This window comes from Phaseolus vulgaris, chromosome 10 (genome assembly GCF_000499845.2).
Source record: "Phaseolus vulgaris cultivar G19833 chromosome 10, P. vulgaris v2.0, whole genome shotgun sequence".
NCBI classification, from domain to species: Eukaryota; Viridiplantae; Streptophyta; class Magnoliopsida; order Fabales; family Fabaceae; genus Phaseolus; species Phaseolus vulgaris.
Window position 1 is genome coordinate 17,804,049 of NC_023750.2, and position 71,723 is coordinate 17,875,771.

General features: G+C 43.8%; 3 protein-coding genes and 1 pseudogene across 3 annotated transcripts; 3 read left to right on the top strand and 1 right to left on the bottom strand.

Annotated features, from left to right (window-relative positions):
* The first annotated feature begins 609 nt into the window (after window positions 1–609).
* LOC137819500 (2-oxoglutarate-dependent dioxygenase 19-like) lies at window positions 610–4,097 on the top strand. Its single transcript, XM_068623374.1, has 4 exons — window positions 610–943; window positions 1,266–1,489; window positions 2,572–2,902; window positions 3,650–4,097. The coding sequence occupies exons 1-4, from the start codon at window positions 707–709 to the stop codon at window positions 3,896–3,898; spliced, it is 1,041 nt and encodes a 346-aa protein (XP_068479475.1). The 5' UTR covers window positions 610–706; the 3' UTR covers window positions 3,899–4,097.
* Window positions 4,098–6,083: 1,986 nt separating this feature from the next.
* LOC137815875 (uncharacterized) lies at window positions 6,084–9,733 on the top strand (annotated as a pseudogene).
* An 8,210-nt stretch (window positions 9,734–17,943) lies between these two features.
* Window positions 17,944–28,461, bottom strand: LOC137815881 (interactor of constitutive active ROPs 4-like). The gene is made up of 3 exons (XM_068618991.1): window positions 27,936–28,461; window positions 27,304–27,746; window positions 17,944–18,177 (listed from the first exon to the last, which is right to left on the bottom strand). Exons 1-3 carry the CDS (start codon window positions 28,459–28,461, stop codon window positions 17,944–17,946), a joined length of 1,203 nt encoding a protein of 400 aa, XP_068475092.1.
* Window positions 28,462–57,361: 28,900 nt separating this feature from the next.
* On the top strand, window positions 57,362–57,781 carry LOC137815889 (uncharacterized). Its single transcript, XM_068618996.1, has one exon. It carries the CDS (start codon window positions 57,362–57,364, stop codon window positions 57,779–57,781), a length of 420 nt encoding a protein of 139 aa, XP_068475097.1.
* Window positions 57,782–71,723: the final 13,942 nt, after the last annotated feature.

A 71,723-nucleotide genomic window follows, 5' to 3' on the forward strand; every position in this document is an offset into this window, starting at 1 on the left:
ACTTTTTTTATAAAAGTTTCTCATTTTATTTTATTTATTCTTATTGATAAAAAAGTACCGGACTAATAAATATTAATTATAATAATTAAACTTAATTAAGTATTAAATTTATTATAAATTTAGATATTTTTAAGTCAGATTTTATTAAAAAAAAATCATTAAGTTCCTAAATTAAATAATTTTTTTAATTAGAGCTTAATTAAAATTACACAAATTTGAAAAAGACTCTAAACATAATTATCTTTATTTCTTTTATGCGGAGACTAATGAACAATAATAATGCAAGGCAGTATACATCAGTTTAATTAATGTTAAAGTCAAACGTGGAAACTATAAAACTTTTTTGGACACTGACTAATATAACAAAAATGTAAAATATATTTTTAGTAAGTTACGTATTGGATTTTATCTGGATATTTGTGATATTTTTTTATTTATTTGAACATATTTATTTTGGAGAATTTATGTTGGAAAGTCACATACAATTTATGTTTTAGTCACATACAAATTGCTTTCTTATCATAAGAAATACTAAAAAAACACGTAACACATTTAATGGTATAGTTGAGAAGTTGATATTAAATGCTAATGTGACAATCACCGTAGGGGTAGAGGAAATATATAGCTGCAGTGCTTATGCATCTGAGACATGATATAAGTTACTACCAAAGTATAGCTTCTCTTTCACTCTCAATCTTTGATTATAATGGCTGAAATAAGTTCCTTTGCATCCCAAATTCAGTCTTCTGAACCTATTTTCTCCAATGCTAATTTCTCAGAGCTTGCAGTGATAGAACATCTTCATCATGCTGATCTTTACTCAGCCTGTGATGATGAAATACCCACTATTGATTACTCTCTTCTCTTCTCTGATAGCCCTAATCAGCAACTGCATGCCCTTCAATGCCTCCGTCATGCTTGCCTAGAATATGGCTTCTTCTATGTAAACTGTCTTTGCTCTTTTTTTTCTCTAATTTTTTTTTATAATAAATAATTTTAATATCTAATTAACTATATATCAAGTATTTATCAATTTTAGAATTTAAATAACTTGTAACTAACTTTAATAGTTAATTAATTTTAACAAAAAATCTTCCTCCCAAAAACCTTGTTATACTCTCACTCATTACAACAACTTGGTCCATCAAAAATCCGTGCAACTCCATACCAAGTAAAGCAAGCTGCATATTACAACATATATATATATATATATATATATATATATATATATATATATAGTTTCTCATTGTTTAATATGTATGCAGTTGGTAAACCATAGCATCCCAGATGGAGTATTTGACAATATATTAAATGGAGTTTCTGATTTCTTTGATCAAACAACATTGAATGAGAGAAGGATCTACAGCAAAAGAAGTCCATCGGATAGAATCAGATGGGAACTAAACTCCTCCACTGGGGAAAACAGGGAATATCTGAAGGTTGTTGCGCATCCTCAATCTCATTTTCCTTCCAACCCATCTGGTTTCAGGTACATAATAACTACACAAAACTTATTTCTCTATCTCCCTTTATGTTCTAAGGTGTTTCCACTTGTTCAATTGGTCACCCCTTTTACCCAAAATATCATTTCTCATCACAACTCTCAAAATATACTTTTTCATACATAAATATACATTAAGCTTTTATATCTGTCATTTTTAAAATTTTAGCTGTCATCTCATTTACTCTTTTATTACACTTTTATAACCTTTCTAAAATATAGTTATCTATAGTTATGTTAACATTTTCAAATTAATTGTTATTATTTTATTTAGAAAATTATATAGTTATCTATAATTTTATGTTTACTTCAAAATATAATTCATTGGTTCAATAAAGAAAAATATTACACCTTAATTCTGATAACTTTATCTTCATTCACTAAAATAGATTATATATTATTTTTAGTTGAAGTGAATTACAATTATTTAGATCAACATTAATCAAGTTTATTTTTACGATGATTAAAGTCACTAAAAAAATTAATTAAATATAAACTAATTTTAGAGATAAAGATATATTAACTAAATTATATATTATTTAATAGATTAAAAAAAATAATGATATCTAAATTAGTTTCTATTATTACTAAATAGTTTCTAAATTGGTATATAATATTATCTACCAAGATTTAAATAATTAATAGCTAGATCCTAGGTAACTAATTAGATACCAATTTAAAAACTATTTATTAATAACAGAAACTAATTTAGATATTATTAATTTTGTTTAATCTTTAAAATAGTATATAATTTAATTAATATAACAATTAATTATTATTTTTTTCTAAATTAATTTTTATTTAATAATTTTTTAATAATGTTTGTTTTGCGTATACTTAATGTCACGGCTATCTTTATCAAGGTTTCTTGTAAAAAACTTTAAGAAGATTTTAAACCTTAAGTGTTCTTAAAAAAAATGTTCTTAATTCCGCAAAATAAAATAATACAATTTGTAAATTACTCTCCAGCATATATAAATCTGATGAGAAAGGTATCTATCTAGGTTTAATTATTATGGCATCCCCTCTTCCATATATTTGAAGTTGTTTTGGGTTATTTGGTGCATCAGCAAAATTTTAGAAGAATATGGCAAAGAAATGAGAAGGATAGTAATTGAATTGGCGAGGGCAGTGTCTAAAAGCTTAGGGTTTGAAGAACACTTTGTAGAGAAGGCATTGGAATTGAAGTCAGGGTTTGATGTACTGGCCATGAACCTTTATCCACCCAATGCCAAATCCAAGGGAGCTGTTGGCTTGCCTCAACACACTGACCCTGGCTTTATAATTACACTTGTTCAAGATGTAAATGGTGGTCTCCAAATTCTTTCCCACAAAGGAAACTGGATTAATGCCTATATTCCTCATCATGCCATCCTCATCCAGCTTGGTGATCAACTTGAGGTTACTTTTATTCAAATTATTTTCTCCATAAAATAGTTTGTATGATTTATAGATACTTGATTATTTTTTGTTGTTGTAGGTGTCTTCTTATTGTGAGCACATATAGTAGGAATGTTTAACTGATTTTCTTTTTTGACCAGTTTTAAGGTTGTAACACATCTCTTTCTTTATTAGGATTTTCTTTCTGCACTCTAACAACTTTCTCCTTGCACCGCATATTTTTTTTTTGGAAAAGACTGTTTTACCCTTTTTAAAAATACTTATAGATTGTTCTTTTTGAAATGTTTTTGGAACATACTTTCCATAACACATTTTATGAATTCTGAATTTATCTTTTCGAAGTCCAGAAAATATGTTATGGAAAGAATGGATTTTTTTGTCTTTTGAATTTCTTATTTTGGAAACATCTTTTGCTTACACAACATCCTATTCCATAATCATCCAAAACTATCAAGGGTAATTAGGGTATTTCAAAGCATATAGGGGTGCAGGAAGAAACACACTTGTTATTATTGGACTACTGTTTTGTTATTTGTTGGACTACATGATTTGGTTGTAGATTATGTAACATGATTTTTTTTTTATAAAGGTTGAAGCACACCTCTTAAGTGTGTTACTTAATTTATTTCATTCTTTGTGAAACAAATTTTTTTCCTCCATCATCTTTCTTTTAATGCCTTATTATTAATAAACCTTTTTGCTCCTTCTCACCATTTGACTTATGTTTTTAACATCAATCAATTGTAGATCTTAACCAATGGGATGTATAAGAGTCACATCCATCGAGTTATTGTTGACAACAATAAGGTGCAAAGGATATCTGTGGTTGGCCTTCATGGACCTTCACTGGACAGATTGATCAACCCTAACGCAAAGTTTGTTGATGAAAAACATCTAAAGAAATATCGTGAGATGACGTTTAAAGAATTCTTGGAAGTGAACGGGGATGATGAGGTTGATGTGCAATCATCACTTGAGCAAGCAAGATTATTGTGAAATTTACATTTACATTCTCACACACCAAAGATTAGTGTAAAATACATTCAAATCTTTATATCATGTTTCACTTAATATGTTATAATAAGGTGTGGATAATTTAAGTCTTCTCCCTTGTACTCTATACTTATCATATTCATATTTCTATTGTACTATCATTTTATCCAAGTACAAAGTAGTGTATGATTTTCTAAATAAATTTAAGCTCTTCGTTATATGTAGTTAGAAAATAAATTCTCAAAGAAACTAGACTAGAGAGACAATATTATTTCTTTATCAACTAAAAAAGAATATAAACTAAAGGAGACACTAAAGGTGCTCAACCTATTTAAACACATCTATATTCTATTTACATAGTATATTAATTAGACTTTCAAAGTACTTCTACAAACGTTTCAATCACATAATGCCCTAGCTCGACTAACATTGTCTCGATAATTACAATGCCTATTAGTTCCAGATACAAATTTTGCAGCTCAGTTAACAATCTAATTCTAGCATGTAATATGTGTTTTCCTATCCATGATATTGTTGCCAAACATATACACCATTAGAGTCATGATGCAAGGTTTTCATTTTAGAGGAGAGTTCCTCTTCCGAAACTTATCTTAGCTTGGTCGTGTTTTCTTGTTTCTTTTAATCAGCAAAGAATCAATCAAATTATATAGGGACACTTTAGGGGTGCTCCAACCCTTAAAAAATTCCAAAATAAACCTATCATAATCCCTCCCTACTACATTCCATCATTACTAACACTTGAGGAACTTCAAAATCAATATTTAAAAGCTTCCTTAAAAACAAAGCAGTTCATTTAAAGCCTATAACCAGAACTGTCAAATAGTTTCCATCATGGTTGGCCATCCAGGGGATTCCAAAATCCCTACTTCATTCCACATCTCTTTTGCGCCTTGAGATGGTGGAAAACCGCAACAACAGTAGTAAAATCGCTGCTATCAACTTTTCCAATGGCTGCAACTGAAGAAATTGTGTTTCCTCTCCTTTAGAGTCCATTGGCACCCATCTCTGAAAAACTTCTCCCTCTCCATGCAATTTACAAAAATGAACCAACAGTCCCTTGTTTTTTCATACTAGTACAAAATTCTTCAATAACGACACCCTTCAAAGACGGTTTGAAGATAACCATCGTTAAAAATGACGTGGTGGCAATCCTGTAATTTTTTAGAATTATTTTTAGACTTTTAACGACGGTTCGTTCCAGAACCGTCGTTAAAAACTGGAAGGCAATAAACAACGACGGTTCGCGCCAAGAACCGTCGTTAAAAGTCAGGTTTCGAAGACGGTTCTTCGAGAACCGTCGTTAAAAGCTGAAGTTTTAAACACTCTTCTCTCGCTCCCATATTCATTCACAAACTTCTCCTTCTTTCTCACACGCCCTCTAGAACCCTTGCGATTGCGCCTCCGCAAGACACACCCTGCTGACCGAACGCCACCGTCGACCGAGCGCCACTGCCGACCGAGCGCCACTGCTGACCGAGTGCGACCCTGCCACCGACCGCGCGCGACTAGCCGTTACTGGGACCCCGCTGCCGCGAACCTGCCACCAACCACGACCGGCACCGCAAACCTACCAGCGACCACCACCGCATCCTGCCGACCCTGCCGCGCGCAACCCCCGCACCCTGTCGCGACCCTGCCGCGACCCGCGACTGCCGCCCACGTTGCCGAACCTGACCGCGCCGAGACAGCCGCCGTTCTGCACATATCGTCCACCGTTCCTTCAAAGTCGCGCCATTGTGACCACCGTGCGTTCCGAGCTGCGTCACTGTGCCCTCCGACCGCGATCACCGCCTCTACTAAGGTTAGTATATTTTTATTTTTTATTAACTATATTTTGAAAGTGTTTATTTTGAGTTAGATATTGATTCTATATATTAAATGAACTGATTCTGTCCGAAGGTGTCCAACCTTCGGCAGTTTTGATTTAATTTTGAATGATTATATATTGTTTTTGAGATATTGACCACACTGATTCTGAGTCCGGAGGTATCCGACCTTCGACAATTTTGATTTATTTTTTAAGAGTTATATATTGTTTTGACATATTGAACGCACTGGTTCTGAGTCCGGAGGTGTCCGACCTTCGGCAATTTTGATTTATTTGTTAATGATTACTTATTGAACGCATTGGTTCTAAGTTCACACTGGTTCTTAATTTACCAGTTCTATGGATCGAAGTTGGATTAATACACCATGAATAAGTGATACTTACGAAAAAGGGGTGGAAGAATTCATACAATTCGCAGAACATAATGTCGTTTGTTATAAGAATGGAGTAAGGATAAGGTGCCCTTGTGTTAATTGTTTAAATGGAAGGATATTGAGTGTTTCCGAAATTAGAGAACATCTTTTGTGTGATGGATTTTTGAAAAGTTATACAACATGGACGTGGCATGGTGAATTATTAGACTTGCCAAGTGTGCATGGAGGTTCGGAGGAAGTTCGTTTCTCAATGGATGATAGATTAGAAGACATGATTCGTGACGTGGGAGCAGAATCTTTTGCTAATGCAGTTTTCGAAAATATGTCTAATGATGTAGAGACTCCTTTGTATCCTGGTTCTAACTTCACACGATTATCAGCAGTGTTAAGGTTGATGAATTTCAAGGCAATGAATGGATGGACCGACAAAAGTTTTACAGAATTGCTTCAATTGCTTAAGGACATGCTTCCAGAAGGAAATACCTTGCCCAATCGAAATTATGAGGCAAAAAAAAATACTTTGTCCAATGGGTATGGAGTATAGAAAAATACATTCATGTCCTAACGATTGTATTTTATACAGAAATGAGTATGAAGATTTAAGAAGATGTCCCAGGTGTGGTTTGTCACGTTATAAAGTTAAAGTTGGTCAGAATGATGAAATTGATGAATTCACAAAGGAAGGTCCTCCTGCTAAGGTTGTTTGGTATCTTCCAATAATTCCTAGGCTTAAGCGTTTGTTTGCAAATACAAATGATGCTAAAAAACTTAGGTGGCATGCAGATAATAGAAAAAGTGATGGACTACTTCGTCATCCTGCTGATTCTTTGCAGTGGAAGAATATTGATAAAGAATTTCCTGAATTTGGAAAAGAATCATGAAGCTTAAGACTTGGATTGGCAACTGATGGAATGAATCCCTTTGGAAATTTAAGTAGTAATCATAGTTCATGGCCCGTTTTGTTAGTGATGTACAACTTACCTCCTGCTTTGTGTATGAAGCGCAAATACATGATGTTATCTATGATGATCTCTGGTCCAAAACAACCTGGAAATGACATAGATGTTTATCTTAATCCATTGATTGAAGATTTGAAATTATTGTGGAATGAAGGGGTTGATGTGTTTGACGCGTTTAAAAATGAATCTTTCTGATTGCATGCGATGTTGTTTTGTACTATCAATGACTTCCCTGCATATGGGAACTTGTCAGGTTATAGTGTGAAAGGCCATAGAGCATGTCCAATATGTCAAGACAAGACATCTTATGAGCAGTTGAAACATGGAAGAAAAACCGTGTATCTTGGGCATCGTAGATTCTAAAGAAATATCATCCGTATCGTCGATTGAAAAAAGCTTTTAACGGATACCAAGAACATGACATTTGTCCCACTCCCTTAAGTGGTGTTGAAATTTATGAAAAAATAAAAAATGTTAATGTGACTTTTGGAAAAATGAAGAAGAAGCAAACTGTGAGTGAAATATGGAAGAAGAGATCAATCTTTTTTTATCTTCCGTATTGGTGTAAGTTAGATGTTAGACACTGTCTAGATGTAATGCACGTAGAGAAGAATGTGTGTGACAGTCTAATTGGAACACTTCTGAACATTAAAGGCAAAACAAAGGATGGTGTGAATGCACGTCTGGATTTGATTGAAATGAATATACGAGAGGAATTGGCACCGAGAGAAGTTGGTAAACGTACATACTTGCCTGCAGCGTGTTACACTTTGTCAAAGAAAGAGAAAACAAGTTTTTGTGAATGTCTTAAAGGTGTTAAGGTACCACAAGGCTACTATTCAAATGTGAAGAGTCTTGTATCTATGAATGATTTGAAACTAATTGGCTTAAAGTCACATGATTGTCACGTTCTAATGCAACAATTACTACCGGTGGCTATTCGTGGAATCTTGCCCAAAAATGTTAGGCATGCAATCACTCGACTATGTTCATTTTTCAATTCCATATGTAGTAAAGAGATTGACTCTCAGAAGTAGGATGAACTTGAAGAAGAAGTAATTGTTATCTTGTGTCAACTCGAGATGTTTTTTCCTCCATCTTTTTTTGATATTATGGTACACTTGGTTGTTCATCTTGTAAGAGAAATTAGATTGTGTGGGCCAGTTTATATGCGATGGATGTATCCAGTTGAACGATACATGAAGATTTTGAAGGGATATGTGAAGAATCAATGTCGTCCAGAAGCTTCCATTATTGAAAGATACATTTCAGAAGAATCTATTGAGTTTTGTTCTGAGTACATGTCAAAAGCCAAATGTATAGGAGTTCCTGAAAAAGGTTGGCACTCTCGTAGATTCATAAGTAAATCTTCAAGAGGTGTACATGTCATAAGCAAATCTAGAGAAGACGTTCTGCAAGCACACTTGTATATCTTGAATAACACTGATGAGGTGTTACCATACTTAGATACACACAAAGACATTGTCAAATATAAAAATCCAAGACAATCAGAAAAATGGGTGTTAATTGAGCATAACAAAACTTTCTTGTCATGGTTTAAGCAACTAATAATGAATGATCCATCAGCATCTGAAACATTAACATGGCTTGCAAACGGTCTCAAATTTAATGTTTTATGTTGTTCTGGCTATGAAGTAAATGGTTGTTTGTTTTACACAAAGTCTCGAGATGATAGGAGTACAGTGCAAAATAGCAGAGTCACCTTGGAGGCAGAGTCTATGCAGTTTTCAACTGCAAAGGATCAAAATCCTGTTGTGGGATCAATGCCTTATTATGGTGTCATAGTAGAGATTTGGGAAGTTAATTATACCAAGTTTACTGTACCTGTTTTCAAATGCAAGTGGGTTGACAATAAGACTGGTGTCAAAGTTGATGAATCAGGAATGACTTTGGTTGACTTTCGAAAGATAAGTTATCATGACGAACCATTTATAATGGCACATCAAGCTTCCCAAGTTTTCTATATCCAAGATCCTACGTCTGACCACTGGTCTGTTGTGCTACATGGAAAAAAAAAACATAATGACCCAGAAGATACAAACAATGACATTTGTGAGATTGAATCACTTACAAGAACGACCATCAATAAAGAGTACGACGATGTTGCTGATGTTGTACATGCAACTCGAAATGATCATGATGAAGGAATATATATTTGTATGTACATGTGATTCATGTTTAGTTTTACAATATATTTCATTTTAATTATATTTCATATTCTTGATGCTTATCATATTTTTTTGATAACAGGAACATGGCAGATGATAAAGTTTCCCATTCAAAAATTGGTAGAGGACCTACAAGATTAAAGAATATGTTTAAGAAGATAAATAAAGATGACAAAATACCTTTGTCTATTAATATGAAATGTAAGTTTGACAATTTCTTTTCAATGTGTTATTTTAAATTCTATGTGTTATTTCTTTTCACAGCTTTCCAGCAACAGTCTTCTATTCTCCAAAGCACCCTCATTTCATTGCCACCTTATTGTAAGATAAATATACTCGAATCATATATAAGCCCTATCTTTTTCTTCATCGATGTCCTAATTCACTTTCTTGATCTTCCCTACAATGTGAATGACATCACTAACAATTTAAATCACATTCTAGTGATAGTTCTACAACCTCGTTGATTGAGTCATTGTTGAAAAATGAGATTTTCAATAACAATTCAAACCATCGTCAAATATATCACCTACAAAGATAATTCTTTGCAAAACCGTCCTCATATACATAATTCAAACTTTACAAATTATTTAATTACGACACCAATACTACAATTTTGAGGTGGTGGTAGTGGGGATAGGTTGTGACAACGACAACGGTGAGGAGTGTGAGTAGATGTAATGACAATAATGAGAGATTGAACCAGCGTAACTAACCAACAATAACAACCCCATTGAGGAGTGGAAAAAAAATGAAGGTGTGAAGATGAAGAAAAGTGAATGATCGACGACAAATGCGATAGGCGAAGGTAAGAATAGAATTATCTTTTACGACAACGAAGAATGAGGAGACAAGAATATGATGAAGAGTGGTGGTGACAAAGAAGGGAAAAACAAAGTGTTAGGATTCCAAGTGTGAGTTTCTCCCACATCGAGTAGGAATGTGAGCAATATATAAAAAAAAAAAGACCCACATACCCAATGACTTAAGGTTTTAGGTTGAAAGTTGTGTCTTGACTTTCTTATATGAAATGTTCATGGCTCATTGGTGTCAAATCATCCTCACATTTTCCAATAAAAAATTCAACAAAATAGTGTAGTGAGCATCAAGCATGTGAGTGGTTAAATCCTGTATTGTAAGGATTCCTTGTATCGAAAGTCTTCATGACAAGCAGTTTTAGGTAAGCGTCTCCCTTTGTGATAAAAATGGCGGTACAAGTGGTCATGTGAGTGGTTGTATTGTTAGGATTCCTTGTATCGAAAGTCTTCTTGATAAGGAGTTTCAGGTAAGTGTGTCCCACTCTAATAAAAAAGATGGTACAAGTGGGTAACCACTGCTGCTTGTGCGGAAGTACCAATGTGGAAGTACTTGCACTTGAAAGGGTGATTGTTAGGATTCCAAGTTTCAGTTTATCCCACATTGAGTAGGAATGTGCTTGAAGAGCAATACATAAGAAAGAAAACCCACATATCCCATGCCTTAAGGTTTTGAGTTGAAAGTTCTATCTTGACTTTCTTATATGAAATTATCATGCCCATTGATGTCGAATCACCCCGTTATTTTCCACAAAAACACTCAACAAAAAGGAACTATAATGACATGCACAAAGGAGAGGAGGTGAAAGTGGAGGAAGAAGAAACACACCCAAAGTATAAATAAAAAAATATTAGGTTGTATAATCATCATCGTAGTGCACATACAATGATTCAAATGCAACTATCATCATATTTTTGTTCTGATGACAGTTTTGACATTATTGTTGTTGCAAAGTTGAAGAAAATTTTACAAATGCCACCATTCAAGCATCAATGATTGTTTTTGGAGAACCATCATCATTTGACATTTTTTATGAAGCTCTTAGATGACTTCCAAGTCGTGTTTTTGCATTTCAGACGTATCACGGACACACACCGAATGCATGAATGACAGTAGATACATCATTTTGTGGCAAACGTGATGCAGTTCTTGGACACATTAGAGATGACGCAGTCTAGCCTCTTAAACACGTGTCTTAACTCAAAATGATAGGTGAATCCTTTCTAATTAAAAAGAATAAAATGAAAAAGAAAGAAGTTACAAATAATCTATATATTACTTATTAGTGATCTTAGATACTTTTCAAATATCCAAGATTTTAAGAGAACAGAGAGATAAACTGATATGATTCCAATAACATGATAGAGATATAATATGGACATGTTATGGATTCAACAAGAGTTGGAATATGATTAGGAACTTTCTAAGAATTGGATCAATGTTCTTAACATTCAAGAACTCACCAAATCACAAGTAACCAAGCCAAACTCATATAGAAACCCATAATATGGCATATGAACCGTTAAAACAAGCTAGAATGCAAATGAACCGATTAAAACACACGGAAACTCAAATGAACCGATTAAAACACAAGGAAACTCAAACACAATCACAAGAACAACAAGCTAGAAGAAACTACCAAACAAAAAAACACAAAATAAGCAAGTTCTACCGATTGAAATGACTAGAAACATCAAAGACATGTTTTAGAGTTTGTTTTAGAATGGAAATGGATGAAAAAGATGAACAGAACTAGGAAACTTATGTGGTTGTAGCTCTTGGAGATGTGCACGCCACTTGAAGGATGAAAGCCTTCAAGATGAGTGTAGTTGCCGCCACTTGAGAGTCCAAGAATGCACTCAAGATAAGACTAGAAGAGAAGAAGACACAAGTCTCTCTCAATTCACTCACCAATTTGGGAGAGGTTCTTTACTCAAAATATCAATTCTATTATTTCAAGGACTCAAGCCCTCCTTTTATAGGGATAAAGACTGGTCATCAATTACAAAGAAGCTTACAAGAGAAGCTTTTCAAGGTTGCCTATAACTCTTCCACTTCTAGCGCCTAAAATGGAGAGTGAAGGGGCACGTTCTAGACTTTTCCTAAAGCTAACGCCTATAGATGCTTTACACAAGAGGTGTCTTAGGTTTCCCTCTTTAGCACCTTCCTAAACACTACTCTATGTATTTTAAATTTTATACAAAAGAAACTACAAAAAAAGAAAACATTTGAAGTCTACTTCCTAACTCTTTAGTTTTGCTCCTTGTAATCCTTTGAGGTAAAAAGGATGATGAGCTAATATGTCTTTGAGCATATTCAACTTCAACCTCATTCTCTTTTTCTTCTTGATCTCCATCATACTCCCCGAGTTGGAGAGAATTCAACCACGAATTCTGAAGACCTGCAGAAAAAAGGAGTTAGATCATTGATATTAAAGGTATGACTGCCAAGAAACGTATCAGGCATATCTAACTCATAAGCATTATCATTAATTCTCTTTAGGACATGAAAAGGTCCATCTCCTCAAGGCATAAATTTGGACTTCCTTTGATTAGGAAAACAATCCTTTCTCAAGTGAAGCCAAACTCAATCACCAACATCAAATAATAATGCTTTTCTCCTTTTGTTGGCATGTTCAACATACTTGCCAACTTTCTTCTCAATTCGTATCTTGATGTCGTTATGCAAATCTTTTATAAAAGAAGCCTTTTCAAAACCATCCTTGCATAATACATCATCAAGTATAGGAATAGGAAGAAGATCAAGAGGTGTGAGGGGGTTGAACCCATACACAATCTCAAAAGGAGAATGGGATGTGGTAGAATTTACTACTCGATTATAAGCAAACTCAACATGTGGTAGTAAATTCTCCCAAACCCTTGGATTCCTGGAAATAAAGCATCGCAACATTTTTCCCAAAGTTCGATTTACCACTTCAGTTTGACCATCGGTTTGGGGGTGACAAGTAGTAGAAAATAAAAGTTTAGTGCCAAGTTTCCCCCACAAGGTCTTCCAAAAGTGACTCAAGAACTTGGAATCCCTATCGGATACTATACTTCTAGGAAGTCCATGTAAATGAACAACTTCCTTGAATAAGAGATTTGCAATATGACATGCATCATCCACTTTGTGGCAAGGAATAAAATGTGCCATTTTTGAAAAACGATCCACTACCACAAAGATGGAATCCTTACCCTTTGATGTCTTGGGTAGTCCTAAGATGAAATCCATAGAAATATCAACCCAAGGTATTGTAGGGATAGGAAGAGGGGTATATAAACCATGGGGTTGCACTCTAGATTTAGCCTTACAACATGCAATACATTTATCACACAAATTATGAACAGATTTTTGCATATGAGGCCAAAAGAAATGCTCATGTAAAACATCTAAAGTCTTGGCTACCCCAAAATGTCCCATTAATCCACCCTCATGTGCTTCTCTAACAAGAAATTGTCTAATAGAGCTTTGGGGCACACAAAGTCTTTTACCTTTAAAAAGAAAGTCATCTTGTATAAAAAAAATCTTTGTGTCCACCCTTAGCACACTCTTGATAGATAAGAGAAAAATCAAGGTTATCATGATAAAGTTCCTTGATGTGATCAAACCCAAGATATTGGGAACCTAAAAGATTAATTTTGCCTTGCTTATGCTTGATCACATAAGGAAATTGCTCAAGGAATTCCACCCACTTAGCATGCCTCTTATTGAGCTTGTTTTGGCTTTTCAAATATTTAAGAGATTCATGATCACTATGAATCACAAATTCTTTAGGAAAAAGATAATGTTGCCAAGTATACAAAGCTCTAACAAGTGCTTATAATTCTTTATCATAAGTGGAATAATTGAGATGACTACCTTTCAATTTCTCACTAAAATAAGCTATGGGGTGGCCCTCTTGAAGGAGAACAACCCCAATGCCTATATTCGAAGCATCACATTCTATCTCAAATGTTTTAGTAAAATTAGGAAGGGCTAAAATGGAAGCATTAGTTAATTTTTCTTTTAAAATATCAAAAGCCTTTTGTTGCTCTTCTCCCCATTTAAAAACCACATCCTTTTTTACTATATCATTGAGAGGTGAGACAATTGTACCAAAGTCTTTCACAAACCTTCTATAAAAAGAAGCAAGACCATGAAAGCTTCGTACATCATTCACATTGGTGGGTGTTGGCCAATTTTGAATTGCTACAACCTTTGATTGATCTACATGCACCCCTTTAACACTTACAAACCCTAGGAATTCTATATGATCAAGTGCAAACATACATTTAGCAAGGTTAGCATACAAATGTTTTTTCCTAAGGGTTTCTAATACTTGTCTAACATGCATCTTATGGTCAACCAAAGACAAGCTATAAATGAGGATATCATCAAAATAAACAACCACAAACTTGCCAATGAATGGTCTTAAAACGTGATGCATGAGACGCATGAATGTGCTTGGTGCATTAGTTAAACCAAAAGGCATAACTAACTACTCATACAAGCCAAAGTTGGTCTTAAAAGCGATTTTCCATTCATCTCCCGGTTTAATACGAATTTGATTATACCCACTTTTAAGATCAATTTTGGTAAAAATTTGTGAACCATGCAATTCATCCAACAAATCATCAAGCCTAGGGATGGGATGCCTATATTTGATTTAATGTTGTTTATGGCCCTACAATTGGAACACATCCTCCATGACCCATTCTTTTTAGGTACAAGTATGATAGGCATGGCACAAGGGCTCATACTATCTTGAACCCACCCTTTGGCAATTAACTCTTCTACTTATTGGCGAATTTCTTTAGTTTCACTTGGGTTGGTCCTATATGCGAGATGATTTGGTAAAGAAGATCCCGGAATTAAATCAATTTGGTGTTCAATCCCTCTTAAAGGTGGAAGTCCTTTAGAAGGATCTTGAAACACATCATGAAATTCCTCTACCAAATTATCCAAACAATGTGGACTACCCTCAAGTTTTTCTAACTCAAGAGGTCTAGGAATAGCTAAAAAGATAGGATTGTGAGAAACTATTACCTTGTTGACCTCATGGCTAGAGATAAGAATGGCCTTCTTAGAACTTTTTGTATTTTCACTCTCCCTCTTTTTCTTCATAATAATTTGGTCCTCATGGACATCTCTTGGAGAGAGAGATTTTAATATGACCTTGTGTCCATGGAAGTCAAAAGAAAGTTTATTGGTAAAGCCATCATGAAAAACTTTTCTATCAAATTGCCATGGCCTCCCCAAAAGAACATGTGTAGCTTCCATTGGCACAACATCACACAAGACCTCATCTTTGTATTTACCAATAGAGAAATTTATGAGGACTTGTTTGTTAACAATGATCTCGCTCACCTCACTTAACCATTGTAACTTGTAGGGCTTTGTATGAGAGATAGTAGACAAACCAAGTTTATCTACTACTATTGTACTAGCCACATTGGCACAACTACCCTCATCCACTATCAAAGAAACTACAAAAAAAGAAAACATTTGAAGTCTACTTCCTAACTCTTTAGTTTTGCTCCTTGTAATCCTTTGAGGTAAAAAGGATGATGAGCTAATATTTCTTTGAGTATCTTCAACTTCAACCTCATTTTCTTCTTCTTCTTGATCTCCATCATAAACATACAGTTATAAATTACAAAAAGAGAGGAAGAAGAAAGAAAGAGAAAGAAAAAAAAGTTTTCGATCAATGTTCATTGTAAAAGAAAGAGTGTGTGTTCTATATTGTGTTGCAGAAAAAAAAACATTTTTTGTAGCTTGTATTGTAGAAGAAATAAAGAAAAGAAAAAGAGAAGGTACTACTAATTTTTATAAAAAAACTTCATTGTGAGGAACTATAAGAGGTTAATGTTCAATAACTTCAACTCATTCAAGTTGTTTTTTGTTGCTCCAATAAGATTTGCTCCTACCACAGTCATGCTAAAAAAGGTTTAAAAGTTTGAAAAAAATGACCGTAGGAGATGGTTATAAGTGATGAATGGTCTTCTTACAAAGAATATAATGGAGATAGTGGACAAATTGTGAAAGAAACTTTGTTGGCCGATGATTGGAATGGATGAAAGTTGATTACACACTTGTTTTCGCTATCCTAATTTATGATGTTCATAGGAAAATAAATATGGATATGGCTACTCTTACTTAGTATAAAAATATGAAATTTAATGGTTGAAAATGTGAGAAAAGTCATATACCAACAAGAAAGAAAGACAAAATTGACCATTCATCATTTTTTAATGTAGTGAAATCAATATTAATAGATTGTTGAACTAAAAGAAACACATCTCTTCATTGTCTAGTTTATTCTTCAAATCTAAGGTAATACATTATATTGTTAAATTAATTTATAATATTATATTTATTTATTTATATTTTTTAATGTTGTGGTTATTATAGTCATGAATGACTAAATGAATATTCATAAAGACTTGTCCCAAATCAAGATATATGGAACTTACTCATGGAAGGAAGAAATGTTTTAAAAGGTACATTGATAATGTAGATGCAAGGAGATAAATAAATATAATTTTTCAAACTTTTCAAATGGAAAAGAATATTTTTCCGATGTTGAGTCTTTAACTGTGTGTTTGGATCAGGGGGTGCACTGTTGTTGTAGGCAGAAGTGAGGGTGCACCCCCTATTTGGATCAGGAAATGGACAATGGTGAGGGAGGGTGAAAATGGGTGGATGGATGGTTGAAGGTGCCTCTCAACATTGGAGAGAAATACGAAGGAGAGAAAAGAACACTACAAGAAACAGTACATATAGCATCCGCCAAATACGGACTCAAATGTGGGATTTTGGATGCTAAATGTCTTTTAGTGTGGGCATAAATTAGGCTGGCCAAGGGAATATAAAAGGTTAGACGGTAATCTTTGTGCGAGGGGTTGCAGCTACTGGTGTAGGCTTAACCCCATCTAGTTTGAAACTAGTAGAGACAACCTAACCCTCACTGTTAGAGTAAGGTTAGAGTCATTTTCTTCGCCGCTAAGAGTAAGCTTCCTCCTAAAATAGAGAGGGACAAGCCCTCACTTAGTCTAACCTAGAGAGGGTTAGACCGTTGCTAAATCGTAACCCATTATGAACATGCATGGGCCAAGTCCCAACTAGCTCATTATGACTTAGAGAGAGTTAAATCCTAGCTATGGTAAAAGTGGACTTGGTGAAGGATTAGCCCTCGCTCTGATGCATAACATAAAAAAAAAGAGTTGATGGTCCTATTTAGAATCTCATTCTCACATTCATAATAACCTGCATAATTCTATTATCACATCTAGAATAACCTATCCAAATTTCATCCAAATTTAAACATCACCTATTCAGTCATTTACAAATTTACCATCCACCATTTACAAGTTTACAAATATCAAATATTATGCATTTTCAATCATCAATCACTGTTTTCAATCATCCAATCACTCTGGATGTAAGAAGTACTTTTGTCAAATGAATGTACTAACTGTAAGAAGTACGAATATTATGTCAATATTACATAGTTAAAAAAAGTCATCAATCTAATACATATGATGTTTTCCAAAGCATAAGACTGAGTGAGCAATGAAAACAATGGAAAGTACCTGTAAAAAAATATAATAATTAAAATGAAATAAAAATATATTTACTAATATAGAATATAAAACAGAATGAGCAAGTAATTTAACTTATAATAGAAGTGGTAATCAAGGAACATGGTGATCATCAAAGTTTTCGGCATAGAAGTGTCTGCAACATATTTTTCCATCATCATTGCTAATTATTGTTGCATCAACCTCATTGTATCCTCTAACTATGCACTCCTCTTATCAGCCATGTCAGTTTTTGCATTTGCTTCTAAGATTTGTTGTTTAAGTTGTGCATTCTCAGCTAGTTAATTATCATGATCAATACTAGAAGCTAATACAGAGGTTTGAGTGAGGGATGAGGCACTATGGCAGAAGTTAGCAGCCCAATCCCTAGTGTCATAAACTCTACCTCTACTCTTCCCTCCAACAACATCTTTCCAACATTGAAGCTTTATTTTTGCATCAATGGGAGAGATACCAGGAGTTGATCCTTCTGAACTCCTTGATCGCATCATTCTCAACCACTCGTGATAGGTTTCCTAAGAGTAAAGGAAATAGCAAATGTTAGTAATTTACATTTAAAAATTTAATGAAGTATTAAATTTAAAACAAAATAATTACTTACATAAGTCTATCGGGAGCGACCATCTACCCAATCACCCTTCTTGTTTGTGTGAGTGACGAGGAATAATTCATTTGGCTCAACAGGTCGTCCATATTTACGTTCATGAGAAAAATATTATGATTACAAAGAATTTATGTCTTATACATCTGAACTGAAATACATATAATTTCTTACACATAAGAAATGATCCTGCCTGTTGACCAAAACGATGGAGCTTTGCCTCGTCAAACTTGGATCGACGTATGCGCCGCGCTTGCCTCCGTCCTTCACCGCGATCCACCTCAAGAACCTGCAAAAGACGAAACGGTGCCGCTGCGGCCGATCGCACTCCAACGCCCAAGTCAGTGACGGAACCACCAATTACTAGGAGTAACACTCAAAAACTCTCAAGGAACCGTGAACCAGTTCTCTCTCAGTATACTCAAGAACTCGCAAGCGTAAAGAAGACAATCTGAACGTGCATACCTCAGAAGTTCGTTGGGAAACCCTTATATACCTTGACACTTTCTCTCTCCTGGCAGTTACACATCTGGACACGTGGCTCGCATCCAGCTGTACACGTGCCATCATCTGGAGCCTCCTTGACTTGGGCGCTGCTTCTGACTCTCTTTTGGCTAAGTTACTTATGCATGATACTACTCAGTGCATAGTTGCCTTGGAGCATGATCTCTACTGGATTGGCGAGTTAGGGTGCCTTCGTACACACCTTCCCTGTGGTCTCGTCGGCCGCCTTCATGATCTGCACCACCTGTTTCACCGTGTATGCTCAAGCAAGCTGTCCCCCGACCTCATCCTCTGGCCAGCTGGGAAATGTCTATCTGCCTTCATCTCCGGCGATGTCCTTGTTTCGGCGATCTCTAATCACTTGGTCGCCTGGGTTCACATCTGGCGACTTCATCTTTAACCCGGTGACCGCCGGTTCTGGTGTGCTGGAGATCGGAGCACGCCAACTTAATAACTGGCGACTACACGAGCCCCCCGACTTCCTTCCCTTCTGCCAGCCAGGTGTCCCATCAACACGCCTATGCAGTAGCTTGATGCCACGTCATCACTACCGACTACCAGGGCGGTACACAAGCCCCCCAGTCTTAAGCGAAGACTTGTCCAGCGAAAAGACTAAAGGAATCACGTCAATACCGATCTACGTGGCGCTGGCGCAGAATTCCAAGCGGTTGTACTTTCTGCTTTCCTGACGCTCCACCAAACACTCCTCCAAACGCTCGACACGTGGCTTCATCAACGGTTATGATCCGAACGGTCATCGGTCGTAGATGACGTCAGTAGTAGAGGACCACGTGGGCCGCTCGCAGGGTGACACGTGGACCAGGTGGCAGAGAGGTCAGGGAGACGATCGCCAAGAGCGGTGATCGGGGGTAGTGACCAGGTGACCACCGACAGATCAGGCGGCAGAGAGGTCAGGGGACAGATCATCCAGAATGGTGATCGGTGGTCAGCAGCCAAGTGGCCACCAACAGACCAGTTCTCAGACTAACGCCTGGGGGCAGAACGCGAGAAGCAAATAAGCACTGATCAGTCATCGGGTGCATTGTCATCGGGGTCTCGTGTTACACGCAGTTAAACTGGGACTGAGGTTCCCAGCGAGAGCGTTACGCATGGACCTCGCATGAGCACATCTCAGGGAATCATGTACGAGAGTGGCCTGAGGGAACTAGTAAACCAGTCAGTGATTGGTGATTCCCTCAACCCATCACGTGCGTGGCACCGTGAAGGGTAAGCTGTATACGCAGAGAGCAACGTTTGGTGAGTGTGCCTAGACCAGCCACACCTGACGTTCTCCTAAGAGTATGCGATTTACCCAGATGAGAGAAATATCCTAAGTTACTCCGCAAGGGCGTAACTTAGGCACAAAAGAGAAGCGCTAGAGCCCTTCCAGTAAGTGACACGTGTGTGGTTAGATGTGAGTTCCAGGCCTCCACGTGTCATCATCTGAGAGGGGTGCGGTCCAGACAAAAGTGCACTCCGTACCACTAAGGGTACAGACAGGCGCAGCCAAGCGCAGAGACGCGCAGACATGCACAGACTCTCACGCTCTCACTACTGATTCTGCAGGTACACTGTCTCTGAAAAGCATAACAGGGTTCTGACACATGCCAGAAAAGCATAACAGAATTCTGTTATGCCCAGAAACAGAGAGAGAGAGACATAAAAGAGGGAATCAGGGAGAGATGAGGGATACGAAAAACAGAGAGCAAGAGTTTTTCTGACACACTACTAGTTTTCTCATTTTGGTGGTTCTGTGGACTAACTTGATCGTCGGAGTGCAAACGGCCGCTAGAGGCGCCGTCTGTGTATTTTGCAGGTCACGTTTGGAGATTCAAGAGAAGGTTCTGAGGGTGACCCTGCAGAGAACGCAGTCGCGTAGACGGGGCAGAGAGTGCTACAGAGCGATTCCTCCACGTTCGAGTTGCCGGCAGGATCATTTGGCGCCCACCGTGGGGCCCGAGTGAATCGTGGTCCCATATACACCACAGTTTTGAAGCTTACCAGAGTTTTACCAACTTCTTTGATAGGAAAAGATGCCAAGAAACAGACAACCATCATCGGCGCCATCTGCTGACGAAGGAGCTGTGACAATGGCGCAGGTCCTGGAGATGGTGCGCACGCTGCAGGATAACGCCGCACCGTCAAAAGCTGAACAAGAAAGGATGCAGACGGAGTTGGCCGCGTCGCAAAGTAGGAACGACGAGCTGAATCGCGTCAATGAAGAGTTGAGGAGGACGTTGCAGGCGCAGAGAGAACACGTGGTTGACGAAAGGATGTCTAGGCAGCCGTCACCCCCAAGAGCGTTCCCCATGCCATTCTCCCCCGAAATCATGAGAACCATGGTGCCTCCCAATCTGGTGGGGGTGAAGGCGTCGTTCAAGGGGGTAGAAGACCCGGAGGCGCATCTGACGGCGTTCCACACCCAGATGATGTTGTCTGGGGCTCAGACGCTGTATACTGCAAAATGTTCATGAGCACACTGAGCGGAATCGCCATGGAGTGGTTCGTGAGTTTACCAGAAGGACATATCACGTCTTTCTCTCAGTTTTCAAAGCTCTTCATTGAGCAATATATCGTCAACAAAGCACCAGCAGTGGTGTCATACGATTTGTTCGACGTGCGTCAGTACCAAGGTGAGTAGCTGAAAGACTACCTCAACCGCTTTGGAGCACAAGTGGTTAGACTGCCCAGCAAAGATGAAGACATGCTGGTGCACGCGTTTAAGAAGGGAGTGCTGCCTGGCCCTTTCAGCGAGTCTCTCATCAGGAGTCATCCCAGCACCTTTGCAGAGATCCGACGACGTGCAGTGGCACACATAGTGGCAGAAACAGAGGTTTCTGAGAAGAGGGGAAGTGCTGCACCACCAAGACCGCGTGGAGGTTAAGGAAAACCACAGCAAGCAAGGGTGCATGAGGCTAAGGAGGGGAAAAAGGTGCGGGAAAAACCTTGTCCCTATGTGCCAGGCAAAGAGCAGAGCAGGGGGCGTGCGAGGGAGAATAACGCACCCCCAAGATACAATTTCATGGTGGGATTGGCGGATCTCATCCCCCTTCCTGCTGTAGCAGCAAGACTACGCGTACCAGAGAAGACTGATAAGGTACTTGGTAGAAAGAAGAATGAGTGGTGTGAGTTTCACCAGGCCTTTGGCCACACACTTCACTCCTGTTTGGCGTTGGGTCATCAACTGGCAGAGTTGGTGAAGTCTGGGTTCCTAGCAGATTACCTGCGTGAGCTGTAGGGTGATCGCGCATCGGGGTCCCAGATCGGAGAACAGCAGCATGAAGTCCCTGTACATGGGGAAGTGCAAACAATCGCGGGAGGCTTCTCTGGTGGGGGATGCACAGCGTCACAGAGAAGGAGATACGCTCGATCGGTGATGGCGGTAGATGCGGTAAATGAGAGTCATTACCCTGAAGTAGACATTATCTTCAGGAAAGCTGATCTACGGGACGTTGTCCCGCACGACAACGACCCTGTGGTCATTTCCCTCATCGCAGCGGGAAGACGAGTGCACAGAGTACTCGTAGATCAAGGAAGCTCGGCAGACGTCATGTTCTGGCCAACATTCAACAAGTTACAGTTGTCCCCTGATCAGCTGAGGCCGTATACCGGGTGTCTCTATGGTTTTGCAGGAGATCAGGTAGAGGTGCGGGGATACATTGAGCTGAGGACAACGTTCACTGACGGAACGACAGCCCGCACTGAAAAGATAAAGTACCTGGTGGTGAACGCCCCTTCTGCGTACAACATTTTGTTGGGTAGGCCAACACTCAATAGGTTGGGCGCAATACCATCAACGAGGCACATGAAGTTGAAACTGCCGTCGATGGAGGGAACCGTGATAACCATCAAGTCGGATCAGGCTGAGGCAAGACACTGTTATGAGAACAGCTTGAAGCAGAAGAGAAGTGTATGTCATGTCACCACGAAACCACCACCAGGCGTGCGCGAAGAGCGATCGGTGGTTAGGGAGACACAGGGCGCTCAGAGGATGGTGAACACTGCGGTGGGGGGCTTCCAGGTAGCCCAAGTTGAAGAAGAAGAGGAAGGCGCGATCGCTCCTCGCGAGTCAGGGATCGCGAGAGCGGTCATCGCCAGCGAAAGAAAGCCCCACCCAGCTGAAGGATGGGTCGAAGCGGACATCGGGGGGAAAAAGTTCAAGTTAGGGGGATCCCTCGTTGAAGAAGAGCGAAAGCTGATCGTTGGTGTGATCGAAAAGCACATGGGTGCCTTCGCATGGTCAGCATCCGACATGCTAGGGATCGACCCCGATTTCCTTTGCCATCGTTTGTCGATGGATCCCAAGGTTCGACCTGTGCGACAAAGGCGAAGGAAATTCAACGAGGAGAAGAGGAAGGTGATCCACGACGAAGCGCAGAAGCTCCTTGCCGCAGGGCACATCAGAGAAATCCAGTACCCCGAGTGGCTAGCGAATGTGGTACTGGTTCAGAAGGCAAGCGGCAAGTGGAGAATGTGCGTGGACTTCACTGACCTCAACAAGGCGTGCCCCAAGGATTCTTACCCTTTACCCAGTATAGATGCCCTAGTTGATAGCGCATCGGGGGGAAAGCTACTCAGCTTTTTGGATGCTTTCTCAGGGTATAACCAGATAAGGATGCACCCCATGGATGAGTGCAAGACCGCGTTTATGATGGAACGGTCTTGCTATTGCTACAAGGTCATGCCATTCGGGTTAAAGAACGCGGGGGCCACCTACCAGCGACTCATGGATAGGGTACTCTCACCCATGCTGGGAAGGAACGTACATGCATATGTGGATGACATGGTGGTTACGTCCCGAGAGAAGAAGCATCATGCAGCTGATCTGGAGGAACTATTCACCACCATTGCCAAGTACAGGCTGAAGCTCAACCCCGAGAAGTGTATTTTTGGTGTGGAGGCTGGGAAGTTCTTGGGTTTCCTTTTAACAGAGCGGGGAATCGAAGCTAACCCAGAGAAGTGTGCAGCAATCGTGGCAATGAGGAGCCCAACGACGGAAAAAGAAGTGCAGCAGCTCACCGGTCGCTTGGCAGCCTTGTCCCGGTTTATGTCCGCTGGAGGGGAGAAAGGTCATCCATACTTCCAGTGTCTCAAACGCAACAGCAGATTCCTTTGGACACAGGAGTGCGAGGAGGCCTTCATCAAGCTGAAGGAGTATCTGGCGAGCCCACCAGTCTTGCGAAAACCTCAGGTAGGCATCCCCCTTCGTCTATATTTCGCTGTGACGGAGAGAGCAGTCAGCTCAGTCCTGGTGCTAGAGCAAGACCAGACCCAGAGGCCTGTTTACTTCGTGAGTAAGGTGTTGCAAGGCCCTGAAACAAGGTACCAGGCCCTCGAGAAGGCTGCCCTGGCGGTGGTGTTTTCAGCCAGAAGACTCAGGCATTACTTCCACAGCTTCACAGTGGTGGTGATGACTGATCTGCCTATCCAAAATGTGCTGAAGAAACCTGATGTAGCAGGCAGGATGGTCAAGTGGGCGGTGGAGTTGTCAGAGTTTGACATTCAGTACGAGCCCCGAGGATCGATGAAGGGGCAGGTGTTCGCGGACTTTGTAGTCGAGTTGTCGTCGATCGCGACACCTGCAGAAGGATTAGATTTCCGATGGGTATTATCGGTGGATGGTTCTTCTAATCAGCAGGGGAGTGGCACTGGAGTCATTCTGGAAGGCCCAAACGGGGTACTGATAGAGCAGTCCCTCCGCTTTGCCTTCAAAGCTAGCAACAATCAGGCGGAGTATGAAGCCCTGATCGCAGGAATGTTGTTAGCAAGAGAAATGGGAGCAAGAAATCTGCTGGCCAAAAGCGACTCTTTGCTGGTCACCGGGCAGGTTACAGGGGAGTTCCAAGCAAAAGATCCCCAGATGGCAACCTACCTGGAGTATGTACTGCTCCTGAAGACGTCCTTCACCGAATTCGAATTGGTACACGTGCCAAGAGAGCAAAATGCCAGAGCAGACCTGCTTGCCAAGCTGGCCAGCTCAGGCAAAGGGGGGAAGCAGAGGACCGTCATTCAGGAGACCTTGAAGGTACCGCGAGCATTCGTGTCGGACAACCAGGTATTCCATGTGTGCAAATCAATGAAGCGTCTAACGATCGGTCATCGGTCGTTGACGCAAGAGACGTTGAAAGCACCAAGGGTGAGAGCGTGACCGTCGAAGACCGATGAGTCGATGGAAGTCCACACGGAGAAGGAACCCGACACCTGGATAACGCCATACCAGTTATACTTAGAAGATGGTGTACTCCCACTCGACGTGGCAGAGGCAAAAAGGATAAAGAGGAGTTCAAGTAAGTTTACTCTAATAGATGGAAACCTCTTTAGATTTGGATTTTCTCACTCTGTGCAGATCTGTGTGCACGGCGAGCAATGCACCAGACTCATGTCTGAGCTGCACGAGGGGGTGTGCGGAAGCCACGTAGGTGGTCGCGCTTTGGCAAGTAGAGTACTCCGCGCGGGGTACTACTGGCCAAAGCTGAAGGAAGACTGCATAAGGTTTGCTCAACGATGCAAACAGTGTCAATTGCATGCAGACTGGCACAAGGCACCCCCTGAGGAGTTGAGGTCCATCCATAGCCCGTGGCCATTCCACACATGGGGGATCGACATTCTAGGACCTTTTCCCCTGGCGATAAGGCAGATGAAGTTTCTCATCGTGGCCATCGAGTACTTCACCAAGTGGGTGGAGGCAGAACCAGTCGCACACATCACCGCACAGAAAGTCGAGCACTTCGTCTGGAAGAACATCGTCTGCCGTTTCGGAATACCCAAGAGGTTGGTCTCCGACAATGGCACCCAGTTCACGAGTCATCAGCTGAGGAAGATGTGTGAGGAGTTAAAAATACAGCAGGTTTTCGCTTCAGTGGAACACCCACAAACCAATGGGCAGGTGGAGTCAGCAAATCGAGTACTGCTCAGGGGGTTGAAGCGAAGACTAGACAAGGCCAAAGGAGGCTGGGTAGAGGAGGTCCCCAGAATTGTATGGTCTTATCATACCACCCCACAGTTCAGCACCCATGAGACACCCTTCAGCCTTGTCTATGGGACAGACGCCATGATTCCCGTGGAGATACAGGAGAGCTCCCCCAGATTCTTGAACTTCATTGCTGAAGAGTCCAATGAAGAACGTAAGGTGAATCTAGACCTGCTGGACGAAGTGCGAGAAGAAGCCAAAGTCAGTGCTGAAGCCGTAAAGAGAAGAGTAGAGCGGAGGCACAACTCTAAAGTGAGGCCCAGGCGCTTCCAGGAAGGTGATCTGGTGATGAGAAAGGCGCATCAGAATGACATGCAGAACAAGTTGTCTCCAAAGTGGACAGGCCCGTACAGAGTGGTGCAGACGTTGGAGAACGGAGCCTATCGCCTAGAGACTTTGGAGGGAGGAGCAATCCCCAGAACGTGGAACGCCACCCATTTAAAATTTTATTTCAGTTAAAGTTGTACAGTAATTGCGTTCTCGCGCTAAAAGATACATGCTTTGTATGTGGTGGAAACAGTTGAACAGACAAGGGGGCACTCTTTTCCCTAAGGAGGGTTTTTAACGAGGCCACCCAATTAAAGAAAAAATTTCCAGCATATAAAGTGTGCTCAAGTATTAAAGTTAAAATCCTCCTTGCCCCAGGTGCAAGTGCAGGTGATTGGTTAGGCCCTACTTGCCCTAGGCGCAAGTACTGGCACCGATCTAAGTCTTCCTCACCCCAGGTGTGAGCGCAAGCAGTTAAAGGTTTGAAAAGCCAGGGGTGCTAGTAAGACCAAGGGAGGGAAAGAAAAAGTTTTGACAAAATGTCTTTACCCACTTGGCATACACCAATATTGGCCCAGTAAGGCTCTTAGTCCGAAACCCTCTTCACCCCAGGAGTGAGGCAGGGAATGAACGACTCAACCCGCCGAAGGGTGATGACCTTAGGGAAAGTAAGAGGGGTTAGCGAGAAACACTTTTCTTTCCCCAAAACGAGGCACCACCTCGAGCGAATGATGTCAAAGTCTTCTATGCACTTAGCGCTAAAGCGACAGAGAAGCTAAGTAAAGACTAAAGAACGATCACTGATGAGTCGTCAGTGATTGGTTAGTGGTGCAAAGCAGCGCACAAGGACTGTTAAACACCAAGCTAAGGGAATAGCTAGTCGTGACCAAGTAGAGGCCAAGAACAATGGAGGCAGATCGCGCTAGGCCTAAGCTGGTTAACACTTAGTCGTGTGCGAAGGGAAAGACAAAGCTTAAGATCGCGCTGAACCTAAGCTAGCTAACAGTTAGTCGCGCGCATAAAGAAAAGTGAAGCTCGAGAAAAATACAAGAGAAGAAGCTCATACAAATTGAAAGTTTATATTCACAACCAAGTCTTATACAAATTTTGAAGTACTGAGAAAAATTGTGCAGAAGTTAAATTTACAAGGAAGAGAAGAGATTAAGGGGCAGGAGGGATGAGCTTTCCATCTACCACTTCGTGATAGATGCTGAACTGCGAGAGGTCCAGGTCTGGGAGAACGCATCTGATTTGCTCGAGTGCTAGCTCGAATCCGTCAGTAAGGGCATCAGCACCCACGTTCATCAAATCAGCCTTCTCCGCCTCCAGTTTTTGCTTTGAGGCCTCCGCAGCATCTCTTTCAGTGGTAAGGCCAGCAAGGGAGGAGGCAGCTTCTGCTAGTTGGCCCTCGGCTTCAGAAAGTTTGCCCGCCACCTCCTCAAGCTTTTTCTCTCCAGCAGCAGCCGCTTCTTTGGTGGACTCGAGCTCCCCCACTAGCTGAGTGTTCAGTTGGCGTAGGGAGGAGGTCTCGGCCCGTAGCTCCACCACTGCGCAGTCCAGAGAGCTCACAGTCTGCCCCATCAAGATCTCCGTCTTGATGGTCTCTTGGACCTGCGCCAGGTACTCCCTCCTAGCTTTCTCCACCATGCCCCGCATCAGCTCTACAGACCCTTGAGCAGCTTCGAAGTCACTTCGCAGTGACTCCTTGTCGTGCTCAAGCTCCTTCACCCTCTTCTCCAGGGCTATTTGCTTGCGATGCTTGGTGGAAAACTCCAGAGAGAGCACCATCTGCCTGGCCAGGTGCATGTCCACCTCATCACCATTCCATTCGACGAGCTCCCGGTTGCTTATGAGCTGTCGAACCAGGGTGATGACCCTGCTGAAGTTCTCGTGGCTGGCCCCAGAAGCGCTTGGGCGCGAGCTGGACCCACCACATTCAGCAGTGGCGGTAGAGATTGGCAGTGGTGGTGGTGGACCCCCAGGTTGAGCAGAAGCACCCCCAGCAGGATGAGCAGATGGACCAGGTGATTGGCCTGCTGGGGGGGAAGATGGCAGTTGAGAAGTTGGAGGCAACTGCTGGCATGGAGAAGGAAGGCATGTGGGCTCTGAGGCAGGTTGAGTAGAGGGAGGAGGGGGTGAACCTTCCTCTACCTCCACCACCTCGATCTCCCCAGGCTGGAGAGACGAAGCCCCCTCGACCACTGGCATTTTCCTCTGGCGGTGTACAAGAGGAGAGCCAGAGCTTTCCTCTTCAGTTGAGGCAGCAGCAGCAGCAAGTGAAGTAGAATCCTTCACCAGTCTCTTTCTTTTCCTCCCTTGCTCGGGGCCTTCAGCTGGCGCGACCGAGAGAGGGGGGGCTGCGATGGGCTCAGTGGTAGAAGAAGAGAAGCCAGTTCCCTTGGCTCCCCGATGTTTGGCAAGCTCCAGCAAGGCTAGCCTCCTGTCTTTCCCCGACATTGAGTCTACATAGATGAGAAAAGGAAGAGTTAGATGGCCAAGTTATGCAAGTAAGTCAAAATATATAAAAGCATGCATGAGAAGGTGCAGGTATCCTAAGAGGTGGAAGAAGAGCTACCTATATACTTTTTCAGGGCCACCACATCGAACTCATCTTTGATGAGCCGAGCAGAGTTGTACTTGGCCCCCAGGAATAGCCCACATAGCTCGCGCTCGTAGGGGGCCATAGCTTCGAGGTCCCTGGATTTCTTGAATTCAACCCCTGGAACCCAGTAGAGGGGGTACCCCTCGAGCAGATTTGGACTTTGTGGGGTGGCAGATATCATGTAGAACCTGCCCTTCCAGTCTTTGAAGGATTGCTGGTACAGGCCCAGGAGCACCCGTCCAGCAACCCCTGGAACCCAGGGTTCTTCGCTTCGAAGAAGTAGAGGAACACGTCCACGGAGGCGTTGTGCCCGAAATAATTGCAGAGGATCTGAAATGCCCGGATGAAGGCCCAGACATTTGGATGGAGTTGGTAGGGCGCGACGTTCAACTCCATCATCAGCTCCTTTTCGAAGAAGGTGAAAGGGAGGCGCAGCTTCAACCTCTTGAAGATAGCGGAGTAGATGAAGACGAAGGGCACCCCATTGGTGGCCCTATCGTCCGCGCAGATGGGCATCCCTCGAGGAGGAATGCGGATTTGGATGTTAAAGTCATTTTCCCTGTCGATGGCGTAGGAAGGCTCATCGGGATTGTGGCTCAGCAGGGACGTGAGGTGCCCCTGGGGCAGTAGGGTGGAGGTTTCAGCGAGCAACACCAGGGGGGCCCAGTCGTAGACCCTGGCATTGTCGTGGTAGGAGGTAGCCACAGGCGTTGGTGGAGCTGGCGCACTCGCGGAAGGCTGTGCACCAGAAGATGGGGCAATAATGCGCGCGGTTTGTTTCAAGCGAGCCATCGTGAGATAGCTGCAAATGGAGGAAAAACGAAAAGTCAGAATGAATGGAAGAAGAGGGAATGATGAATGTTTCGGTGAAAACAGAGGGGGTAAAGGAGAAAGAGATGCCCAGGTGAAAAGAGGAAGAAGAAGAAGCAGAAGTCAGAGCGAGAACGTGAAAAAACCCTAGCGCGGGTTCAAGCGAGGGAAATAGAGAAGATGAATGCATGATAACAAGAAAGATAAATGCAATCGGTAAAGATGATCTAAATAGACCCAGGAAGAAGAAAAACCATACCTTTGGATGATCGCAAGAGGTTTGGAAGCAGAAAATTTGAAGAAAGATAGGTGCGCAGAGGAAGAGTTCGCAGGGAGTCTGAGAGTCGATTGAAGAAGATGAAGTAACAGTGAAGGAGCGCGCCAATTTGAATAAGAGAAGCGCTAGCGACACACCACGGTGGCCGTCGATGGGGCCACGTGTCGCGAGATTCAGGAAGGAAGTTCAAACGTTAAAGAAGCAGCACGTGAGGTGGCACGTGATGCAGTCCCACTTGCCACGTGGACTGAGGGCACGACCACTTAGTCTCTTCGCTGAGAACGAGCTCTCGACTCGAGACTGGGGGGCTTGTGATCCGATCGGTCATCGGTCGTAGATGACGTCAGCAGTAGAGGACCACGTGGGCCGCTCGCAGGGTGACACGTGGACCAGGTGGTAGAGAGGTCAGGGAGACGATCGCCAAGAGCGGTGATCGGGGGTCAGTGATCAGGTGACCACCGACAGATCAGGCGGCAGAGAGGTCAGGGGACAGATCATCCAGAATGGTGATCGGTGGTCAGCAGCCAAGTGACCACCAACAGACCAGTTCTCAGACTAACGCCTGGGGGCAGAACGCGAGAAGCAAATAAGCACTGATCAGTCATCGGGTGCATTGTCATCGGGGTCTCGTGTTACACGCAGTTAAACTGGGAGTGAGGTTCCCAGCGAGAGCGTTACACATGGACCTCGCATGAGCACATCTCAGGGAATCATGCACGAGAGTGTCCTGAGGGAACTAGTAAACCAGTCAATGATTGGTGATTCCCTCAACCCATCACGTGCGTGGCACCGTGAAGGGTAAGCTGTATACGCAGAGAGCAACGTTTGGTGAGTGTGCCTAGACCAGCCACACCTGACGTTCTCCTAAGAGTATGCGATTTACCCAGATGAGAGAAATATCCTAAGTTACTCCGCAAGGGCGTAACTTAGGCACAAAAGAGAAGCGCTAGAGCCCTTCCAGTAAGTGACACGTGTGTGGTTAGATGTGAGTTGCAGGCCTCCACGTGTCATCATCTGAGAGGGGTGCGGTCCAGACAAAAGTGCACTCCGTACCACTAAGGGTACAGACAGGCGCAGCCAAGCGCAGAGACGCGCAGACATGCACAGACTCTCACGCTCTCACTACTGATTCTGCAGGTACACTGTCTCTGAAAAGCATAACAGGGTTCTGACACATGCCAGAAAAGCATAACAGAATTCTGTTATGCCCAGAAACAGAGAGAGAGACATAAAAGAGGGAATCAGGGAGAGATGAGGGATACGAAAAACAAAGAGCAAGAGTTTTTCAGACACACTACTAGTTTTCTCATTTTGGTGGTTCTGTGGACTAACTTGATCGTCGGAGTGCAAACGGCCGCTAGAGGCACCGTCTGTGTATTTTGTAGGTCACGTCTGGAGATTCAAGAGAAGGTTCTGAGGGTGACCCTGCAGAGAACGCAGTCGCGTAGACGGGGCAGAGAGTGCTACAGAGCGATTCCTCCACGTTCGAGTTGCCGGCAGGATCAGGTTACCTTTAATTGCCGTTTGCGCTTCCCAAACCCATTCGAAAAACCCTTAAACCCATTTCACTTCACTGTTCCATCACTTCTTCGTTTTCTCAGACGCTTCAACTTTCTTCTGCAAAAGCTCACGACGTTCTTCAACTTCCTGAATCACCAACTCCCTTCATCGCTCTTCCGATCATAAAAAGGTACTCCCTTTACTTCTTCTGTTGGTTTTTCCTGCATTTTAACCGATTCGCATCATCCATTAACTGTCTGATGCATACGCTGTGGGCTGTTTTTTCTATTTCTCCTTTCTCGTAACTTAAGGCTTCGTCTTCGTTACAACGAACCTTCGTTCGTTCGTTTTTCACCTTTCTTTCATGATCGAGTCAGCCTCTGCCAACCCTGATCACCTTTTCTTTTCCTTTTCCTTTGCAGCTTCCACGATGGCTCGCTCAAAGATCACCCCAAATCCTCCTCCCTCGTCACGAAACCCTTCATCTCAAGCACACAACCCCCTACGAGCACCTGGTGCTTCTTCTTCCCAGGCTGAGAGGCCTGCAACCTCCCGCCCTGACCTGGCTCAGGCTACGCCACCGGTTGCCGGAGGTGCCTCCGTTCCTTCCCCAGACTTCAAAAAAATATACCCATGGGCCACCCCGACCTTGCTGAAGGAAACCTCCTCAGTAAACTCCGCTGGGGCAGTTCTTCGATTGAAGAAAGGGGACGAGCCTCACCTGTCGTTCCACAAGGAGCATGACGACAAGATGATGGTGCTACCTTACCCCCCCGACATGCCAGTGTGCGCCGACGACAAAGGGAAAAACGGCGGGTTGTTCTGCTTCGTATACACCACCATGTTCAAGAAGGTGAAACTTAGGTTTCCCTTCACTCGCTTTGAAAGGGAGCTACTCACCGAGCTCGACATCGCCGCCGCCTAGCTCCATCCCAATAGCTGGGCGTTCGTGCGGGCGTTCCAGATCATGTGCGACCATCTGGGCTTGCCAGCGTCAGTGGACGTCTTTCTCTTCCTCTTCGAAGCCAAGCACCCAGGAGATCGCCTGTGGGTGAGTTTGAACGGGATCGCTGGGAGGTCGATCCTCTCTATCTTCCAGCAATCTTACAAAGACTGGAAGGGCAAGTTTGTCCAGGTGCGCCCGAACGACAAGGACGCCTCACTGCTCGACGGCTTCCCCTTGTATTGGGTAAACAAGGGGAATAAAGAGTCCAAAGGAAGCTTCAGGAGGCCAAGGAGTACTGACAGCATGGGTGCTTTGGACAAGGATTTGTGCTTCTTCTGGAAGAGCGTGGCAGACGCCAACATTACCTTCCTCACCACTACGCTCATCTCCTACGAGTTCTTCGAAGATCAACTCGAAGTTCGCATAGGTTAGAACTCACCTCAACGTCTAAGTCATTACCTTGACATTACCTCTGCTAACTGTTTCTGGGCGTCTTGTGTGTTGTGCACAAGACTTTGGTTTTATTTTCTGCATCTCTTATCTGCTTTTGTTGCATACTGACATATGCGTTTATCTTTTTTCCTGAGCTGACCCATGTATTTTGGCATTATGCAGATCGTATGTTGGGCCAGGGAAAACTTGTTGAACTGAGGGCGCTCGCCCGAGCCCACGGGTTGGCGTCAGGTTCCCAGACCGTGCCAAACTCAGTGGTGGAGATCGCCGCTGCACAGGGCAAATCGCCACCCAAAGGCCCAACTTCCTCCGAGGCCCAGCCCGCCAATCAGCGCAAAAAGCTTATCCTCAGGAAACCAAAGAGGAAAACCCCTCAAGTGGTTCACGAGGAAGAAGAAGAAGATGATGAGGAGACTGAAGATGGCCTTGTCACCAAGAGGAAGAGGGTGGCGCCTTCTTCACCATCTGCTCCACCTCCTCCTCCGACATCAACACCACCTTCCACCCCCGCTCCGCCTCCAACATTGCTTCCTCCACCAGCTCCCACCTCGCCCGTCCAAGCGGTTCCACTAGCGTCCGCACTTCCTGTGGTTGAGGCCACCGAGCCTAACTTCATGGAGAACCCCCCGAGCGCCTCCACGCCTTATGTATCAGCTGGAGGGGGTCCTCCTTCAAACGCTTCAACTGCAAACGCCGCACCAGCCGGGGATGAAGGTGCTCACAACTCTCCAATCCTTATCACTAAATCCCCAACGTCGCCACCACGCCAAGAAGCGCTCATTCCACAACCAACTCAAGAAGGTGGCGGCGAGAACCAACAAGAAGCCCCCCCGGTGCCTCCACAAGCAAACCTCTCTCTTGAGGTCAAAAGGGTGTGGGAGCCCTTTTCAGCAAAACTGAAGATGATGGCGGAGGATTTCCCCTCCATCATATCCAAAGCTATGGAGAGTTCCACCAAGAAGCTCCAAGATGACATCTTCACACTCCGAGCGGAGAATCGCAGCATAAGGATCGAGGCGGAGAGGTTATCTTGTAACCTAACACTCGCCGAAATCGAACACTCCCGAGTAGAAGATGCCATGAGCACCGAGCTCCGGGTGGCACGCAAGGAGGCCACCGATCTACGCCATAAGGTGCAGCTCTTGGCTCAAGAGAAGATTGAGCTGGAGAGCAAGCTGGTACCTTATCGCGTCAAAGTGGCTGACCTGGAGGCGTTGATCAAAGCTGACGCCGCCAAGGTAAAGAAGCTCGAACAAAGGTCAGCCGATTGGGAGGTCTTCTTGGGGAAGGTGGAGAAGGAGAGAGACGAAACCGTGGCCAAGCTCGCTGAAGCCAACGAAGAGAACGGGAAGATCGCTGCAGAGCTGGCCCAGGTGCAGGCAGAATCCAAGAAGGTTACTGACGACCTTCTTCAGGCTCGGGAAACAATTGAAGAACTCAAGAAACAAGCTGAAGAGCTGAAGCAGCAGAACGAGGGGCTAAAGAAACAGATCGAAGAACTTGAGCTGAGCTCTGCCCAGATTCTTGCTGCTGGATTCGAGGCCGCCCGGGAACAGTTCGCCTGCTTGTACCCCGACTTAGATCTTACCATGGTGTCTCTTAACAATAAGGTGGTGGACGGGAAGGTTGTTCCCTCTGAAGATTGATTGCTTCCCTTCATCCACGATTCTTATGCTTTCTCCTTACACATAATTGTAACAGATTTTCCTTTTTTCTATATATGTACCTTGAACTGATGTTTACTTTATGATAAAGCTTTTGCTCTTCTTCCTATAACTTCTCTGTCTGCTTTATCTCTCCTTGTGTAATTTACTTCAAAGAAATTAACTTAGTAATTTCGTAAGCGCAAATGTATACTTAACTGCTTCGAACCGCCGACTCTCGAATAACACTATAACAACTTGTAATTTCAAGGTAATGAACCTTAGCGTAAAATCGCTCTTCAAATAACGATCTTCAACCCAATTAATGGCTTAAGACACCGCTCACCCGATCTGCTTCATCAAAACGGGTCTTTGACTTTCTCGCCATTGCTTGAATTTCTCCTGGTCGCCAAAGACTCTTGGCAATATCAGCTTCCTCTTGCTTTCTCAACTTGGCCATTGTTCCTTTATCTGGGGGTAGAGGCGCCTTTCGGATCCTTCTCTACCTCCCTAAGCTTCAGAACAAGAGATCGGGTGGCTAGGCGTTCTCTTCGAACCTACCTTAGCCACCCTCCAAACTTCTTCCACCCTTTACACCATACCTGAACTCGTTCGAGACGAGAAGGATTTTATCTTGCCTGAACTCGCTCATCGACGAGAAGGTCTTTAACTCGCCTGAACTCGCTCGACGGCGAGAAGGTCTTTAACTCGTGCCTCTACATTGCCCCAGGGGTTACATCTCCTCTCCCCAGAAACACTGAGGACTTTTTGCTGGTGCCACTACCTTGCCCCAGGGGTTACATCTTCTCCCCCCCAGAAACACTGAGGACTTTTCACTGGTGCCTCTACATTGCCCCAGGGGTTACATCTCCTCTCCCCCAGAAACACTGAGGACTTTTTGCTCTTCCTCGCCTGCACTCGCTCGACGGCGAGGAGGTCTTTATCTCGCCTCAGAACGCGCGAGGGCGTTGAGGTCTTTTAACTGGTGCCTCCGATCGCCGAAAGACGATGAGGACTTTAACTTTAACTGGTGCCTCCGATCGCCGAAAGACGATGAGGACTTTAACTTTAACTGATGCCGCCAATCGCCGAAAGACGATGGGGACTTAGAAACTTTTTAGAAAGCATGCAATATATCTTTAACTTGTCTTAAATCACATACAAGTGACAAGGTCTTTCTTCAAAACTTTCAGAAAACAACAAGCATGCAATCTAAAACAACTTTGAAAACTCTTCTTTATTGGGTGGCCTCATTAAAAACCCTCCTTAGGGAAAAAGAGTGCCCCATTCAAACTGTTTTAACAGAGACATTGTAATATAACTTCGTGTTTGTCTTTACTTACAAAGTTCTTAACTGTAATATAACTTGAGGTGCGTGGCGTTCCAATGTCTCTAAGCGGTAGGCGCCGTTCCCGAGCGCCTCGGTTATTCTGAATGGTCCCGTCCACTTTGGCGACAACTTATTCTCCATCTCGTACTGGTGGGCTTTCCTCATCACCAGGTCGCCTTCTCTGAACTGTCTCGGCATCACCTTCGAGTTATATCTTCGTTCAATCCTTCTCTTCACCGCCTCAGCTTTTAATCTCGCCTCTTCCCTGACCTCATCCAGTAGGTCCCGGTTCAACCTTATCTCCTCATTCGAGTCTTCCTCCACGAAGTTCTGGAATCTCGGCGAGCTCTCCTGGATCTCCACTGGAATCATTGCGTCGCACCCATAGACCAAGCTGAAAGGGGTCTCATGGGTTCCTGACTGCTCAGTGGTGTGGTACGCCCAGACTATACGGGGTACCTCCTCAGCCCAACTTCTCTTGGCTTTCTCTAGTCTTCTCTTCAAACCTCTTAGCAACACCCGATTGGCTGACTCTACTTGGCCATTCGTCTGAGGGTGCTCGACGGATGCAAGTACATACTCCAGGTAAGCCGCCATTTGTGGATCTTTAGCCTGGAACTCGCCTGTTACTTGCCCCGTGACTAGCAGCGAGTCACTCTTTGCCATCAGCACCCTAGCTCCCATCTCTTTGGCCAGCAAGATCCCGACGATCAGCGCCTCATATTCCGCTTGATTGTTGCTGGCCTTGAAGGAAAACCTCAAAGATTGTTCGATCAGCACGCCGTTGGGTCCCTCCAAGATGACTCCAGCACCGCTACCCTGCTGGTTCGACGATCCGTCCACCGAAAGCACCCCACGGAAATCATCCCCCTCAACTCGTGCTGCTTCAGACGAGAGCTCGACCACGAAATCTGCGAAGATCTGTCCCTTAATCGGACCTCGGGGCTCATACTTAATATCAAACTCCGACAGCTCCACTGCCCACTTCACCATCCTTCCCGCAACATCGGGCTTCTTCAAGACCTTCTGGATGGGCAAGTCGGTCATCACCAGTATCGTGAAGCTATGGAAATAGTGGCGTAGCCTCCTCGCCGAAAATACCACAGCCAGTGCAGCCTTCTCCAGGGCCTGATACCTCGTTTCGGGGCCCTGCAGCACCTTACTAACAAAATAAATAGGCTTTTGAGCCTGATCTTGGTCCTGGGCGAGCACCGCACTCACCGCCCTCTCAGTTACAGCGAAATACAACCTGAGAGGGGTTCCCACCAGCGGTTTGCACAAAACCGGCGGGCTCGCCAAATATTCCTTCAGCTTGACAAAGCTTCCTCACACTCCTTCGTCCAGGCAAACTTGTTATTCCTCCTCAAGCACTGGAAATATGGATGGCCCTTCTCTCCGCTAGCTGACACGAAGCGAGACAGGGCGGCCATCCGACCTGTAAGCTGTTGCACTTCCTTCACAGTGGCCCGGCTCCTCATCGCCAAGATGGCGGCACACTTATCAGGGTTGGCCTCTATCCCTCTTTCAGTTAAAAGGAAACCCAAGAACTTTCCTGCCTCCACGCCAAAGATGCACTTCTCGGGATTCAGCTTTAACCTAAACTTGGCGATCGTCGTGAACAACTCCTCCAAGTCCGCGACGTGCTTGCTTTTCTCTGGCGAGGTCACGACCATGTCGTCCACGTACGCTTGCACATTCCTTCCCAGCATTGGTGCAAGTACCCGATCCATCAACCTCTGGTACGTGGCCCCCGCGTTCTTCAGCCCAAACGGCATCACCTTGTAGCAGTAGCACGATCTCTCAGTCATGAAGGCAGTCTTCTCTTCATCCATGGGATGCATCTTGATCTGGTTATACCCCGAGAAGGCATCCAGGAAACTCAACAACTTACACCCTGCAGCATTATCCACCAGGGCGTCTATGCTTGGTAAAGGATATGAGTCCTTCGGGCAAGCCTTATTCAGATCAGTGAAATCGACGCACATGCGCCATTTCCCATTACTCTTCTTCACCAGCACGACATTGGCTAGCCAATCGGGGTATTGTACCTCCCTGATATGGCCTGCAGCGAGGAGTTTCTGTGTTTCATCTCTGATCGCCTGCCTCCTCTCCTCGTTGAACTTCCTTCTCCTCTGCCGCACTGGTCTCACCAAGTTGTCCATCGCCAAATGATGGCACAAGAAGTCGGGATCGATCCTGGGCATGTCCGAAGCGGACCATGCAAACGCATCCAGATGCCGCTCTATCACCTTGGCGATCTGGTCCTGGAGCTCGACCTCCAGAGATCTTCCCAGCTTGAAGATCTTTCCTCCGATCTCTCTCTCGAGCCACTGCTCGACGGGTTTTGGCCTGGTTTCTCTGGCGATCACCGCCCTGGCGATTCCCAGCTCCCTTGCTTCCTCAGGGCGATTCCTCGCCTCTTCTTCCTCCAGACCGGCGTTCCCCTCCCCCAGCTCAGCGTCCACCATCACTACGTCACTTCCGGCGGTCTCTTCTATTACCGTCGATCTGGGCTTCACACCAGGAGGCGGGGTGGTTGTCACATAACTCACAAACCTTTTGTTTTTCAGGCTATTCTCATAGCACTTCTTCGCTTCTTTCTGGTCGGATTTGATGGTGATCACCACCCCCTCCATAGACGGCAACTTCACCTTCATGTGCCGGGTCGACGGTATAGCGCCTATTCTGTTGAGCGTGGGTCTTCCCAGCAGAATGTTGTATGCTGAAGGAGCGTTCACGACAAGGTACTTGATTTTTTCTGTTCTCGAACCCGCCTCATCTGTAAACGTAGTCCTCAACTCGATGTACCCCTGACCTCCACCTGGTCACCAGCGAAACCATACAAACCCCCTCCGTAGGGCCTCAGCTGGTCAACGGGTAGCTCCAACTGCGTGAAAGTCGGCCAGAACATCACGTCTGCCGAGCTTCCTTGGTCCACCAGAACCCTGTGGACCTTCCTTCCTGCTGTGATCAGCGAGATGACTATGGGGTCGTTGTCATGAGGCACAACGTCCCGAAGATCTTGCTTTGTGAACGTAATGTCCACATCCGGCGAGTGGTCTTCAAACATATCCACCGTCATCACAGATCTCGCGTACTTCTTTCTTCGTGACGCGGTGCATCCACCACCCGAGAAACCCCCTGCAATGGTGTGGATTTCCCCGTGTGTAGGCATCTCGTGCTGCTGAGCCTCTCCACCTGCTGGTTGGGAGCTCGACGCGCCCCCCATCCTTCTGTCCAGCAAGTAGTCGTTTAGGAACCCGCTCTTGACCAGATCGTCGAGCTGGTATCCTAAAGCCAAGCACGAATCCACGATGTGGCCAAAGCCCTGGTGAAACTCACACCAGGCGTCAAGCTTTGGTCCCAGCACCTTGTCGCCCACCTTCTCGGGCGCTTTCAACCTAGCTAATATATTGGGAATGGCGATCAGGTCCGCCAATCCCATGACAAACTTGTGCTTTGGCGGGCGATTGTACTCCCGGCATGCTGGTTGCGGGCGCCCTTGGCCCCTGCCCTTGTTCTTCCTTGGATCATACGGATGGCGAGTCCTCTGATCTCTCCTGGCCGCCGCTGTCTCCAGCACCCTCTGTGGCTGGATTCTGGTCTGGGCGCGTGGCCTGGCGGGAGCCACGCTTCCCCTCTTCTCGGCGACTTCACTCTCATCGGCGATGTGGGCCACCGCAAGTCGCCTGACCTTAACAAACGTGGCAGGGTGAGCCCTGATCAATGCTTCGCAGAATGGTCCCGGCAGCACGCCCTTCTTAAATGTGTAGACCAGCATTTCTTCATCTTTTGCCGGCGATCGGACCATCTGCGCCCCAAAACGATTCAGGTAGTCCCTGAGGGACTCTCCCTGATACTGCCTTATGTCGAACAAGTCATAAGACACCCTGGGCGGTGCCTTGTTCACGATGTACTGCTCAACGAAGATCTTTGAAAACTGTTGGAAGTTGGTTATGTGACCTGTAGGCAGGCTCACAAACCATTCCAGCGCCGTTCCCTGGAGTGTGCTTACGAACATCTTGCAGTACACGGCGTCTGATCCTCCCGACAGCATCATCTGCGTATGGAACGTGGTGAGATGAGCTTCAGGATCCTCCACGCCGGTGAAAACAGCCTTCACAGGTACCACACTCGCAGGGATAGGCGTGTCAGTAATCGCCTGAGCGAAAGGCATAGGAAAAACACGAGGCGGCGTTGACGGCGCGACCTCTTCAGCGACTGGACGCCCTCGCTGCTCCTGAAGAGCTTGACGCAGCTCTTCAGTCACTTTGCTAAGCTCATCATTCCTGGCCCGAGAGGCGACCAGGTCCTCATGCATTCTCGCCTGCTCTATACGCGAGGCTTCCACATTCCCCTGCAACGAACGCATGATTTCCACCATCTGCGCCATAGTCATGGCGCTGGCGCCTTCAGCAGCAACGGGCGCAACTGGACTTGAACGGTTGCTTCTCATTTTTCTCATGAAAACTTGGCAAATCACAGAGTGCAATGAACAACACCTCCTTCACCAACGATCGATTCAGCGATCAATCGGTCAGAACTTCGCGAAACTTCGAAAGAAACCTCAAGAACACAGAAAACCTCCACAAAAACTCGTAACTCCACCAGAAACCACCGCTTCTTCCACGAAAAACCAAAACGAGCCAAAGAACTCAGATCTCACCGAACAAATCTCGCGTAAGCAGCAGAAAACTTCACCTCACCGAACAAGAACCCAAACGAACGGCGGAAAGTGCGAAATCACCGAACAAAACCTAGACGAACAGCGAAGAATGGTTGCACCAGCACACAACCACACAGAAAACTGCAAAAACCTCCCAGAACTCACGCTGTGGATGGGAACAGGTTTTACACGGTCCCACGGTGGGCGCCTGATGATCCTGCCTGTTGACCAAAACGATGGAGCTTTGCCTCGTCAAACTTGGATCGACGTATGCGCCGCGCTTGCCTCCGTCCTTCACCGCGATCCACCTCAAGAACCTGCAAAAGACGAAACGGCGCTGCTGCGGCCGATCGCACTCCAACGCCCAAGTCAGTGACGAAACCACCAATTACTAGGAGTAACACTCAAGAACTCTCAAGGAACCGTGAACCAGTTCTCTCTCAGTATACTCAAGAACTCGCAAGCGTAAAGAAGACAATCTGAACGTGCGTACCTCAGAAGTTCGTTGGGAAACCCTTATATACCTGGACACTTTCTCTCTCCTGGCAGTTACACATCTGGACACGTGGCTCGCATCCAGCTGTACACGTGCCATCATCTGGAGCCTCCTTGACTTGGGCGTTGCTTCTGACTCTCTTTTGGCTAAGTTACTTATGCATGATACTACTCAGTGCATAGTTGCCTTGGAGCACGATCTCTACTGGATTGGCGAGTTAGGGTGCCTTCGTACACACCTTCCCTGTGGTCTCGCCGGCCGCCTTCATGATCTGCACCACCTGTTTCACCGTGTATGCTCAAGCAAGCTGTCCCCCGACCTCATCCTCTGGCCAGCTGGGAAATGTCTATCTGCCTTCATCTCCGGCGATGTCCTTGTTTCGGTGATCTCTAATCACATGGTCGCCTGGGTTCACATCTGGCGACTTCATCTTTAACCCGGTGACCGCCGGTTCTGGTGTGCTGGAGATCGGAGCACGCCAACTTAATAACTGGCGACTACACGAGCCCCCCGATTTCCTTCCCTTCTGCCAGCCAGGTGTCCCATCAACACGCCTATGCAGTAGCTTGATGCCACGTCATCACTCCCGACTACCAGGGCGGTACAAGAAATGAATAATATTTACCAGGCCTAATGCAATATCCAAGTGTGATTTTCACTAGCGCAGAAATGCTAAACAAGTGCGGTTATTTTACATTTACAAATACGGCTATAGAGCCGCATTTGATCAACACACATTCGTAAATCAGAGAGATACAAATGCGGCTATATAGTCGCACTTGTAAATAATATTTATAACTGCGGCTATTTCAGGTAGCCGCATTTGTATATGCTTCTGAATGAGGTGACAGGGTTTAGTGATGGCATTTTCATGTGTTCTTCTTGAATCAAAGTAGAAAATAAGGTGCGGAAGCAATGGGTGAGATGATCAAGACCCTCCTAGGAGTTGTGTTGGCCTTGTAGGTGCATGATGAGTATGGTGTTTGAGTGGTTCGGCCAGCTCAAGGGAGAAGGTGAAAGGATTGAAGTTTAGAGCCTAGATTTCTAGGAGAAGTAAAGCTTGTGCACAAAAATGGCAGCATAACCTTACTCAATTAAACTTGTCAAATACAATGAAATAGCCTCCCTATTTATAGGCTAGGTGGACGTAAATGTTAAGCCACCTTTCTAAAGAAAATAAAACCAAAAATTAAATCTAAATCTAAGGTGCCATGACCGGCCATACTACCCTAGATTCTAGAAGGTTTCCATCAAAAAATGCTTCCTACACTATCCTATCTACTAAGTACCCCCAATGGGCCTTTATGCAAACATATACAAAGCCTTCTCTCTTCCATCCGTGGCCTCATTTGCTTGTGTTTGAATATGTTTGGCCATTGATCTTGTAAGGGGTCCTAGACGGTCTAGCTCCATGGATAGCCTCCCTCCTTCACGGTCTAGACGCTCACCTTCACGTCCTAGACGCTTACTTTCACGTCCTAGACGCTCACCTTGGTCTTGGTCTTGGTCTAGACGCTCTCCTTGGCTTGTGCCTTGGCTTCCTTGGGAAGGTGTGCTTGGCCCTCCTCCATCATCCCCTCCCCCTTGGAAAGGATTTGTCCTCAAATCCAGCTCGTCATCGTCATTGGTTCCTACAAATGGAGAAAGATCAATTACATTAAAAGTGTCATGTACTCCATATTCAAGAGGTAGGTCCAATTTATAAGCATTGTTGTTCACTCGCTTGAGAACTTGGAAAGGCCCATCACCTCGGGGACTTAGTTTGGACTTCCTTTGAGTTGGAAATCTATCTTTGCGAAGGTGAAGCCAAACTAAGTCTCCTTCCTCAAAAATTATTTCTCTCTTCCCTTTGTTGTTGTATTTTGTGTACTTCTCATTTTGTTGTTGTATTTGAATTTTAATCTTCTCATGCATTTTCTTGATAAAATCAGCTTTGATGACTCCTTCCTTATGCACAAAATCTTGTGGATTAGGAAGGGGTATCAAATCCATGGGCGTGAGAGGATTAAAACCATATACTACCTCAAAAGGAGAAGCATTAGTAGTCTTGTGAACTACTCTATTGTAAGCAAATTCAATGTGGGGAAGGTACTCATCCCAAGATTTGTGGCTTCCCTTCATGATAGCCCTAAGCATAGTTCCAAGAGATCTATTGACTACTTCGGTTTGACCATCCGTTTGAGGATGACAAGAAGTTGAAAATTGTAGTCTTGTTCCAAGTTTACCCCAAAGAGTTTTACAAAAGTGGCTTATAAACTTGGGATCTCGATCGGACACTATACTTCTAGGGAGACCATGGAGTCTCACCACTTCTCTAAAGAAGAGTTTAGAAATATTTTGAGCATCATCCACTTTGTGGCATGGAATAAAGTGGGACATTTTGCTAAAACGGTCCACTACCACAAAGATAGAGTCATGGCCTCTTGCAGTCCTAGGAAGTCCTAAAATGAAATCCATGCTAATGTCTTCCCAAGGAGCATTTGCAATCGGCAAAGGGGTGTAGAGTCCATGCGGCATTGTTCTAGACTTTGCTTTTAAACATGAGATACATCTAGAACAATGTCGTTGGACATCTTTCCTCATGTGTGGCCAACAAAATTTTGCTTTTAAAAGATCTAGAGTTTTATCAACTCCAAAATGGCCCATGAGTCCCCCTTCATGTGATTCTTTGACAAGGAGTTTTCTATGTGTTCCTTGGGGAATGCAAAGTTTTCCTTCTTTAAAAAGATATCCCTCGGACACATAGTAACCTCCTTGCGCTCTATGTAGACATTGGGCATAGATGGATGAGAGTTCTTGATCTTCTTGGTAAAGCTCTCTTATGTGGTCAAATCCAAGAATTTGGGCACCTAGTTTTGAAAAGAGAGTGTGCCGTCTTGAAAGAGCATCGGCCACTATATTGGTGCTTCCTTTCTTGTATTTGATTACATAAGGAAATTGTTCAAGAAATTCCATCCATTTAGCATGTCTCTTGTTGAGCTTGTGTTGGCCCTTTAAATATTTTAAAGACTTGTGATCACTATGGATAACAAATTCTTTGGACACAAGGTAGTGTTCCCAAGTCTTTAGGGCTCGCACAAGAGCATAGAGCTCTTTGTCATAGGTGGGGTAGTTGAGGGTGGCACCATGGAGTTTTTCACTAAAATAAGCAATGGGGTGTCCACCTTGCAACAAAACCGCACCTATGCCTACCCCCGATGCATCACACTCTATCTCAAAAGTTTTGGAAAAATTTGGAAGAGATAGAATGGGTGCATTGGTGAGTTGAGCTTTGAGCCTTTGAAAGGCTTGCTCATGCTTTTCATTCCAACAAAATGCAACATCTTTTTTCACAAGTTCATTCAAAGGAGAAGCTAGACTAGAAAAATTAGGGACAAACCTTCTATAGAAGCTAGCTAACCCATGAAAACTTCTTACATCACTTACATTTTGTGGAGTTGGCCACTCGCGGATGGCTTTGATTTTCTCGGGATCTACATGCACCCCCTTTTTGTTAACTATGAAACCTAAGAAAACTACACTATTTACACAAAAGGTACACTTATCCCTATTGGCAAAAAGACTATTTTTCCTAAGAACTAGAAGAACTTCCCTAAGGTGACTTAGATAGTCTTCTAGGCTTTTACTATAGACTAAGATATCATCAAAGTAAACTACTACATATTTACCTATACAATCCCTCAAGGTGTGATTCATAAGTCTCATGAATGTGCTTGGAGCATTAGTAAGCCCAAAGGGCATCACCAACCACTCGTATAGTCCAAATTTGGTCTTAAAAGCAGTTTTCCACTCATCACCCTCCTTGATTCGAATTTGGTGATATCCACTTTTAAGGTCAATTTTGGAGAATAGAGTTGACCCATGCAATTCATCAAGCATATCATCAAGCCTTGGGATTGGATGCCTATACTTGATGGTGATGTTGTTGATTGCTCTACAATCACAACACATACGCCATTTTCCATCTTTTTTTGGCACCAACAAGACAGGTACAGCACAAGGGCTTAGGCTCTTTTGAACCCAACCCTTCTCCAACAAGTCTTGAACTTGTGATTCTATCTCCTTTGTTTCCTCGGGGTTGGTTCTATAAGCAGGCCTATTTGGTAGGCTTGCCCCCGGTATAAAGTCAATTTGATGTTCTATCCCCCTAAGAGGAGGAAGCCCAATGGGTCCTTCTTGGGAGAATAGATCTTCAAATTCACTCAAAAGGTTTTCTACTTGAGGAGGTAAAACCATGAGTTCACTACTTGTGGCAGTGCATGTAAGTGCTCCTTTACAAAAGATAAGGCTTGGTTGTTCAACAAGAAGCAAGTTTTCAAAAACATTTTCATGAGGTTTTTCTTGTTGACCAACCTTGTGGGAAGGAACACTCTTCTCCCACGCCTTTCTATCCCTAAGGATTTTCTCTTTTTCTAGCTCTCTTTTTTTTTGTTTTCCTCATCCCTCTTTTGTTTCATTTGTATTTGGTCTTTCACCACTTGAGAATGTGGTAAAGGACTAAGTACAAACTTCTTATATTTATGGGTGAAGGAAATCTCGTTAGTGAGACCATCATGCAAGGTTTTCTTGTCAAATTGCCATGGCCTCCCTAATAAGATATGGCAAGCTTCCATAGGCACTACATCACATAAAACTTTGTCTTTGTAGTTCCCTATGGAAAACTTGATTTCCACTTGCTTGTCTACATGTAGTTCCCCATTTTCATTAAGCCATTGAAGTTTGTAAGGTTTTGGGTGAGGAACTACTTGTAGCTTAAGCTTTTCAACCATCCTAGCACTACAACAATTACAACTAGATCCACTATCCACAATGAGAGAACATATATTTTCTAAAACATTGCATCTTGTATGAAAGATGTTCTCCCTTTGTGTTTCCATGGATGTGCTAGGGTGATTGTTGAGGGTTCTCCTAATCATAAGCAATTCTCCCTCTAATGGAGCTACCCTCTCATCCTCTCCCCCTTCCTCTTTCTCACTAGGCTCATCCTCGCCACTAGTGTACTCGTCTACACCTTTTAAAAACAAAGTCCTTTGGTTTGGACATTGTGCTTGCACATGCCCCCTACCATAGCACTTAAAACACTTGACATCTCTAGCTCGGATGGGTGGGGTTGAGGTTTCTTTGGTGAAGGGCTTGGTAGGCTCTTTTGGTTTTTCCTTGGATGTACTACCCTCCCTTCTAAACTCTTTCTTGGGATAAAAGCTAGAATAGGGGCTCACCTTTTGACTTGAGGTTTTGCGCAAGTTTTGTTGCTCAACTTTAATGCAAAGTTGAACCAAATCATTCAAGTCTTGATAAGGTAAGAGCTCTACTCTATCTCTTATCTCAAGTGATAGGCCACTAAGGAACCTAGCAATGGTGGTTTCCTCTTCCTCTCTAATAGAGGCTCTCATCATATAGAGCTCCATCTTTTGTCTATACTCCTCTACGCTCATATTTCTTTGTTGGAGTCTTTGGAGCTTGTCCATCAACTCCCTATGGTAGTAAGAGGGTATATGTCGACGTCTTAGGGCTCCCCTAAGGTCATTCCAATATGTAATGGAAGGTTCCCTATGAAGACGTCTATCTCTTTCAAGAGAGGTCCACCAATACATGGCATTCCCTTGGAAACTAAGGGTGGCTAAGGGTACTTTTCGTTCCTCACTTACCCTATGGCAAGCAAAAAGTTGCTCTACCTTCATCTCCCAATCTAGATATACTTCTACATTTTCCTTACCATGAAAATGAGGTAGGTCTACTCTTGTTTCCCTTGGCACCTCTTGTTCCCTTTGCCTAGTTCTTCTAGGGGGTGGTTGGTAATAATCATTGATTCTACGGCTTCCCTCCCCTAGAGATTCAATACTTTGCGAATGGGATGCATGAGTTTTTTTTGATTTTTGTGATTTTTGTGACTTCTCTTCTTGAGCTTTAGCCAACTCATTGATTTTGTTCTCATTCTCCAATTGTCTAAAAGAGATCAATTGTACCGCTTGGGATACTTCTTTTAAAAGAGTTTTCAAAGACTTTACTTCACTTTCTATAGACTTTGGAGAGTGAGAAGAAGAAGACATGGCTAAAACTTTGTGTATATAGGTGTTTTACTTGGAGAAAGTTTAGGAAAGTTAGAGAAGGGAGTTTTCCAGGTAAGGGAGGTGAGTCACAATGGACTACTTAAGTACCAAGCCTTTTCCTTGCCAAAAACTTTTCCTCCAATGACTTCACACAAAATTTTCTCTTAGTAGAACACTTAGAACACAAGAAGTTGAGAAATCAAAAAGCAAGAAAACTATGTAAGCTAGATATGCAGCAAACTAGTCGGTATAGCACAAATTTAAACAATACTAAACATGCAAAACGTTTCTACCAAAACAAAAGAAATACAAGTTCAAACAAGCAACAAATTACTAAGCAAAAATGACTATGCTATTCGGCCCTAGGTGAGGCTTCTTGGACACTTTGAGCCCTTGAAGACACACTCACCGTCTAAAACGTAATTTAAAAGAGGTAATTAACAATAAACCAAGTTGTAAAGGAGATAAGAAAACCCCCTTTGTTGTTCCTCTTTTTGGTTAGTGCACTTTCTTTGTTGTCTTGATTGTTGATCTTCTAGGTGTTTGTAGTGTTTGTTTCAAGAAGCTTGTTTCGGCCTTAGCTTGACTCCTCCTTAGAAAGTTGGCTTTAATTCTCCAATTTCCAGCACCTATTCACAAAGGCTTAACCTTAAACCAAGTCAATTTCCATGCACATAAGCACCAAGAGAGAATTAATTTCCAGCACCCACAAAAGAGAGGTCAAGAAACAAAAGCAAGAAACAAATTTAATTGAAAGAAAACAGTACCACCAAAAGGATTTATAATATGACAACTTAGAAAGAGATTCAAGGAATTAAAGCAAACAATTAAAGGTACTCAATAAAAGTTGGCACACAAAAGGAATTCCTAAAGAAAAGCACTAGATTAGATGACCAAATAAAAAAACAGCACCACTGGAAAATGTTGTGGGCCAGAAAACAGTTTTGTTCCCCGATTTATGCTGAGCTGTAATTGTAAAATTTGTTTCTGAAATTTGGATACAAGAAAATTCAGGATCTTAGCTAAATTTTGGCTTTGGAATCACCTAAAACGCATGCACCATTTTTTTTTAATAATTTTTGCAAATTTGGTGTGCAGTTAGGCCAGCTGTAACGCTCAAGATTCGCACTCTGATTTTGTGAGATTTATCATTTTTTTTCTGTTGCTCCTTTTGACCTCATTCTTTTTTTGTCTTTTCTATAACACCTTAAACTTGCATTTTCCAGAAATTCAGAATTTTCCTATGGGTAGAAAAATTTTGTTAAACAAAACAGCCCAGAACAGAGAGGTGTTACAGGGGAAATCTGGAAAACTGGAAGAAAACAGCAAGATAACCAAAATTAACACAATGGAAATGTGAGAATGGAAATTGTGTATGAACTAAGACACAATTATGAACTCAAACTAAAAATAAAAAGCACCAAAGGATCAAAATAACAGCAGATTAAAGCAATATAAAGAGACCCAAAGCAAGAAACAATCAAGCCAAAAAATAGGACTACTAAGAATTGATGACAATATGGATGAACATGACTTGACAAAACATGTATAGATTCAGAAAATTAAAGACTCAAAGCATAATATGAAGCAAAATAATGAAAGCAATAAAGACTCAAAGCCTAAAACAAAAATAGCAACACAAAGGTGTATGGAATCCTATCACAAATTGCACAAGAACTTGTTCAAGATCAAATGAACAAGAGTGCTTGGGTTGGATCTTCCACAAAGCACACCAAGAACAAATTAAAAATATAAAAAACAGCAAGACAAGTAAGGAATTGAAATGACAAAGATGAAATAAAGAAGAACTGAAATTAAAAAGACAAGCTACTCATCTTGAAGAACCAAAAGCTCTGATACCAAATGATGGCATTTTCATGTGTTCTTCTTGAATCAAAGTAGAAAATAAGGTGCGGAAGCAATGGGTGAGATGATCAAGACCCTCCTAGGAGTTGTGTTGGCCTTGTAGGTGCATGATGAGTATGGTGTTTGAGTGGTTCGGCCAGCTCAAGGGAGAAGGTGAAAGGATTGAAGTTTAGAGCCTAGATTTCTAGGAGAAGTAAAGCTTGTGCACAAAAATGGCAGCATAACCTTACTCAATTAAACTTGTCAAATACAATGAAATACCCTCCCTATTTATAGGCTAGGTGGACGTAAATGTTAAGCCACCTTTCTAAAGAAAATAAAACCAAAAATTAAATCTAAATCTAAGGTGCCATGACCGGCCATACTACCCTAGATTCTAGAAGGTTTCCATCAAAAAATGCTTCCTACACTATCCTATCTACTAAGTACCCCCAATGGGCCTTTATGCAAACATATACAAAGCCTTCTCTCTTCCATCCGTGGCCTCATTTGCTTGTGTTTGAATATGTTTGGCCATTGATCTTGTAAGGGGTCCTAGACGGTCTAGCTCCATGGATAGCCTCCCTCCTTCACGGTCTAGACGCTCACCTTCACGTCCTAGACGCTTACTTTCACGTCCTAGACGCTCACCTTGGTCTTGGTCTTGGTCTAGACGCTCTCCTTGGCTTGTGCCTTGGCTTCCTTGGGAAGGTGTGCTTGGCCCTCCTCCATCATTTAGGGTTTACAAGTGCGGCTATATAGCCACACTTGTAAATACTATTTATAACTATGGCTATTTCAGGTAGCCGCATTTGTATATGCTTCTGAATGAGGTGACAGGGTTTAGGGTATACAAATGCGGTTGTTTTGTCCGGTTGACTTGCCCCGCCGGTAATCTTCTACGGCTACTTTGGCCCTTCTATCCTTGCTTGAGAATCGTACCTTCTCCGTCAAGAAACCTCTCACCTGCAAAGACAAAGGGACGCCCTAGCGGCCGTTTGCACTCCAACGCTCAAGTCAGTATTTAGGGCAAAGAACATCAAGTGTATGAAATAACTTTAGTCTCAAAAGTTGCGTACCTTACTAGGGTTCTTAGCACCCTTTATATAGGTTGAAACTAGGTTTTACCTCTGTTCTGTTACCACTGTTTAGGGTTCCTTCAGAAGTGTCCCTGTGTCGCTATTGTGTAATCTTAGCGTATCTGGCGCATGAACTTCCTTTAACTGGAATTGAACGTATCATCAGAGTGGCCGCCTAGGTCTCAACTTGGTGCACCTTATTTTTAGCGCCATCTGTTTGCGGGTGCCCTAAGTATCCACGTGCCATGCATACAACTTCTTCTGGAAACCCTAATTCTACTGGGGTCTTACGCCTCCTAGGATTACCCACTATGCTGCTCCTTCATGCGTCATACATCCCACATGCATGGATCCCTCGTGCCTTAGGCTTCCCATACATCTGTTATCTTAACGAATTTCTAGGGGCCCACATTACAGGGCTTTTACTTCATCCTGATCGCCAATGTCCGATCTTCTCCCCCTACAAATGAGGTCCGATATCGATCTTTGACATCAGGCTTAGGGTAGCAAACCCAAAGACTAACCAACCCCTTGGTAAGTGTGTTTGGGGCCCACCTTAAGTGACCCCCTTTCATTACCATACATTAGTGCGCGATGTCCTCAGTCAGTCTCTGAGTCAATGACCGAGGACTGGTTGGGACACAAGCCCCCCAGTCTCGAGTTGTAACTTATTTCAGCGAAGAGACTATGTGATTGCGCTGCGCGATCTACATGGAGATGGGTAACGGGCGTGAACAGTACTCTGAAGTGACATCCCATCATTCCCCGCTAATCAACGTCTGGAACTTATTGGCGTTCGAACTTCTCCGTGTACTGTTCAAACACTTTAACCCTTGCACATTTATTTGCACATTTATTTCTATTGCTCATATTTTCCAAGTTTTCATTTTTACGAGCTTCCTCCGGTATCGGTGAATCACGCAACTTCCTTTCTAAGGTCTCTCCTTTCTTTTTCCCTTTAGCTTGCTCGTTAAGATGACCAAGCGAACGAGACGAGTTCCTGAATCGGTTTCCCCTTCTGACTCTGCCTCCTTTTACGAGTCTCTGTACCGCTGGGCTCCAACGGACCTTTTGAGGGAGACATCTACTTTCTCGACCCCAAAAAGCATATCCACTTATAGGAAGAGACAATCATGCCACCCATCACGCGTTTTCGGTAAAGACCATGATAAATTCGTGCGGATGGTGGCTTGCCGCGTGGGGGAACCAGTGTGTGCTGACAAAGCCTCCGACCCCGAGGGCGCCTTCTGTTTCGTTTACTCGACCCTTTTCCGAAGGCCGTGGATTCGGTTGCCTTTCACCCCTTCGAGCGTACCTTATTGACTTGATTGAATGTAGCCCCCGCCTAGCTTCATCTTAACAGTTGGGCGTTTGTGCGGGCGTTCGCGATCCTCTGTTTCAGTCTTGGTGATGGCATTGAGCTCTTCTCTTTTATGTTTTTTGGGTGGTTTGGGGAAGCTTAATGGGTTGTAGGTGGATGAAGGCTCTCCTAGGAGGTGTGGTAGCCTTGGAGGTGCATGATAGGTAGGGAAATACGAGAGGTTCGACCAGCTCCCTTTGGTTGGTGAAAGGGTTGAAGATTAAGGCCCTAAATCTAGAGAGATTTAGGTTAGGGAGTATGTATGGCACAAATTTGGCAGCATATCAATACTCAAAATAATCTTGTGTTTACATGAGGTAGGCTCCTCCTTAAATAGCCTAGGAGGACCGTAAATGTACATGTAAATGAAAGGAAAATGCTATCCAAATTACATGCAAAAGTGAGCACATGGGAGCACATGGGAAATGTGAGCACATGGTGCACCTAGCCGGATTTGCTAAGAGAAAAGGAGGTAGGTTCTAGAATCCTTCCTTGTGTGGTTGGTCTAGAAGTTACGCCCCTTAGGTCTAGCTAATTGGGCCGGCCCTAAGTTTACTTAGAAATGGATATTTCTAATTAAACTTAGGTTTAGCCTTTTAAGTACCACTTTGCATGTTTCATCATATTTACAAAATGACTTAAACTATGCTACTTTGACTAGAAAAGTAAGAAGAACTATCACACACTAGAGTCTATGACATGTAAAAATGTGTCCTCTTGACCCCTCTTTGACCATGACTGTAGTTGTTTCCTCAATGTAGCATTTTAGTGGCCTCTCAAAGGATTGGTGTTGGGGCCTCTTCCATTATCCCCTCCCTCTTGAAAAGGATTTGTCCTCAAATCCAATGCTTCTTCGTCTTTAATGTTAGGGGGATAAAGGTGGCTGGATGGTGTCCATCATCTCCTCCTTCTTGAGAAGATCTATCCTTAGATCTACAAATTTGATCTCAAATAGCAGCCTCTTGCTTCTTCAACTAGGCTTGCCCTCCCGGATCAAACGTCCACCTATGCGAATCATCAAATAAAGCATAGATGTTAGTTTGAAAGTCAATTTTACTATGTTGCCATTTTTGTTTTTCTTTTGTTTTTGACAACTTTTCACAATATTTCTCTTTTGGTCGTTGTATGTGTTCCCTAATCCTCTTATGCATTTTAAAATTTTCAATTGTTGTTACTTTTCCGTAGGCACAAATCCTTTAGGAAAGGGTGACAACTCAAAATGGGAAAGAGGAGTTAGCCCACATACAACCTCAAAAGTAGAAATATTCTGGCCTCCCAATACTTGTAATTCAATCCACAAAATAAAGGTGGTTTGTAGATTGAAGCACCTTCCTCAAAAGATAGTTTTCCAGCCATAGAAAAAGATTTTCGGATCAAACTTGATTAACTTTCAAGTACCAAACTCTTGATGCCAATTGTTAGAATGTATGGCTTTAAACTAGAGGGGGTGAATGGTTTAAAGAGGGTTTTCGCAGACTTTTAAGCCAAGAATGAAATTACTTCGAGAAATACTTGAATCAGAATTCAGTTTTCCAAAACACAAAGCAAATAAGCACAGGACCAGAAAAATAATCGGTTGTTTCGCATAAACAATCGATTGTTTATACGAGTTCACAAATATAAAACTGAAATTAAAGAGTTAAAGGATAGAGAAAATGCACACAGAGGTTTATACTGGTTCACTCTTAACTAAGAGCTACATCCAGTCTTCCCAGAAACCACTGGGGAATCCACTAAGCAATCAACCCTAGATCACTTACAACACAACCAAAGAAGTGACCTTGAACCCCTCAAGACACACACTTCCTTTGGTCCAACACAACACCACTAAGAATGCTGATCTTGATCCCCTCAAGAACACACAGCACTTCTCAGCTATACACACAGAGTTTCTTTCAAAGAACAAAGGATTACACTTGTTACAGAACAAATCTGAAATCTAAACAAGATGAAAATCCTGTCTCACACTCTTTGATCAATGCAATCTCTAAGCAATTCTCAACTTTTCAAAATCTCAATCTGTGAAAAACTCAAATCTGTTTTTCTGTATTAAATCAAAGTTGGTTGTTGCATAATCTTAACAAACTATTAATTGCAATTAAAGATTGGTCAAAGCATTAAAAACTAGAGCGTAAACAGTTAGAAAATCATTTAATGCTCAGTCAAAGCACAAAACAGTTTTCTGTTATGGTCCCAAAACAAACAATCGGTTGTTTCTACGAATCAATCGGTTGTTTTGGTTTGACAACAAGTCAACCATCAAAAACAGTTTTCAACCTTTCTAAAAACACCTAGGTATAAAACAATCGATTGTTTCGACAAAACAATAGGTTGTTTTTCACTTAGTTTGAAAAACACTTTTCAATTAAAAGGTTTGAGAATGCTTATGCTTTGGATTCAATCAAGAGTGGATATACATATAAATTCTACCCCAGATCCTATCTAAAGACAGCTCAGCAACAACAAGCACATCCAACCTTTCATCAACCTTCAAAGGGTTTGGATTCTTCAAACCTTGAACACAATTGGTTCAACAAAGCTCACTTAACCAACAAAACTGTTTCTGTTAGGATTTTCAAACAAACAATCGATTGAAAGAGCGAATCAATCGGTTGTTTTGGTTTGATAGCAAGTCAACCAACCAAAACAGTTTTCAAACTTTTTCAAAAACACCTAAGTATAAAACAATCGGTTGTTTCGAAAAAACAACAGGTTGTTTTTCACTTAGTTTGGAAAACACTTTAAACTTAAAAGATTTGAAAACACCTAACCTTTAGATTCAACAAAGAGTGGATTACAAAGATAAACTACCACAGATCCTACTCTAAAACACAACAGCAACTCCAACCTTCCATCAAACACTAGGGTTTGGATTCTTCAAAGCTTTGATCACACTTGATTCTACAAATTCCCCCTATTTGATGAAGACAAATCTTTGGTTGCTTGTGTTGGACTTGTTTGAATCTGAAGCAGTTCCTGCAAAACAAAGTTTAAGCAATATACAACATCTATGGCAACAGGTTAGAGCAGTACAAAAAAAAACTTGTGTTTTTCTTAACCAAAAGAACTTGTGGGTCCATTTGATTTATTTTTATCATTTGAAACCTCACAACCTTTGGGAATCCATTTCATAAAACCTCTGGGAACAGAATATTTCCTTATTTCGCAGAATCTGACAGAATGGCCTCTTTTCATGCAATAAAATCATGTAACAACCGGTTGTTTCGACTTAACAATCGGTTGTTTTACTGACAGTTTTGAAAAATTCTTTGAAAAATTATCTTGCTTATTCTGTGGATTAAAACCTAATCCAGCTCTTCCAAAAACACAATTTTGAGATGCCAAGACATTCTCAAAGTTGGATTTTCCCTTTGAAAGCTTATCCACAGTTCTAACAAGATAATGTACTTTATTTTCAAGATTTTCACAATTTTCACAAACAAGAGAGTCACACACATGAGAAGAGTTTTTGCAATGTTTTTTAAGTTTTTCAAACTCAATTTTTGGTTTTTCCAGCTCTTCTTCAAGTGTCTTAACCCTCTTTTCAAGCCAAATGTTAAGCCCTTTCAAACGGTTGTTTGAGAGAACCAATCGGTTAGCTTCTTCATGAGTTTCTTGAAAAGCTTGAAGCAATTTACTATAATTTTCAGCACTTAGGGAAGCACATGAACTTACATTGCTTGAGCTACATGACTCATCATCTCCTTCTACAATCAAGCATATGTTTGCTTTTTCATCTTCACTTGATGAGGAGACTTCATTCTCATCCCAAGCAATATATGCTCTTCTTGATTTTCCCCTTTTTCTCATTATGGCTTGATTTCTTTTCATTGCTTTCTTTGTTTGGGCAATCAGCTTTTATGTGCCCTTGTTCACCACAACCAAAGCAAGTATAATTGTTAGAATTGAAATCACTAGTTCTCTTGTTGCCATACCTTTCTTTGTTGGCTTCTTTGTTGCGATTTCTCTTCAAAAATCTACTAAACTTCTTGGACAACAAACTAAGGTTTTCTTCTTCACTTTCATCAATTGACTCTTGTTTGCTTTTGTGCTTGGCAGCTTTCAAGGCAATGCTTCTCACATGTTTGTCTTCACTTTCTTGAACATTGAGTCTATTCATTTCTAACTCATGTTCTCTAAGCTTACCAAACAATGAAGCCGTTGTCAAGGATGTCAAATCTTTTGATTCGGAAATTGATGTCACCTTAGGTTGGCATGATCTATCAAGACACTTGAGGATCTTGATGTTTAGTTCTTCTGTATCAAAGGTTTTCCCAAGGCTCATAAGGTGGTTGATGATGTGGGTGAACCTCTTTTGTACTTCAGCGATTGACTTACCTTTAAGCATTCTAAACATTTCATATTTCTGAATTGAAGTATGCTTTCTGGCTCTCTTCACATTATTGGTTCCTTCATGAGTCACTACCAAAGTGTCCCACATCTCCTTGGCCGATGAGCATTGAGAAATCCTGAAAAATTCATCTGAATTCAAGGCATATGTTATGATGTTCTTAGCAATACAATCAAATTTGACCTTCTTGTTTTCAGAATCAGTCCATTGAGACCAAGGTTTTTCAATGGAAGATCCATCTTTTTCAAATTTTGGAATAAAAGGGTCATTTTCAATTGCATCCCAAATTCCTTTCTCAAGAGATTTAACAAATATTTTCATTCTAACATTCCATAATTGATAATTCAAACCACAGAATAGAGGTGGTCTGTTAATTAAAGCACCCTCTCCAAAAGGTAGTTTTTCAGCCATTGAAAAAAGATTTTAGGATCAAACTTGAGTATTTTCAAGTACCAAACTCTTATACCAATTGTTAGAATGTATGGCCTTAAACGAGAAGGGGGTGAATGTTTTAAGGGGGGTTTTCGAAAACTTTTTAAGCTAGAATGAAATTCTTTGCAAGAAATCATATTAGGAATTCTGTTAACCAAGAAACAAAGCACAAAACAGCAAAGCACCAGAAAAACAATCGGTTGTTTCTTCGAAAATATCGGTTGTTTCTTCGAAACAATCGGTTGTTTATACCACCAAAACAACAACAACTGAATTTAAATGAGTTTAAGGGAAGAAAGAGATACACAAACAGTTTATACTGGTTCAATCTTTAACCAAGAGCTACATCCAGTCCCCAAAATCCGCTGGGAGATCCACAAAGCAATCAATTACAGATTACACACAAAACCACCAAAGAAGTGACATTGATCCCCTCAAGAAACACACTTCCTTTGGCTTCAGCGCACACCAATAATGTTGATCTTGACAACCTCAAGAGCACACAACCCTTCTTGGCTTTACAACACCAAAATTTACAAAGTATTCAGAATGAATTACACTTGTTACAGAATGAACTAAAATCAATACAGATATAATCATATTCCACTCTCTCTTCAGAAAACCAAAGCTGAATAGTGAAATATCAAATCTTGAAAGCAATCTCTGAAAAACTCAAATATGTTTTTCTCTTTTCTTGTTTGTTATAAAACATTAACAAACTATTTATAACTTTCAAATATTGGTCAAAGCATTTAAAACAGGAGCGCATTAAGTTTGAAAATCATTTAAAGCACACTCAACTAACAAAACAGATTCTGTTAGAATTTTGAAACAAACAATCGATTGATTGCACGAAACAATCGATTGTTTTGGTTTGACAGCAAGTCAACCAACCAAAATAGTTTTCAACCTTTTCAAAAACACCTAAGAGTAAAACAATTGGTTCTCTCGACAAAAGATCAGGTTGTTTTTCACTTAGTTTGAAAAACACTTTATACTTAAAAGATTTTAAAACACTTTAGCTTTAGATTCAACAAATAGTGGATTATACAGATAAACTACCCAAATCCTACTCTAAAACACAACAACAACTTGAAGCAACTTCAGCCTTCCATCAAACACTAGGATTTGGATTCTTCAAAGCTTTTGATCACACTTGATTCAACAACTCTTAGTAAAGAGTGAACCAGTATAAACTCTCTGTGTTAATCCCTCTATCATTTCTCTCTTTTAAAATTGTTTTTGCTTTGTTTTTAATACTACTTGTATAAACAACCGATTGTTTCTCAAAAACATCCGGTTGATTTTTTGCAATTACATTAAAAAATAGTTTTGAAATTGGCTGAACTGATTTCTAATTCATTAATTCCTCATTGGCTTTCAATCTAACTTAAATATTTGTGAACATCTTTCATAAACAATTCAGCTCTCTCTTGTTTAAGGCCTATAATTAACAATTGGCATCAAGAGCTATGTTCTTAAAAGTCATTCAAGTTTTCAATCCTAAAATCTTTTTCATGGCTGAAAAACTACCCTTTGGGAAGGGTGCTTCAATTAACAGGCCACCTCTGTTTTGTGGTATGAATTATCGGTTTTGGAAGGTTAGAGTGAAGATCTTTGTGGAATCAATTGATAGAGGAATCTGGGATACCATTGAAAATGACCCTTTTGTTCCTAAAGTTCAAAAAGATAATGTTTTCATTGAAAAACCTTGGTCCCAAGGGACTAAGTCTGAAAGCAAGAAAGCTCAATTTCATTGTATTTCTAAAAACATCATTACATTTGCTCTAAATTCTAATGAGTTTTTCAGGGTCTCAGAATGTGCTTCAGCAAAAGAAATGTGGGACATTCTTGAAGTTACTCATGAAGGAACCAATGATGTAAAGAGAGCAAGAAAGCATGCTATAATCCAGGAGTATGAGATGTTTAGAATGTAGAAAAGGGAGACCATTTTTTATGTACAGAAGAGGTTCACTCACATTGTCAACCGTCTCATCAGCCTAGGAAAAATCTATGAAAAGGAGGAACTCAACATTAAGATCCTCTAGTTCTTGGACAGATCTTGGCAGCCCAAAGTCACAACCATCTCTGAATCCAAGGATTTGACTACCTTGACAACAACCTCCTTGTTTGGCAAGCTTAGAGAGCAGAGCAAGAGGAGAAGCATGTGAGGAACACTACTTTGAAAGTTGTTAGTCATGAAGATGATCAAGAATCAAGTGAGGACAGATGGAGAAACTCTTACCTTGCTCACCAAAAAATTCAACAAGTTCTTGAAGAAGAACAACAACAAGAACCAATCCTCAAATAGGTATAACATTAAGAAATTCAATGATTTTAACTCTAAAAATTATACCTGTTTTGGATGTGGTAAGCCATAGCATATTAAGGCTGAATTTCCAAGCAATATGAGCAAAGAGAAAAGGGGCTATAAGAAGCATGAGAAGAAAGGAAAATCAAGAAGAGCATACAATGATGATCCATCCTCAAGCTCCTCATCAAGTGAAGATGAAGAGGCAAATTTGTGCTTGATGGCTAATGGAGAATCTGAAACAAGTAGTGTAATCCATTTCCTCAATTAATTTTGAAAATTACAGTCAGCTTCTTGATGCTTTTAAAGAAACTCATGGAGAAACTAATAGGCTGGCCATTTTGAACAACCACTTAAAAGGCATGAATAATTGGCTTGAAAACAGAGTCAAGACTTTGGAAGAAAAGCTGAACAATTTGAAAAATGATTTTGAAAATCTGGAAATGATTTACAAAAACACTTATTGAAAATGTGACTCTAACTTTTGTAAAAATTGTGAATCACTTGAAAAGAAAGTCCACTATCTTGTAAAACTGTGGATAAATTTTCAAAAGGCCAATCAAACTTTGAGACTGTTCTTGCATTTCAAAAATGTGTTTTTGGCAAAGCTGGATTGGGTTTTAATCCACACAGCAAGCAGAGATCAATTTCAAAGCCATTTTCAAGCTTTTTTGAAAAATAATCAATTGAATTGTCAAAACAACCGGTTGTTTCATACTTTTATTGTATGAAGAAGGACCACTCTGTTAGATTTTGCAAAGTTAGGAAATTTTTAGTTCCCAAGGGTGTTTTGAAGTAGGTTCCTAAGAATTCTAAGGATCCTAAGGCTTCAATTAATGCACATGGACCCAAATTTGTAAGAGGATCAAATCTTGCTTCTTGATTTTATCTCTTGCAGAGTTCTTTAATGGAAAATCAGCATATGTGGTACCTAAACAGTGGTTGTTCTAAGCACATGATAGGGGATAAAACCAGGTTTTTCAATTGTCTCCTCGAGCAAGAAGGTCATGTGACTTATGAAGACAACAACAAAGGAAAAATTCTTGGAAGAGGGACCACTGGTGACAAGAACACCTTTTTTATTCATGATGTGCTATTTGTGGAAAGACTCAAACATAGACTCCTCAGCATAAGCCAGCTATGTGACAAATGTTATCAAGTAACCTTCATGATGAAAGAGTGCCTCAGTCTTTTGGAGAATTGTTGGTGGAATTTGCGGAAGCTCAATGGATGCTCACGGTCAAGGCTCTCCTAGGAGATGTGGTTGCCTTGGAGGTGCAGGTTAGGTATGAAATGTGAGTGGTGAGGTTATCTCATTTTGGTAGAATGAAAGTTTGAAGATCAATTGTCTATCCTAGAGAGGTAGGAGAAGACAAGTAGTGAGATTGGCACAAAATTGGCAGCAATTCACTATTAGATTAATCTTGAAAATACATGAGGTAGACTCCTCCTTTTATAGCAAAGGAGGGTCGGATTTGGCCAAAACAAATGGAGGGAAATTCGAAAGCTAAAGGTTTGAATCTTGTTGCCTAATTGTAGCTCACATGGGAAGTGTGACTAGGTGTGCTCCATGTGCTTCAATTAGGTCTAAATGATCGGCCATGGTTAGATTAGGTGTTTCTAGAAACCCTAATCTAACCTAGGTTGTTTTTAGATGCCTAAATTCAACCTAATTACAATTAAGCAAAAATACAAGTAAAATTCCTATTCTACTTTTGACAAAAATAAATTATACTCTACACTAGAGTTTATGGCATCTTGAACATGTATAAGAAGGTTTCTCTGTCATCAATGGCAGCATCCCAATCTTCTTGAAGCTTCTTAGCCATGGCTCTAGTGGTTGGCCCAATTCTACACTTTGGTGGGCTTGCATTTGAGTTGGTGTTTGGGCCTCTTCCATCACTTCAAGCCCAACATGTGTGAGATACGAATACCCAAATCACAAGAAGTATTGTTGATTGGTAAAAGGATCAACAATGTTTATCTTCTTGATATTTCACATTTTGCATCTATTGGCTGCCTTCTAACCAAACATGAGGAATCATGGTTATGGCATAGAAGAATAGCTCATACTCACATGCATCATCTAAATAAGTCGATCTCTAAAGATCTTGTGGTAGGTTTACCCAAACTCAAGTTTGAGAAAGACCACATATGTGAAGCATGTCAAAAGGGGAAACAAATCAAACATTCTTTCAAACTGAAAAATGTAGTTTCTCCTTCCAAACCCCTTGAACTGCTGCACATGGATTTGTTTGGTCCTTTAAGAACCATGAGTCTTGGTGGAAACTACTATGCACTTGTTATTGTTGATGATTTCTCTAGGTTCACATGGACATTGTTATTGAAATCCAGGAGTGATGCATTTGCTTGCATGAGTGGGTTCAAATTGTTATAGATGGATGTGAAGAGCGCATTTCTCAATGGAATCATCAATGAAAAAAGTTAATGTCTCACAACTACCTGGTTTTGAAGATCATCAATATCCTAATCATGTGTATAGACTCAAACAAGCCCCCAGACAGTGGTATGAGAGGTTTAACAATTTTCTCTTGTCTCATGGCTATGAGAGAGGCAAAATTGATAAGACTTTTTTTATTAAAAAGTCAAAATCTGCCATCATCTTGGTTCAAATTTTTGTTGATGATATAATATTTGGTGCTACTAATGATTGCCCATGTAAGGAATTTGTGGCAGCTATATAGGGGAAGTTTGAAATTTTCTATGATGGGAGAGTTGTCCTTCTTCTTAGGGTTGGAGGTCAAGCAATCAAAGGATGGCATCTTCCTAAGCCAAACCAAGTACTGCAAGAAGATTCTCAAGAAGTTTGAGATGGAAAACTGCAAAGAGGCATCCACACCAATGTCCAAAAGTTGTTAAATGGATGCAAACTTGGCTAGAATAGCAGTAGATCAAACCAATTTCAGAGGATTGATAGGTTCCTTGCTCTATCTCACTGCTAGAAAGCCAGACATCATGTTTGCAGTTTGCCTATGTGCTAGATTTCAATCAAATCCAAAAAGAATCTCACTTTAAGGTTGCCAAACGAATTCTAAAATATCTTAATTTCACAACCACTGTTGGTTTATGGTATCCCTCTCACTCTCCTACACACAAGCTCATCTAAGCCATTCACCTTGTTGTTCCTTCCCAGCAACGGCTGCAGTCAAAACCATAACACCATACACTCCAAACTTTACCACGGCCGACAGAGACCTGTTGTGACCATGGCCCCTTCCTGAACAGCACCTGTGGCCACTCAGCTGCTCTGCCCATACCTCATACCTTCAACCAGCTTAAGCAGCACAGCAGATCAAAGTTGCACCAGATGCAGTTCTCCCTCAGTTTTAGATTAACTACAACATCATTTGCCATTATATTATATTAAAAAATCAAGATGGGGGAAACCTTAGCCTTCACACTCCACACTCCAGCTAGAGTAGGCTTCATTACTAATCCATAAACTCCTCCCCTCCAACAGCGCCACCAGCGGGCCAGCAATATCTGCTATATGCCTCCACCTATTATTTAATACTGCGGATGCAAGACAGTGGGTTCAGAATCCAATCTGCAAAGGAATAGTTAAATTTATTTTCCTTGTTTTTCAACTGATCCGATCGGTCATCGGTAGTCGATGACGTCAGCATCAGAGAACCACGTGGACCACTCGCAGGGTGACACGTGGACCAGGTGGCAGAGAGGTCAGGGGGACGATCGCCAAGAAAGGTGATCGGTGGTCAGTAACCAAGTGACCACCAACAGATCAGGCGGCAGAGAGGTCGGGGGACGGAGCATCCAGAATGGTGATCGGTGGTCAGTAGCCAAGTGGCCACCAACAGACCAGTTCTCAGACTAACGCCTGAAGGCAGAACGCGAGAAACAGATAAACACTGATCAGTCATCGGGGTATTGTCATCGGGGTCTCGTGTTACACGCAGTTAAACTGGGAATGAGGTTCCCAGTGAGAGCGTTACGCATGGATCTCGCATGAGCACACCTCAGGGAATCATGCACGAGAGTGGCCTGAGGGAACTAGTAAACCAGTCAGTGGTTGGTGATTCCCTCAACCCATTACGTGCATGGCATCGTGAAGGGTAAGCTGTATACGCAGAGAGCAACGTTTGGTGAGTGTGCCTAGACCAGCCACACCCGACGTTCTCCCAAGAGTATGCGATCTGCCCAGATAAGAGAAACATCCTAAGTTACTCCGCAAGGGTGTAACTTAGGCACACAAAGAGAAGCGCTAGAGCCCTTCCAGTAAGTGACACGTGTGTGGTTAGATGTGAGTTGCAGGCCTCCACGTGTCATCATCTGAGAGGGGTGCGGTCCAGACAAAAGAGCACTCCGTACCACTAAAGGTACAGACAGGCGCAGCCAAGCGCAGAGACGCGCAGACATGCACAGACTCTCACGCTCCCCACTGCTGATTCTGAAGGTACGCTTTCTCTGAAAAGCATAGCAGGGTTCTGACACATGCCAGAAAAGCATAACAGAATTCTGCTATGCCCAGAAGCAGGGAAAAAGAGATAAAAGAGAGAATCAGGGTGAGAGTGAGGGGGACGAAAACAGAGTGCAAGAGTTCTTACACACACACGCTACTAGTTTTCTAGTCTTTGGTGGTTCTGTGGACTAACTTGATCGTCGGAGTGCAAACGGCCGCTAGAGGCGCCGTCTGTGTGTTTTGCAGGTCACGTTTGGAGAAGCAAGAGAAGGTTCTGAGGGCGATTCTGCAGAAGACGCAGTCGCGTAGACAGGGCAGAGAGTGCTACGAAGCGATTCCTCCACGTTCGAGTTGCCGGCAGGATCATTTGGCGCCCACCGTGGGGCACGAGTGAATCGTTGTCCTACATATACCACGGTTTTAAAGACTTACCAGAGTTTTTATCAGTTTCCTTGATAGAGAAAGATGCCTAGAAACAAACAACCATCGCCTGCGCCATCCGCTGACGAAGGAGCTGTGACAATGGCGCAGGTCCTGGAAATGGTGCGCACGCTACAGGATAACGCCGCAGCGTCAAAGGTTGAGCAAGAGAGGATGCAGACGGAGTTAGCTGCGTCGCAAAACAGGAACGACGAGCTGAATCGCGTCAACGAGGAGTTGAGAAAGACGCTGCAGGAGCAGAGGGAACACATGGTTGACGAAAGGGTGTCTAGGCAGCCCTCACCTCCAAGAGCGTTCCCCATGCCATTCTCCCCTAAAATCATGGGAACCATGGTGCCTCCCAACCTGGTGGGGGTAAAAGCGTCGTTCAAGGGGGTAGAAGACCCGGAGGCGCATCTGACGGCATTCCACACCCAGATGATGTTGTCAGGGGGCTCAGACGCTGTGTACTGCAAAATGTTCATGAGCACATTGAGCGGAATCGCCATGGAGTGGTTCGTGAGTTTACCAGAAGGGCATATCACGTCTTTCTCCCAGTTCTCGAAGCTCTTCACTGAGCAATACATCGTCAACAAGGCACCTGCAGTGGTGTCCTACGATCTGTTCGATGTGCGCCAATACCAGGGGGAGTCGCTGAAGGACTACCTCAACCGTTTTGGGGCACAAGTGGTGAGATTGCCCAGCAAAGATGAAGATATGTTGGTCCACGCGTTTAAGAAGGGAGTGCTGCCTGGCCCCTTCAGCGAATCTCTCATCAGGAGCCATCCCATCACCTTTGCAGAGATCCAACGACGTGCGGTGGCACACATAGTGGCAGAAACAGAGGTTTCTGAGAAGAGAGGAAGTGCTGCACCACCAAGACCGCGTGGAGGGCAAGGAAAGCCACAGCAAGCAAGGGTGCAAGAGGCCAAGGAGGGGAAGAAGGTGCGGGAAAAACCTCGTCCCTATGCACCAGGCAAAGACCAGAACAGGGGGCGTGCAAGGGAGAATAATGCACCCCCGAGGTACAACTTCATGGTAGGATTGGCGGATCTCATCGCCCTTCCTGCTGTAGCAGCAAGACTACGAGTACCAGAGAAGACAGATAAGGTACTTGGTAGAAAGAAGAATGAGTGGTGTGAGTTTCATCAGGCTTTTGGCCATACGCTTCATTCTTGTTTGGCCCTGGGACACCAATTGGCAGAGTTGGTGAAGTCTGGTTTCCTAGCAGATTACCTGCGTGAGCCGCAGGGTGATCGCGCGTCAGGATCCCAGACTGGAGAACAGCAGCATGAAGTCCCTGTGCATGGGGAAGTGCAGACGATCGCGGGAGGCTTCTCGGGTGGGGGATGCACAGCTTCACAGAGAAGGAGATACGCTCGATCAGTAATGGCGGTAGATGCGGTAAATGAGAGTCATTACCCCGAAGTGGACATCATCTTCAGGAAAGCTGATCTACGGGACGTTGTCCCACACGACAACGACCCTGTGGTCATTTCTCTCATCACTGCGGGAAGGCGAGTGCACCGAGTACTCGTAGATCAAGGAAGTTCGGCAGACGTCATGTTCTGGCCAACATTCAACAAGTTACAGTTATCCCCTGACCAGCTAAGACCGTATACTGGTTGTCTCTACGATTTTGCAGGGGATCAGGTAGAGGTGCGGGGATACATCGAGCTGAGGACAACGTTCACTGACGGAACGACAGCCCGCACTGAAAAGATAAAGTACCTGGTGGTGAATGCCCCTTCTGCGTACAACGTTTTGTTGGGTAGGCCAACACTCAATAGGTTGGGCGCAATACCATCAACGAGGCACATGAAGTTGAAGCTGCCGTCGATGGAGGGAACCGTGATAACCATCAGGTCAGATCAGGCTGAGGGAAGACGCTGTTATGAGAACAGCTTGAAGCAAAAGAGAAGTGTGTGCCACGTCAGCACAAAACCACCACCAGGCGTGCGCGAAGAGCGATTGGTGGTCAGGGAGACACAGGGCTCTCAGAGGATGGAGGATGCTGCGATGGGGAGCTCCCAGGTAGCCCAAGTCGAAGAAGAAGAGGAAGGCGCGATCACTCCTCGCGAGTCAGGGATCGCGAGGGCGGTCATCTCTAGCGAGAGAAGGCCCCACCCAGCTGAGGGATGGGTCGAAGTGGACGTCGGGGGAAGAAAGTTCAAGATAGGGGGATCCCTCGCTGAAGAAGAGCGAATGCTGATCATGGGTGTGATTGAGAAGCACATGAATGCCTTTGCATGGTCAGCATCCGACATGCCAGGAATCGACCCCGATTTCCTCTGTCATCGTCTGTCGATGGACCCCATGGTTTGACCTGTGCGTCAGAGGCGAAGGAAGTTCAACGAGGAGAAGAGGAAGGTGATCCACGACGAAGCGCAGAAGCTCCTTGCCGCAGGGCATATCAGAGAAATCCAGTACCCCGAGTGGCTAGCGAATGTGGTACTGGTTCAGAAGGCAAGCGGCAAGTGGAGAATGTGCGTGGACTTCACTGACCTCAACAAGGCGTGTCCCAAGGATTCTTACCCCTTACCCAGTATAGACGCTCTAGTCGATAGCGCATCGGGGGGAAAGCTACTCAGCTTCTTGGACGCTTTCTCGGGGTATAACCAGATCAGGATGCACCCAATGGATGAATGCAAGACTGCGTTTATGACGGAACGGTCTTGCTATTGCTACAAGGTCATGCCATTCGGGTTAAAGAATGCGGGGGCTACCTACCAGCGGCTCATGGATAGGGTGCTCTCGCCCGTGCTGGGAAGGAACGTGCACACCTATGTAGATGACATGGTGGTTACGTCCCAAGAGAAGAAGCATCATGCGGCTGATCTGGAAGAGCTATTCACCACCATTGCCAAGTACAGGCTGAAGCTCAACCCTGAGAAATGCATTTTCGGTGTGGAGGCTGGGAAGTTCTTGGGTTTCCTCTTGACAGAGCGGGGAATCGAAGCTAACCCGGAGAAGTGTGCGGCGATCGTGGCAATGAGGAGCCCAACGACGGTGAAGGAGGTGCAGCAGCTCACCGGTCGCTTGGCATCTCTGTCCCGATTTATGTCCGTTGGAGGGGAGAAAGGTCACCCATACTTCCAGTGTCTCAAACGCAACAGCAGATTTCTCTGGACACAGGAGTGCGAGGAGGCTTTCATCAAGTTAAAGGGGTACCTGGCAAGCCCACCAGTCTTGCGAAAGCCCCATGTAGGCATCCCTCTTCGTCTATATTTTGCTGTTACGGAGAGAGCAGTCAGCTCAGTCCTGGTGCAAGAGCAGGACCAGGCCCATAGGCCTGTTTACTTCGTGAGTAAAGTGCTGCAAGGCCCTGAAACAAGGTACCAAGCCCTCGAGAAGGCTGCTCTGGCGGTGGTGTTTTCAGCCAGAAGACTCAGGCATTATTTCCACAGCTTCACAGTGGTGGTGATGACTGATCTGCCTATCCAGAACGTATTGAAGAAACCTGATGTAGCAGGCAGGATGGTCAAATGGGCAGTAGAATTGTCAGAATTTGATATTCAGTACGAGCCCCGAGGACCGATCAAGGGGCAGGTGTTCGCGGACTTCGTAGTCGAGCTATCATCAATCGCGACACCTGCAGAAGGGCTAGATTTCCGATGGGTGTTATCGGTGGATGGCTCCTCTAATCAGCAGGGAAGCGGCGCGGGAGTCATCCTGGAAGGACCAAATGGGGTACTGATCGAGCAGTCCCTCCGCTTTGCCTTCAAAGCTAGCAACAATCAGGCGGAGTATGAGGCCCTGATCGCAGGAATGTTGCTAGCAAGAGAAATGGGAGCAAGAAATCTGCTGGCCAAGAGCGATTCGTTACTGGTCACCGGGTAGGTTACGGGGGAGTTCCAAGCAAAGGATCCCCGGATGGCAGCCTACCTGGAGTATGTGCAGCTCCTGAAGGCGTCCTTCACCGAGTTTGAGTTAGTGCACGTGCCAAGAGAGCAAAATGCCCGAGCAGACCTGCTTGCCAAGCTGGCCAGCTCAGGCAAGGGGGGGAAGCAGAGGACTGTCATTCAGGAGACCCTGAAGGTGCCGCGCGCGTTCGTATCAGACAACCAGGTGCTTCATGTATACAAGTCAATGGAGCGTCCAACGATCGGTCATCGGTCGTTGACCCAAGAAACGCTAAGAGCACCGAGGGTGAGATCGCGACCCTCAAAGACCGATGAGTTGATGGAGGTCCATGCGGAGAAGGAACCCGACACCTGGATGACGCCATACCAGCTATACTTAGAAGATGGTGTACTCCCGCTCGATCTGGCAGAGGCAAAAAGAATAAAGAGGGGTTCAAGTAAGTTTACTCTTATAGATGGAAGCCTATTTAGATTTGGATTTTCTCACCCTGTGCAGATCTGTGTACACGGCGAGCAATGCACCAGACTCATGTCCGAGCTGCACGAGGGGGTGTGGGGAAGCCACGTAGGTGGTCGCGCTTTGGCAAGTAGAGTACTCCGCGCGGGGTACTACTGGCCAAAGCTGAAGGAAGATTGCATAAGGTTTGCTCAGCGATGCAAACAGTGTCAACTGCATGCAGACTGGCACAAGGCACCCCCTGAGGAGTTGAGGTCCATCCATAGCCCGTGGCCATTCCATACATGGGGGATTGACATCTTAGGACCCTTTCCCCTGGCGACAAGGCAGATGAAGTTCCTCATCGTGGCCATCGAGTATTTCACCAAGTGGGTGGAGGCAGAGCCAGTCGCACACATCACCGCACAGAAAGTTGAACACTTCGTCTGGAAGAACATTGTCTGCCGCTTCGGAATACCCAAGAGGCTGGTTTCCGACAATGGCACCCAGTTCACAAGTCATCAGCTGAGGAAGATGTGTGAAGAGTTAAAGATACAACAGATCTTCGCATCAGTGGAGCACCCGCAAACCAATGGGCAGGTGGAGTCAGCAAACCGAGTGTTGCTCAGGGGGCTGAAGCGAAGACTAGACAAGGCCAAAGGAGGCTGGGTAGAGGAGGTCCCCAGAATTGTATGGTCTTATCACACCACCCCACAGTCCAGCACCCATGAGACACCCTTCAACCTTGTCTATGGGACAGACGCCATGATTCCTGTGGAGATACAGGAGAGCTCCCCCAGATTCCTGAACTTCGTTGTTGAAGAGTCCAACGAAGAGCGTAAGGTAAATCTGGATTTGCTAGACGAAGTGCGAGAAGGGGCCAGAGTCAGTGCTGAAGCTGTGAAGAGAAGAGTAGAGCGGAGGCACAACTCTAAAGTGAGGCCCAGGCGCTTCCAGGAAGGTGATCTGGTGATGAGAAAGGCGCATCAGAATGACATGCAGAACAAGTTATCCCCGAAGTGGACAGGCCCGTACAGAGTGGTGGAAACAGTTGAACAGACAAGGGGGCACTCTTTTCCCTAAGGAGGGCTTTTAACGAGGCCACCCAATTAAAGAAAAATTTCCAGCATATCAAGTGTGCTCAAGTATTAAAGTTAAAATCCTCCTTGCCCCAGGTGCAAGTGCAGGTGATTGGTTGGGCCCTACTTGCCCTAGGCGCGAGTACTGGCACCGATCTAAGTCTTCCTCACCCCAGGTGTGAGCGCAAGCAGTTAAAGGTTTGAAAAGCCAGGGGTGCTAGTAAGACCAAGGGAGGGAAAGGAAAGGTTTTGATAAAACATCCTTACCCACTTGGCATACACCAATATTGGCCCAGTAAGACTCTTAGTCCGAAACCCTTCTCACCCCAGGAGTGAGGCAGGGAATGAGCGACTCAACCCGCCAAAGGGTGATGACCTTGGGGAAAGTAAGAGGGGTTAGCGAGAAACACTTTTCTTTCCCCAAGACGAGGCATCACCTTGAGCGATCGATGTCAAAGTCCTCTATGCACTTAGCGCTAGAGCGACAGAGAAAGCTAAGTAAAGACTAAAGAACGATCACTAATGAGTCGTCAGTAATTGGCTAGTCGTGCGCAAAGTGAAAGACAAAGCTCAAGATCGCGCTAAGCCTAAGCTGGTTAACACTTAGTCGTGTGCGAAAGGAAATGTAAAGCCCAAGATCGCGCTGAACCTAAGTTAGTTAACAGTTAGTCGCGTGTATAAAGAAAAGCGAAGCTCAAGAAAAATGCAAAAGAAGAAACTTACGCAAGAAAGAAGCATTGAGATATTACATTCATAGCCAAGTCTTATACAATTCCAAAGTGCAAAGAAAAACTGTGCAGAAGCTAAATTTACAGAGAAGAGAAGGGTTTAAGGGGCAGGGGGGATGAGCTTTCCATCCACCACTTCATGGTAGATGCTGAACTGCGAGAGGTCCAGGTCTGGGAGAACGCATCTGATTTGCTCGAGTGCTAGCTCGAATCCGTCTGTAAGGGCATCAGCACCCACGTTCATCAAATCAGCCTTCTCCACCTCCAGTTCTTGCTTTGAAGCCTCCGCAGCATCTCTCTCAGTGGTGACGGCAGCAAGGGAGGAGGCAGCTTCAGACAGCTTGCCCACCACCTCCTCAAGTCTTTTCTCCCCAGCAGCAGCTGCTTCTTTGGCGGACTCGAGCTCCCCCAATAGCTGAGTGTTCTGTTGGCGCAGGGAGGAAGTCTCGGCCTTAAGCTCCACTACCTCGCAGTCCAAAGAGCTCACCATCTGCCCCATCAAGATCTCCGTCTTGATGGTCTCTTGGACCTGCGCTAGGTATTCCCTCCTAGCCTTCTCCACCATGCCTCGCATCAGTTCAACGGACCCTTGAGCAGCTTCGAAGTCACTTCGCAGTGACTCCTTGTCGTGCTCAAGCTCCTTCACCCTCTTCTCCAGGGCTATTTGTTTATGATGCTGGGTGGAGAATTCTAGAGAGAGCACCACCTGCCTTGCCAGGTGCATGTCAACCTCATCACCATTCCACTCGACGAGCTCCCGGTTACTTATGAGCTGTCGAACTAGGGTGATGACCCTGCTGAAATTCTCGTGGGTGGCCCCAGAAGCGCTTGGGCGCAAGCTAGACCCACCAAATTCAGCAGTGGCGGTAGGGATTGGCAGCAGTGGTGGTGGTGCACCCCCAGTTTGGGCAGAAGCACCCCCAGCAGGATGAGCGGATGGACCAGGTGATTGGCCTGCTGGGGGGAAGATGGCAGCTTGGTAGTTGGAGGCAACTGCTGGCCTGGAGAAGGAAGGTTGTTGGGCTCTGAGGCAGTTTGAGCGCAGGGAGGAGGGGAAGACCCTTCCTCTACTTCCACCACCTCAATCTCTCCAGGCTGGAGAGATGAGGCCCCCTCAACTGCTGCTCTTTTCCTCGGACGGTGTACAAGAGGAGAGCCTGAGCTCTCCTCTTCAGTTGAAGCAGCAGTAGCAGCAGCAGTTGAAGTGGAAGCCTTCACCAGCCTTTTCCTTTTCTTCCCCTGCTCGGGGCCTCCAGCTGGCGCGACCGAGAGTGGAGGGGCTGCGATGGGCTCAGTTGTAGAAGAAGAGGAGCCAGTGCCCTTGGCTCCCCTACGTTTGGCAAGCTCCAGTAACGCTAGCTTCCTGTCTTTCCCCGACATGGAGTCTGCATAGATGGAAAAAGGAAGAGTTAGATGACCAAGGTATGCAAGTAAGTTAAAAAAAAAAAAAAAAAAAAAAAAAAAACACATAAAAGCATGCATGGAAAGGTGCAGGTATCCTAAGAGGGAAATGAAGAGCTACCTATATACTTCTTTAAGGCCACCACATCGAACTCGTCTTTGATGAGACGAGCAGAATTGTACTTGGCCCCCAGGAGCAGCCCGCACAGCTCGCGCTCATAAGGGGCCATAGCTTCGAGGTCCCTGGATTTCTTGAACTCAACTCCAGGAACCCAGTAGAGGGGGTAGCCCTCGAGCAGACTTGGACTTTGAGGGGTAGCAGATATCATGTAGAATTTGCCCTTCCAATCTTTGAAGGATTGCTGGTACAGGCCCAGGAGCACCCGTCCAGCAACCCCGTTCAGGCTGACCCAGGACCTGTCCCCAGGGTTCTTCGCTTCGAAGAAATAGAGGAACACGTCCACGGAGGCGTTGTGCCCGAAATAGTTGCAGAGGATTTGAAACGCCCGGATGAAGGCCCAGGCATTTGGATGGAGTTGGCAGGGCGCGACGTTTAACTCCATCATCAGCTCTTTTTCGAAGAAAGTGAAAGGGAGGCGCAGCTTTAGCCTCTTGAAAATGGCGGAGTAGAGGAAGACGAAGGGCACCCATTTGGTGGCCCTGTCATCCGCGCAGATAGGCATTCCTCGAGGAGGAATGCGGATCTGGATGTTGAAGTCATTCTCCCTGTCGATGGAGCAGGAAGGCTCGTCGGGGTTGCGACTTAGCAGGGACGTGAGATGACCTTTGGCAGCAGGGTGGAGGTTTCAGCGAGCAATGCCAGGGGAGCCCATTCGTAGACCCTGGCATTGTCGTGGTAGGAGGTAGCCACAGGCGGTGGTGGAGCTGGCGCACTCACGGAAGGCTGTGCACCAGAAGAAGAGGCAATGATGCGCGCAGTTTGTTTCAAGCGAGCCATCGTGAGATAGCTGCAAATGGAGGAAAAACGAAAAGGTCAGAATGAATGGGAGAAGAAGTAATGATGAATGTTTTGGTGAAAACAGAAAAGGGAAAGGAGAAGGAGATGCCCAGATGAAAAGAAGAAGAAGAAGAAGCAGAAGCCAGAGTAAGAGCATGAAAAAACCCTAGCGCGGGTTCGAGAGAGGGAAATAGAGAAGATGAATGCATGATAACTAGAATGATAAATGCAATCGGTAAAGA

What these genes read in the sequence shown, in the direction of transcription:
- LOC137819500 (XM_068623374.1), top strand. Translation starts at nt 707, where the DNA reads ATGGCTGAAATAAGTTCCTTTGCATCCCAAATTCAGTCTTCTGAACCT. An exon ending in TAGAATATGGCTTCTTCTAT is followed by an intron (nt 944 to 1,265) that starts GTAAACTGTCTT and finishes ATATGTATGCAG; the next exon opens with TTGGTAAACCATAGCATCCC. An exon ending in TCCAACCCATCTGGTTTCAG is followed by an intron (nt 1,490 to 2,571) that starts GTACATAATAAC and finishes TTGGTGCATCAG; the next exon opens with CAAAATTTTAGAAGAATATG.
- LOC137815881 (XM_068618991.1), bottom strand. Translation starts at nt 28,461, where the DNA reads ATGTCGGGGAAAGACAGGAGGCTAGCCTTGCTGGAGCTTGCCAAACAT. An exon ending in TACCGCCACTGCTGAATGTG is followed by an intron (nt 27,747 to 27,935) that starts GTGGGTCCAGCT and finishes GCAAGCAAATAG; the next exon opens with CCCTGGAGAAGAGGGTGAAG. An exon ending in AGAAGGCTGATTTGATGAAC is followed by an intron (nt 18,178 to 27,303) that starts GTGGGTGCTGAT and finishes CTTTACTCTTAG; the next exon opens with GAAACCTATCACGAGTGGTT.
- LOC137815889 (XM_068618996.1), top strand. Translation starts at nt 57,362, where the DNA reads ATGGCTGAAAAACTACCCTTTGGGAAGGGTGCTTCAATTAACAGGCCA.